At 48.9% G+C, this 72,089-nt stretch overlaps 1 pseudogene; it reads right to left on the bottom strand.

Annotated features, from left to right (window-relative positions):
- Window positions 1-25,588: 25,588 nt before the first annotated feature.
- LOC136499230 (phosphatidylinositol/phosphatidylcholine transfer protein SFH13-like) lies at window positions 25,589-56,387 on the bottom strand (annotated as a pseudogene).
- Window positions 56,388-72,089: the final 15,702 nt, after the last annotated feature.

Below are 72,089 nucleotides of genomic sequence, written 5' to 3'. Positions count from 1 at the left end.
GCAAGAGACGGGAGTAGGGAGGATGGCTTCTTCAGTTTTCGAAAGTATGAATTATGAGTTCATTCAACTTGATTCACGATACACGGCACCTAGGCCTTAAGTAGCCGCATGCAAGCGGATCTTAGCTAGTTAAGCACCCAATGAATCCATTCCGACCCAAATACAGTGGGGTTAGGCTTCGTGGACCTAGGCCTACGATTGCTTGCGAGCCCATCCTGATAATGCTCCTTCGCGCGCTCCGCTTCATCGTTCCTGTGCTTCTCCACATCTGCAGATTGAGTCGCCCTGACACGTCCCTTCCTATGATTCATAAGAAATAGTATAATATCGCACAATTCTTTGCAAAGGTCATATAAATGCGCCCATTTATATCACCATATGGGCACTTGTTCAGGCACACTGTGCCTCATATCTGTACCACCTACTTTCCATATTTCTATCTCTTCTATTTTTCTAGCCCTTGCCATCCATCCTAACATCATCTGTTAACAAGAAAAATGCATAGGCTTCTTAGGGTCACAAGAAAAAATATGAAAAAGGGGACCGATTTATTCACTATCTGTCGACGAAATATGGTCGGCAGTCTACCTAGGGGTATGCCCAAGGTAGTAGATTATCGGCAGACAGATGCGCAAGCCCCAAACAAGACGGTGATGCAAGACAGACACGGGGTTTTATCCAGGTTCGGCCGCCAATAAGGCGTAATACCTACGTCCTGCGTCTGATTTGTATTGCTGTATGTCAATGAGAGATGATTTTTAGAGGGGTCCCCTGCCCGCCTTATATAGTCCGGGGGCAGGGTTACAGATCTGGAAACTAATCCTAGTCAGTTACAATTGCCATATGTGGCCGGACAAGGATTCCTATTCTAACCGACCAGGATCCTGCTTGGTCGCCAAATCTGTCTTGATTCCTTGTGCGGGACTCCGATCAGGTGGACCGAGCCGCACGTCGTTTTTCGGGTGGACTGAACCCATCGATCCAGGCCAGCCCAAGCTTAGCCGTAAGGGTATAGGGGTTAATACCCCCACAGCTAGTCCCCGAGCATCATGTATTATGCTGCGACACGCCATTTTCACCTTCTCCGACAAGCGAGGCTTGGAACCTTGACGCCTCTGACCACCGTCATCACCGGAGAAGTAGGTTGTCCAAAGAATGTATGGTGCTCTTATAAAAAAAAGAAAAGATTTCTGTCCTGAGAAGTGTGCCCACTTGTATTTCTGAAAAGAAATGTAAGTGGTCTTGAAGCATAGCGTCCTTGAACATCAGAAGCGTAGGGGTCGAAAAAACAAACACATTCACCGCAAGGTGAAGTGTGCCCACTTAGTCCCCGAGCCTGGTAGGAGGTGACGTAGGCACGTGGTGCTAGGGTCTAAAAAGAATTCATAGTTTAGTTGAAAACCGAATTGCCATACAGGCAAACATGATGCACCGGCAGGTGCATCGTACCGACGTAGTCCCCGAGCTTGCTGGAAGGCAAAGCATGAGCCTTGTAGCAAGGTCTAAAGAAATGTCTCTTAACTGTATGTGAGTACAAATCACATGTAGTCAAGGAGAACCATTATTCAAGCAGTGGTCGGGGCAGTCCCCGAGCATATTAATAATCCTTTTAATCATTCAAAGCTCGAGGGCCGATTTAAACAAACACATTCACCGCAAGGTGAAGTGTGCCCACTTAGTCCCCGAGCCTGGTAGTAGGTGACGTAGGCACGTGGTGCCAGGGTCTAAAAAAGAAACTCCGCTGAAGTTAAGAATCCAATTACCGTACATGCCAAACAAGATACACCGGCAGGTGCATCGTACCTACGTAGTCGCCGAGCTTGCTGGGAGGCAAAGCATGAGCCTTGTAGCAAAGTCCAAAATAAATGTCTCTCAACTGTATGTGAGTACAAATCACATGTAGCCGAGGAGAGCAAAACTCCAAGAAGTGGTCGGGAGAGTCCCCGAGCACAGCAATTGTCATAGCAGCTCCTGAATATGGTAATAGTCAGAGCAGTCCCCGGGCACAACCGTGGTCGGAGCAGTCCCCGAGCACAAAAGTGATCCGGACAGTGCCCGAGCATGGTAGTGGTCTGGGCAGTCCCCGAGCACAATCAGAGCAAATCCACGATCGCGTGCGCTGCTTGTACTATTATTTGGTGTATTTATTTTTCTCTACTCTCTGCCAAGTCCAGTCTGACCAGTCTGACACGTCTGGTCAAAAAAGTAAATAGGTATAGTACGTCATTCTATCTTCTTATTCTTATTTTTTATTTTTTGGCAAACAGTCGGTTCACACCTGTATTGAGGTGTGTCAGTGTGGGCCCTCTTACACCATCAACGAAGAGGCGTGTACACTGTTAACGAAGGAGCGCGTTTATTGGCGCAGATTTCGAGGTTGTGTGAACAACCGTCTGCGGCGCGTGCGCACGACTCCCAATATTCTCGGGCGAACGAAACGACGGTGCCCTTTTGCTTTATATAATGTAGGTCTGGTAAGTTACCCTCACCATTCCCCATTGTCATCCGCCGCCGCAACCTTCTTCTTCCTCCTGCCAAACCCTATTCCCCCAAAAATCATCACCAATCCCCTCGGTCTCCCGCATCCACCCACTTAGTAAGGACAAACTAATGGCGAAGAGAGACGCCCAGAAGAAAGGCGGGGTCATGGCGAAGGAATGGTGGAAGTCGCGGAGCAACGAGCAAACCATCGAGGACCTCGTCGCCATGGGAGTGCTCCACAACAAGGCACTTGCGGGATGGCATGCACCCGAAGGAGAAAGCTTCCCCGATCCACAACCAGGTGAAATTGTGGTCTTTGAAGATTTCTTCAAACGGGGTTTTGGGATTCCAGTGCACCCTTTCCTTCAGGGTCTCTGCTTGTACTACGAGATTGGGATTTGCAATCTGCATCCCAACTCGATTCTTCTCGTCTCTACCTTCATCCATCTCTGCGAGGCGTATGGTGGCTTCCAGCCCCATTTCGACCTCTTTCGCCACCTGTTTTGCCTTCGGAAAAAGGGAAGCGGTGGCTCGAAGATCGCCGGAGGCGTCTACCTGAACCTGCGCGACGGCATGAAGGCTCAATACCTGCACTGCCCCTGGAACACCTCATTGGACGAGTGGTACAAGAAGTGGTTCTACATCCGTGAAGAGCCGAACACTATCACTCTGTGCGATGTGGGACTGATTCCAGAGAAGAAAAGCAACTGGTCAGAGAAGCCCGACAACTTGGAGCAGATCGCCGAACTACTCGGGATGATTCCGTGGGGAAAGCTTGATGGCCCGAGCATTGTCGGCAACTTCATCAGCCGAAGAATTCAGCCGTGCCAGAAAAGGATTCACCCCGGCTTCGAGTACCAAGGAGGCGCTGATCCGACGAGGACCAGAAAGGAGCCGCTCGACAAGCTGGAGATCAAGGCCAAGATTGGAGAGCTATTCAACCTGGCCGATCCCAATTATGTTGCACTGAACGCCATTGAACACGCCTTCAAGCTGGCTCGCCCTCCCCCAAAGGTAAATGACGCCTCCTTTTAACTGTAAAGTCATGTTGCATCAAGAAAATAACTGTCTTTTCCTTCATTTTGTGTCTCAGTATAATGGCCGTGACCGGGCAGGAGTGTTTGTGTCGCCTCCCCCCAGTGTAGAGTGGCCGCAAGCTACTGGGCCAACCGCCCAAACCAGCGCCAGGACCGACGGCGTTCACTGGGCGGTACTCGAGACCGTAGAGGACGCCTCGACCAGAGCCATCGGCAAGCGTCCGGCTGCCAGCAAACGACGCCAAGCCATCATCTCCCAGTCGGACGACGAAGCAGAGGATGCGGACATCTTCCGACTCGTCCCCCGAAAGAGGAGAAGGCAGGTGGGGCCGTCGGAGCAGGGTGGCTCCTCTATGCCAGCAGTGGTCACAGCACCGACCACGGCAACACAGAGCACAGACGAAGGGAACATGCCGCATCATCCTCCGACGCCCGTACCGGAGGTTGAACAAGTCCCGGTGGAAACTGCCGAGCAAGCAGAGCAGGGGCGGTCGAGGAGACGTTCCTTCGCCACATCCTTCCGCAAGTCAAAACTGTAAGTATATATATTTTTGATGTAAGCTTTACATTTTGTATTGGATGCTATTGTCTTCTGAATTTGTCTCTGAATGTATTAGATCGGCGTCCACCGAAAGCCCCGACCAGCTAGCTGGGTGCGGAACGTCCTCTCCAAAAATGGCGGGACAAACTGCTCAGCAACCAGCCGTGGAGGAGCCCATGGCAGGGACTCTGCCTGAGCCTCAGCAGGTGGACGACCAGACACCAGTCCCCGAGCAGAATACAAATGCTCTGAGCACAAACCCTGATGAGGCGGATACCACAGCGCCACGGGAGCTAGATCTAGCCGAGGGGCAGCAGCCAGAAGTTGCCCAGAACAAGGGTGCCGACGCGACGGCTCGTGGGAAAGCCCTGGTGGTCGTGGAGTCTGTGAACTCCGGACCACTGCCGCCTCCCGAACAGGAGGCTAAAGAGGATGAAGTGGAAGAAGTCCTGGGCCATCCCCAAGATAGACGACAACATGTATATGTGTCGCGCTATCGGAACGACGAATGGGTCATGCACGAGGAGATCCCAGAGGCCGAGGAAACCTTAAGAGTTGAACGAGCGGCCAAACGCCTGGTGACTGAAGTCCAGGTATATTTGGCTTTAGTCCTTAAACCTGTTGTGTAGCCGAACTGTCTGACGTAGCTTGTCTGTATGCAGGACGTGATGAAAACTGCAAGGTACCGAAAAAGGTGCTTCGACCAGATAGAAGTAGTCATGAAGACCAATAAGGAGCTGACGGCTGAAGTGGAACGCCTACGGCGCCAACTTGAAGCCACCGACCAGGAGAGGACAAACCAAGAAGCACAGAACCAAAACCTGGTCGGCCAGCTCAAAAACAAAGAGCAGGAGAAAACAGGTAAGTGTTCACCGTATCATAGCAAGTGCTGGACTTGTGTTTTTTTTTGTTCTTGACAGTAATAGCTGTAATGCAGGTTTAGAAGCTGAAGTGACCCGCCTCCAGGGGGAGAACAGCCGCGCGCTTGCAGAATGTGGTCGCCTGAAGGAGGACAACGAGAAATTGGCACGCCGCCAGTCGAAACTCCAAGACCACACTAACAGAATGAAGGACGACCTGAAAAGTAAGCACTCCAGACCGCCTTGCTCATTCAATTGCCCACATTGCCTTGTCGTGTCATCACGTTTGATGTCTTGTACTGTTTTCAGTTTTGAAAGTCAATGCCAAGAGGCACCTTGAGGCCGTGATCAAGGAGCGTGACGACTGGAAAGCACAATGCCTTAAGGCCGTCGAGGAGCGGTACACGTGGAGCAAGCGGTGCCAAGAAATGGCAACTGGCATTGTGCCCGTCCTCGACCTTATCGACCCGGCGCTCACAGAGGAAGAGCTAAGGACGCCTCAGCTCGGACTGGTCGAGAGATGCAAGCAAGCATGGGGATGGTTCCAAGACTTCGTGAAGGAGGCGGGTGAGTACACGGGCGCCCATGTGCTAAGCATGGTGCGTGCTCACTACCCCCTGATCGATCTCAAACGCTTGGAAGCTGGGTACCCGAAGGAGATAGACCCAGACAAGGCCGAAGAGCTTCGGACGGCCCAGCTGGACTTGTCAGTCAAGGATAATTGGCGATATTAACCTGTGCGGAGGTGGGACAGCACCTGTGCAGGGTATGCCATCGACAAGCCAGCTGGAAATGCCATCAGCTGCAAGCCAACCAACGAAGCCTGCGGTCTCGACCAGCCAGGCACCGGCGGGGCCATCCCCTTCAGCTTGACTAGCTCTAGAGTCCCCGAGACTCGAGTAGGGTATCGGAGGCGGCGAGCAGTAAATGCCATGCGCCCCAACCAGCCAATGTAATAGGCTTAGAGCTGTAGAAGGAGGACATAGTTGTGTTATTGTAAACTTGAGCCTTTTCAGGCAAGCTTGTAATAACGTAACTGTATATCATTATAAGCTTATTTGTTTTATACAAAACGCACTTTAAGCTTGAAATTTATTGTTGGTGTAACTAAGTGGGAACGTGTTAACGTTCTGTTTTAGTTGTACCGTTTTGCTCGACACGTCATCCTGAAAAGTTTGTGCGGCCCTAGTCTGGCATGTGGTCAGGAGTATGAGGTACTATGACCTGTGCATACGTGGACGTAGACAAGTCAAACCAGAGGGGACCTGCCGATCACCCGCAACGCAGAGAGCAGATCCCGTGCACGTGTTGGGAGGAACCGGGGACAGGGCCTGCTCCGAAAACCGTAGAAGGAGTGGTGGTCGGCTTGTACTGCCTTAAGTTAGAATAACCATAAAATTCGGAGTGACACATTAGAGTGGTCGGAGAAATCATAGTTACTTTAGTAAAGTAAATCGAAAATACAAGTAGAGTACATATCTCAGCAGTTAAGCATAGAAACGTCTAAGCTTGTCGATGTGCCATGAGTTCGGTACGTCCGTGCCGTCTAGATGAGCTAACCTGTAAGACGTTGGACGTGTGACTTCCTTGATCATGTAGGGTCCCTCCCACGGGGTTGCGAGTTTGTGGACGCCAGCCTGGTTCGTCTTCCACTTCAGGACTAAGTCCCCGACCACGAAGAAACGCTCTTTAACGTTCTTGTTGTAGTACCTGCGCAAAACAGCAAGGTATTTGGCCGTGCGTACGCAGGAATCAAGCCTTTTCTCTTCTGCGCTGTTGACTTCTAGCTCCCGTACTTCGTCGACCTTGCCTTCGTCAAAGTTCTCTACCCGTGCTGATCTGAAAGCTATATCTGGTGGAAGGACTGCCTCAGCGCCGTAAACCATAAAGTATGGTGAGACACCGGTATTACGACTGGGCTGAGTTCGGAGGCCCCAGACAACGGCTGGTAACTCCTTGAGCCATCTTCCAGGAGCTTTATCATTTTCTCTGTACATCCTCTTCTTCAATGCGTCCAAGATCATGCCATTTGCCCGCTCGACTTGTCCATTAGCTCTAGGATGCGCCACCGAGACGTATTTTACAACTATGCTCCTTTCATCGCAGAAGTCCCAAAAAGCGTTCCCGGTGAACTGAGTACCCAGATCAGTAATGATGCTGTTGGGCACGCCGAAACAGTGGATGACCTGGTCGAGGAATGCAACAGCTTTCTCTGAGGACGCCTGTACTAGAGGCATGTATTCTATCCACTTGGAAAACTTATCAATTAGCACGAAGATGCATGTAAATTTCCCAGGAGCTGGTTTGAAAGGCCCGATCATGTCCAGTCCCCAGCATTCAAAGGGCCAGGAAGCTGGAATCGTCTGGATCTCATGTGCTGGTACGTGGATTCTCTTGGAGAAGAACTGACAACCTTCACAGCGGCGGACTAGCTTCTCTGCATCGGCCACTGCTGACGGCCAATAGAACCCTGCTCGGAAAGCCTTACCGACCAGTGTTCTTGAGGCCAGCGTGGTTGCCGTAGGAGCCAGAGTGGATTTGATCTAGGAGGTGCTTGCCTTCCTCCTGGGTTATACATTTCATCAAGATTTCCTCCTTAGCGTTTTTGCGCCATAACTTGCCATCGACGAGCAAATACTGCTTACTACGACGCATCAGGCGCTCATTTTCTGTTCGATCGATATAACCGCTACCATCTGTCAAGTACTTGATGAAAGGCGTTCTCTAGTCCGGCTCTTGAGTGGTCGGAAGCGGCTCGGTTGTGCTCGGCACCGGAACCGTAGCCACTAATTGCTGGTCTGAAACTTTGTCGGTCATTGAATCTTCGTCTTCAATGGAAGGCGTGAGCAGGTCTTGGACGAATACGCCATGTGGGATTTTGGCTCGGGATGATCCTAACTTTGACAACGCATCCGCTGCCTGATTCTTGTCCCGGACCACGTGTATGTACTCGATGCCATAGAACCTGCCTTCCAGCTTTCTTATCGATTTGCAATATGCGTCCATCTTTTCACTGGTCGTGTCCCAGTCCTTGTTGAGTTGGTTGATGACCAGAGCCGAATCTCCGTAGACATAGAGACGTTTAACTCCAAGCTCAACCGCAATGCGTAGACCATGCAGGCATGCTTCATACTCGGCTGGCATTATTAGATGCTGGGAAATAAATCCTGAGGACGTACCGGAGCTTTTCCTTGGATGGTGATACGAAAAGAACTCCTGCTCCCGCACCGTCAATGTTGAGAGAACCGTCGAAGTACATCGTCCAACATTCGTCGGATCCCGGAGAGGCGGGAGTGCTTAAGTCTGTCCACTCGACGATGAAATCGACGAGTGCCTGAGACTTGATTGTAGTACGGCTTGCAAATTCCAAGGAAAGGGGGCATAGCTCCATTGCCCATTTGACGATGCGCCCGTTCGTGTCCTTATTGCGAATAATGTCCCCCAAAGGATACTCGGTCATGACCACCACACGATATCCGTCGAAGTAATGTCTCAACTTTCGGGATGTTATCAGTATGGCGTAGAGCAGTTTCTGAATCTGTGGGTACCTGGTCTTGGATTCGTTGAGTACCTCACTAATGAAATAAATTGGCCGCTGTACCTTGTAGGCGTGGCCCGGCTCGTCACGCTCGACCACCAGTGTAGTGGAAACCACCCGATCGGTTGCCGCAATGTAAAGTAGGAGAGTTTCGTCTTCTCTGGGAGCAGTAAGTACCGGAGGTGACGTGAGGTATTGTTTCAGCTGCATGAAGGCAGCGTCTGCTTCCTCCGACCACTCGAACTTCTCGGACGCTTTGAGCAGTTTGAAGAACGGTAGTCCTTTTTCTCCTAATCTTGATATGAAACGGCTTAGAGCAGCCATGCAGCCGGTGAGCTTCTGGACATCCTTCACCTTTTTTGGAGGCTTCATGTCTAAGACAGCTTTGACTTTCTCCGGGTTAGGGCGTATGCCGTCGTAACTGACGACGTTGCCGAGCAATATGCCAGAAGGGACACCAAAGATGCACTTCTTTGGGTTTAATTTCCATTGGAACGTATTAAGAGCTGCGAAGGTGCGTTCCAGATTGTCAACAAGGGTATGTGCTTCCTTGGTTTTGACAACTACATCGTCGACGTAGGCCTCGATGAGGCCGTCTTTTATCTCGTCGTTGAGGCAGGCCTGTATAGCGCGTTGGTAGGTAGCACCGGCGTTTTTGAGCCCGAACGACATAGTCGTGTAGCAGTAGGCGCCGAAAGGCGTGATGAAAGATGTCTTGATCTGGTCGTCCTTTTTGAGAGCGATCTGGTGATAACCAGAGTAGCAATCAAGAAAGGAAAGCAACTCGCAACCGGCGGTTGAATCTATGACCTCGTCTATGCGAGGTAAGCCAAAGGGGTCCTTAGGGCAGTGTTTGTTGAGATCAGTGTAATCAACGCACATTCTCCATTCATTATTCTTTTTGCGTACAAGAACCAGGGTTGGCTAACCATTCCGGATGATACACTTCTTTGATAAATCCGGCTGCCAAAAGCCGTGTAACTTCTACCCTAATCGCCTCCTTCTTGTCGCGAGCGAACCGTCGTAGCTTCTGCTTGATTGGTTTGGCTTTGCTGTTGACATTTAAGGAGTGCTCAATCAAGTCCCGAGGTACACCGGGCATGTCGGAAGGTCTCCATGCAAACACATCCACGTTGCCCCTCAAGAACCTGACGAGCGCGTCTTCCTATTTGGGATCCAGGTCGGCCCCGATGAGGGCCGTTTTGCTGGGATCGCCCTCGACCAGCTGGATCGTCTTGTGCTCCTTGGATCTGATGTTCTTGCGCGGAACCTCGAGCTCTGGGATCTCCAGGTGGTCGGTCGGGGTTTTCTTAGCGTCGAGAATGGTCTCGGCCATGCGAATAGAGAGGTCGTGGGCCTCTGCTATTTTGAAGCTGTCGTCCTCGCAGGTGTAAGCTGCGTATACGTTGCCCCTGAGGGTTAAAACTCCTTTCTCAGTAGGCATCTTGAGCACCAGATACCTGTAATGAGGTATGGCCATGAACTTGGTGAGCGATGGTCGACCAAGAATAGCATGGTAGGTGCCGTCGAAATCAGCGACCACGAAGTTGACGTAGTCGGTGCGGAAGTGGTCCGGAGTCCCAAACTGCACCGGTAGCGTGATCTGCCCGAGAGGTGTGGAGCTCTGTCCGGGGAGAACGCCCCAGAACTGTGCCTCGTACGGCTTTAGGTCTGCCTGGGCTATTTTCAGAGCAGGCAGGCTGTTCTTGAACAGTATATCAATGGAGCTGCCGCCGTCGATCAGTACCCTGTCGAATTGAACCTTGTTGATGCAGGGATCGAGGACCAGGGGAAAACGCCCTGGCTCGGGTATGGCGGCCCATTGGTCCTTCCTGCTGAAGTAGATTTCACGGTGGGAGACCATGGAGGAAGCCGCGGATCGGTGAGAAGGTTGTCGGTGTTTGCCACGTTCAAGCAAGCGCGGGCGAGCAGCTTGCGTTCTCGTTTGGTCTCAATGGACACCTTGCCGCCGATGATGGTGTGCACGCGATCAGTCGGCTTGACGTATTTATGACGAGGATCTGCATCGTCGTCGTCGTTGTCCTCGTTGCGCTGTTCCCCCCCGCGTCGTTAGGCTTGTCGGACGTATCCGGAGCCTGTTGACGCGTGTAGATAGTTTTGAGGACGCGGCAATTCTCCATGGTGTGGTTTGGACTTAGGATGGAGCTGGCAGGGTCCCTTCAATGCTTTGGCGTAGTCGTCCTCGTAGTTTCGACGTCTGCTGCCCTTTTTCACAGTATTGACCTCGCCGTCGTCTTCCCGAGCGCCGCTTGCTCCTGTAATCGTCACGGCGGTTACGCCGCTGATTACGTTGATCACGGTGGTCGCGGGGGTCGTTGCGCTGGTTGCGGCGGTCAAAATTGTCGCTTCCGACCACGATTGCCACGGTAATCGTCGCGGTGTGGGAGGTGGTCGGGTCGTGTAACCCTTGCTGCTTCTTCAACGATTATCTTTTTAGCGTCGTCAGCGTCCGCATATTTCTTAGCGGTGGCCAAAAGCGCTGTGACCGATTCGGGTCTCTTCCGGAGGAGCTTGTCTCTTAGGGCGTCGTGGAAGCGGAGGCCGGTGACGAAAGCCTCGATTGCTTCATTGTCGGATATTGATGGGACCTTGATGCGCATCTCCGAGAAACGCCGAACGTACTCGCGTAGTGGTTCATCCTTTCGATCTCGGATCCGTTGCAGATCGTACTTGTTGCCGGGTTGTTCACAAGTAGCGATGAAGTTGTCGATGAAGGCCTGCCTGAGCTCCTGCCAAGAGTCAAAATAGTTCGCTGGCAAGCTAACCAGCCATTGGTGACCTGCATGACCAACAGCGACTGGGAAGTAGTTAGACATGACGTGCTCGTCAGCCATGGCTGAGCGGCACGCAGTTTCGTAGAGCATGACCCATAATTCTGGGTTTTCCTTGCCGTCGTACTTCTGAAGCTTCTCGAGCTTGAAATTCTTGGGCCATATGACTTGGCGCAGGTGTGGAGTGAACTGCTTCAAACCCGGCGGACCGTGGGCGGTGTCATACTCCATACGGCGATAGCTTTCGTGGGATGCACGATCGTCGGCTCTCTGGTTGATGCGGGCACGCAGATCACGTCCACCGAGGGTGATGGCGGAGATCGTTATTGCCATCGCGGCGATCTCGATTGCCATCTGGATTAGCCCTGCGACCGTGGTTATCGCGGCGATTGTCGCGGTTATCTCGGCGGTTGTCTCCTCGAACGTCGTGGCGGTTATCCTCCCGGCGGCGGGTTGTCGTCCCGACCATCATCGCGACCGCCGTTTCCGCCTTGACGGTTGTCTGATGGGTCGTTATTGCGCGAGCCACGTTGGTTGAGTGGCTGTGAGCGACTTGAGTATTGACGGCTGTAGCTTGATTCGACAGAAACTGATGGAGCCCGGGCTTGGTTCATCTCTGCGGTCTGAGCCATAGCAGCCGTCAGATAAGCTTGTATGTCATCACGGATTACTTGAGTCTCGGGAGTGTTGGGCAGCCGCTGCATTGTCGCCATGGCGACGGCTACGTTGGCACTTGGGGTCTTGAAGACTTGTTTATCCCCCACCCTGTCGAAAGCATTGTTGAGGTCACGCGGTTGGACCCTTATGCGTCGTGCCTCCTGGTCTGCTTCAGCTTCGGTTTGCCGGCGATTAAACCGGTCAATATTGCGTGCTTCGCGTGCAGTCTTCTCTTGTTCTGTTTCGCCAACTGCTGGCGGCTCGTCGTTGCTGACAACATGGATCAAATCCCCTCATCTTGGCGGGAAAGACGGAAATTGGGGGAAACCCGGGGCGTGGTCTGGTAGATCCAGATCGTATTTGACGCCTTCATCTTCGTGACGCTGAAGCTCGGTGTGGACAGATGCGTTGGACGCGATGCCGGATGAGGAGCTGGAGTCACCCCTCTCGGACGGTGTGGACGGATCCTTCCTGATAATCTTCAATCCGGACCATGTTGACGATGTTGCATGACTTCGGCCGAGATCGGTGTACAGGAAGCAGATCCGAGCGGCGTCGCAGGTTGTACGCGTAGCTGGAGGCAGCGTCTTGCAGGCCGTAGGGCTGGACCTGGTGGTTCTCCGTCGGGGCTTCGTACTCGCAGAGTCGGAGACCCGTCGCAAAGGCTTGGCTGGCGACGAGCGGAGCGCCCCTCAGGAGTAGATACGACCACAAGATCTGTTCCGAGTCATGCAGGACGACTGGTCCGAGCTGGTCGGATAGATCTGTTTGTGGGAAGATGTTACCCTGCTCATTAGGTTGGCTTTGAATCGTACTTACCAGAGCTAGGGTTTCAGCGAGTTTGATGTCGACCCGATCGATGGAGTCGAGCAAGTCGGTGTCGTCGATCTGCTTTCCTCTGTAGCGGGGAAGCGGACGACGGGTTGTCGGCGTGGCTGTAAGCGTGGTCGGAGCCAGAGGTACCGTGGTCGGAGCCAGATCCATCGTGGTCGGAGCCACGTTCGTCGTGGTCGGAGCCGTGTTCACCGTGGTCGGAATCGTGTTCACCGTGGTCGGAGCCGTAGCCGATGCAGGTGAAGTAGTCGTCGGCGCGGGTTGAATCCACGCCTCCTCCGCGGTCATGGTGATGGAGACGTCGGGGCCGGTGGTCCAGGTGATCTAGCCGACGGTGAACGTGAGGCCGTTGGGCGTAGCCATGGAGCCGGAGACGATGACCATCTTGTTTGCTTGACGAGCAGTACGCACACCCCCTACCTGGCGCGCCACTGTCGACGAAATATGGTCGGCAGTCTACCTAGGGGTATGCCCAAGGTAGTAGATTATCGGCAGACAGATGCGCAAGCCCCAAACAAGACGGTGACGCAAGACAGACACGGGGTTTTAATCCAGGTTCGGCCGCCAATAAGGCGTAATACCTACGTCCTGCGTCTGATTTGTATTGCTGTATGTCAATGAGAGATGATTTTTAGAGGGGGTCCCCTGCCCGCCTTATATAGTCCGGGGGGCAGGGTTACAGATCTGGAAACTAATCCTAGTCAGTTACAATTGCCATATGTGGCCGGACAAGGATTCCTATTCTAACCGACCAGGATCCTACTTGATCGCCAAATCTGTCTTGATTCCTTGTGCGGGACTCCGATCAGGTGGACCGAGCCGCACGTCGTTTTCGGGTGGACTGAACCCATCGATCCGGGCCAGCCCAAGCTTAGCCGTAAGGGTATAGGGGTTAATACCCCCACACTATCCGTGGTCCCCATCTTTTGTGCCAGTAAAATGGGAAAACTGACTTTACGGCCTTCACATCACCCATCGAATTCTTCTGCATACTTTTCTCCACCACATGTACCATTGACTTCTAACCCCATGTTGAAGTATGTTGTTACTTCAGCAGTGCTTATTCCGTATTACGCACAGAATCTTCGTCTCTGCATGATGGACAAGATTGTGAGACCAGCAATGTAACTACATTGCAATCCAGGTTTGAAGACAGAAAAGAGCCTAGTAGCTGATCTTACTCGTAGGAATGATCTAATCACTTCCTCTAGCGACTCAGCGATTTCCAATTGCTTCATCACCGTGGCTTGCAGCACCTGACAAAAAGAAGGGGGCTTTTCTTATTTTCATTTGACATTGGCAGCAAGTTTAGATAGCGATTTCTCTGAACAGTCTTCAATAATCTGTTCTCACGGATGCATGCGAATGCTATATACCTCCACTTCTTTTTATCATTTATTAAAAACAAGAGGGTTTTAGTTGCCTTGTGTTCAAAAATGTTTCAACACTTGCGTTTCAACATTTAAAATGCCTTCATTTCCGCTTGTACCATGTTTAACAATCTAAAATTGATGCTACCACCACCGTTTACATTTAAACCGTGGTCGGAGTTGTCCCCGAGCGAGAGAATGGTCTGGGTAGTCCCCGAGCACAAAAGTGGTCTGGGCAGTGCCCGAGCACAAAAAGTGGTCAGGGCAAATCCACGGTCATGTGCGGTGCTTGTACGAATATTTGGTGTATTTATGTTTCTCTATTTTCTGCCAAGTCCAGTCTGACACTGTCTGGTCAAAAAAGCAAATAGGTATAGTACGTCATTCTGTCTTCTTATTTTTTCTGGCAATCAGTCGGTTGACACCTGTATTGAGGTGTGTCAGTGTGGGCCCTCCTACACCATCAACTGAAGAGGCGCGTACACTGTTAACGAAGGAGCGCATTTATTGGTGCAGATCTCGAGGTTGTGTGAACAACCGTCCGCCGCGTGTGCGCACGTCTCCCAAGAAACTCGGGCAGACGAAACGATGGTACTCTTTGTTATTTATAATATAGATCTGGCAAGTTACTGTCACCATTCCCCATCGTCATTTGCCGCCGCCACCTTCGTCTTCCTCTTGCCAAACCCTATTCCTCCGATAAACATCGCCAAATCCCCTTGCCACCTGCATCCACCCCCCTAGAAAGGACAGAGTAATGGCGAGGAGAGACGCCCAGAAGAAAGGCGGAATCATGGTGAAGGAGTGGTGGAAGTCTCGGAGCAACGAGCAAACCATCGAAGACCTCGTCACCATGGGAGTGCTCCACAACAAGGCCCTCGCTGGATGGCGCACACCGGAAGGAGAAAGCTTCCCCGATCCACAACCAGGTGAGATCGTGGTTTTCGAAGATTTCTTCAAACGGGGTTTTGGGATTCCAGTGCACCCTTTCCTTCAGGGTCTCTGCTTGTACTACGAGATTGGGATTTGCAATCTGCATCCCAACTCGATTCTTCTCGTCTCTACCTTCATCCATCTCTGCGAGGTGTATGGTGGCTTCCAGCCCCATTTTGACCTCTTTCGCCACCTGTTCTGTCTTCGGAAAAAAGGGAGCGGTGGCTCGAAGATCGCCGGAGGCGTCTACCTGAACCTGCGGGACGGCATGAAGGCCCAATACCTGCACTGTCCCTAGGAACACCTCATTGGACGAGTGGTACAAGAAATGGTTCTACATCCGTGAAGAGCCGAACACCATCACTCTGTGCGACGTGGGGCTAATTCTAGAGAAGAAAAATAGCTGGTCGGAGAAGCCCGAGAACTTGGAACAGATCGCCGAACTGCTCGGGATGATCCCATGGGGAAGGCTTGATGGCCCAAGCGTGGTCGGCAACTTCATTAGCCGACGAATTCAGCCATGCCAGAAAAGGATTCATCCTGGCTTCGAGTACCAAGGGGGCGTGGATCCGACAAGGACCAGGAAAGAGCCGCTCGACAAGACAGGAGATCAAGGCCAGGATTGGAGAGCTGTTCAACCTGGCCGATCCTAATTATGTTGCACTAAACTCCATCGAGCACGCCTTCAAACTGGCTCGACCTCCCCCAAAGGTAAATGACGCCTCCTTGTAACTAGTAGAGTCATGTTGTATCAAGAAAATAACTAGTCTTTTCCTTCATTTTGTGTCTCAGTGTAATGGCCATGACCGGGCAGAAGTGTTCATGTCGCCTCCCCCCAGTGTAGAATGGCCGCAAGCTACCGGCCCAGCCGCCCAGACCAGCGCCAGGACCGACGACGTTCACTGGGCGGTTCTCGAGACCGTAGAGGACGCCTCGACCAGAGCCGCTGGCAAGCGTCCGGCTGCCAGCAAACGACGTCAAGCCATCTTCCCCCTATCGGACGACGAAGCAGAGGATGCGGACATCTTCCAGCTCGTCCCCCGAAAGAGGAGAAGGCAGGTGGGACCGATCGGAGCAGGGTGGCTCCTCTGGGCCAGCAGTGGTCACAGCACCGACCACTGCAACACAGAGGACAGACGAAGGAAACATGCCACATCATACTCCGACGCCCGTACCGGAGGTTGAACAAGTCCCGGTGGAAACTGCCGAGCAAGCAGAGCAGGGGCGGTCGAGGAGACGTTCCTTCGCCACATCCTTCCGCAAGTCAAAACTGTAAGTATATATATTTTTGATGTAAGCTTTGCATTTTGCATTGGATGCTATTGTCTTCTGAATTTGTCTCTGAATGTATTAGATCGGCGTCCACCGAAAGCCCCGACCAGCTAGCTGGGTGCGGAACGTCCTCTCCAAAAACTGGCGGGACAAACTGCTCAGCAACCAGCCGTGGAGGAGCCCATGGCAGGGACTCTGCCTGAGCCTCAGCAGGCGGACGACCAGACGCCAGTCCCCGAGCAGAATACAAGTGCTCCGAGCACAAACCCTGATGAGGCGGATACCACAGCGCCACGGGAGCTGGATCTAGCCGAGGGGCAGCAGCCAGAAGTTGCCCAGAACAAGGGTGCCGACGCGACGGCTCGTGGGAAAGCCCTGGTGGTCGTGGAGTCTGCGAACTCCGGACCACTGCCGCCTCCCGAACAGGAGGCTGAAGAGGAAGAAGTGGAAGAAGTCCTGGGCCGTCCCCAAGATAGGCGACAACATGTATATGTGTCGCGCTATCGGAACGACGAATGGGTCATGCACGAGGAGATCCCAGAGGTCGAAGAGACCTTAAGAGTCGAACGGGCGGCCAAGCGTCTGGTGACGGAAGTCCAGGTATATTTGGCTTGAGTCCTTGACCCTGTTGTGTAGTCGAACTGTCTGACGTAGCTTGTCTGTATGCAGGACTTGATGAAAACTGCAAGATACCGAAAAAGGTGCTTCGACCAGATAGAAGTAATCATGACGACCAATAAGGAGCTGACGGCTGAAGTGGAACGCCTACGGCGCCAACTTGAAGCCACCGACCAGGAGAGGACAGACCAAGAAGCACAGAACCAAAACCTGGTCGGCCAGCTCAAAAACAAAGAGCAGGGAGAGAACAGGTAAGTGTTCACCGTATCATAGCAAGTGCTGGACTTGTGTTATTGTGTTCTTGACAGTAATAGCTGTAATGCAGGTTTAGAAGCTGAAGTGACCCGCCTCCAGGGGGAGAACAGCCGCGCGCTTGCAGAATGTGGTCGCCTGAAGGAGGACAACGAGAAATTGGCACGCCGCCAGTCGGAACTCCAAGACCACACTAACAGAATGAAGGACGACCTGAAAAGTAAGCACTCCAGACCGCCTTGCTCATTCAATTGCCCACATTGCCTTGTCGTGTCATCACGTTTGATGTCTTGTACTGTTTTCAGTTTTGAAAGTCAATGCCAAGAGGCACCTTGAGGCCGTGATCAAGGAGCGTGACGACTGGAAAGCACAATGCCTTAAGGCCGTCGAGGAGCGGGACACGTGGAGCAAGCGGTGCCAAGAAATGGCAACTGGCATTGTGCCCGTCCTCGACCTTATCGACCCGGCGCTCACAGAGGAAGAGCTAAGGACGCCTCAGCTCGGACTGGTCGAGAGATGCAAGCAAGCATGGGGATGGTTCCAAGACTTCGTGAAGGAGGCGGGTGAGTACACGGGCGCCCATGTGCTAAGCATGGTGCGTGCTCACTACCCCCTGATCGATCTCAAACGCTTGGAAGCTGGGTACCCGAAGGAGATAGACCCAGACAAGGCCGAAGAGCTTCGGACGGCCCAGCTGGACTTGTCGTCAAGGATAATTGGCGATATTAACCTGTGCGGAGGTGGGACAGCACCTGTGCAGGGTATGCCATCGACAAGCCAGCTGGAAATGCCATCAGCTGCAAGCCAACCAACGAAGCCTGCGGTCTCGACCAGCCAGGCACCGGCGGGGCCATCCCCTTCAGCTTGACTAGCTCTAGAGTCCCCGAGACTCGAGTAGGGTATCGGAGGCGGCGAGCAGTAAATGCCATGCGCCCCGACCAGCCAATGTAATAGGCTTAGAGCTGTAGAAGGAGGACATAGTTGTGTTATTGTAAACTTGAGCCTTTTCAGGCAAGCTTGTAATAACGTAACTGTATATCATTATAAGCTTATTTGTTTTATACAAAACGCACTTTAAGCTTGAAATTTATTGTTGGTGTAACTAAGTGGGAACGTGTTAACGTTCTGTTTTAGTTGTACCGTTTTGCTCGACACGTCATCCTGAAAAGTTTGTGCGGCCCTAGTCTGGCATGTGGTCGGAGTATGAGGTACTATGACCTGTGCATACGTGGACGCAGACAAGTCAAACCAGAGGGGACCTGCCGATCACCCGCAACGCAGAGAGCAGATCCCGTGCACGTGTTGGGAGGAACCGGAGACAGGGCCTGCTCCGAAAACCGTAGAAGGAGTGGTGGTCGGCTTGTACTGCCTTAAGTTAGAATAACCATAAAATTCGGAGTGACACATTAGAGTGGTCGGAGAAATCATAGTTACTTTAGTAAAGTAAATCGAAAATACAAGTAGAGTACATATCTCAGCAGTTAAGCATAGAAACGTCTAAGCTTGTCGATGTGCCATGAGTTCGGTACGTCCGTGCCGTCTAGATGAGCTAACCTGTAAGACGTTGGACGTGTGACTTCCTTGATCATGTAGGGTCCCTCCCACGGGGTTGCGAGTTTGTGGACGCCAGCCTGGTTCGTCTTCCACTTCAGGACTAAGTCCCCGACCACGAAGAAACGCTCTTTAACGTTCTTGTTGTAGTACCTGCGCAAAACAGCAAGGTATTTGGCCGTGCGTACGCAGGAATCAAGCCTTTTCTCTTCTGCGCTGTTGACTTCTAGCTCCCGTACTTCGTCGACCTTGCCTTCGTCGAAGTTCTCTACCCGTGCTGATCTGAAAGCTATATCTGGTGGAAGGACTGCCTCAGCGCCGTAAACCATAAAGTATGGTGAGACACCGGTATTACGACTGGGCTGAGTTCGGAGGCCCCAGACAACGGCTGGTAACTCCTTGAGCCATCTTCCAGGAGCTTTATCATTTTCTCTGTACATCCTCTTCTTCAATGCGTCCAAGATCATGCCATTTGCCCGCTCGACTTGTCCATTAGCTCTAGGATGCGCCACCGAGACGTATTTTACAACTATGCTCCTTTCATCGCAGAAGTCCCAAAAAGCGTTCCCGGTGAACTGAGTACCCAGATCAGTAATGATGCTGTTGGGCACGCCGAAACGGTGGATGACCTGGTCGAGGAATGCAACAGCTTTCTCTGAGGACGCCTGTACTAGAGGCATGTATTCTATCCACTTGGAAAACTTATCAATTAGCACGAAGACGCATGTAAATTTCCCAGGAGCTGGTTTGAAAGGCCCGATCATGTCCAGTCCCCAGCATGCAAAGGGCCAGGAAGCTGGAATCGTCTGGATCTCATGTGCTGGTACGTGGATTCTCTTGGAGAAGAACTGACAACCTTCACAGCGGCGGACTAGCTTCTCTGCAGTCGGCCACTGCTGACGGCCAATAGAACCCTGCTCGGAAAGCCTTACCGACCAGTGTTCTTGAGGCCGCGTGGTTGCCGCAGGAGCCGGAGTGGATTTGATCTAGGAGGTGCTTGCCTTCCTCCTGGGTTATACATTTCATCAAGATTTCCTCCTTAGCGTTTTTGCGCCATAACTTGCCATCGACGAGCAAATACTGCTTACTACGACGCATCAGGCGCTCATTTTCTGTTCGATCGATATAACCGCTACCATCTGTCAAGTACTTGATGAAAGGCGTTCTCCAGTCCGGCTCTTGAGTGGTCGGAAGCGGCTCGGTTGTGCTCGGCACCGGAACCGTAGCCACTAATTGCTGGTCTGAAACTTTGTCGGTCATTGAATCTTCGTCTTCAATGGAAGGCGTGAGCAGGTCTTGGACGAATACGCCATGTGGGATTTTGGCTCGGGATGATCCTAACTTTGACAACGCATCCGCTGCCTGATTCTTGTCCCGGACCACGTGTATGTACTCGATGCCATAGAACCTGCCTTCCAGCTTTCTTATCGATTTGCAATATGCGTCCATCTTTTCACTGGTCGTGTCCCAGTCCTTGTTGAGTTGGTTGATGACCAGAGCCGAATCTCCGTAGACATAGAGACGTTTAACTCCAAGCTCAACCGCAATGCGTAGACCATGCAGGCATGCTTCATACTCGGCGGCATTATTAGATGCTGGGAAATAAATCCTGAGGACGTACCGGAGCTTTTCCTTGGATGGTGATACGAAAAGAACTCCTGCTCCCGCACCGTCAATGTTGAGAGAACCGTCGAAGTACATCGTCCAACATTCGTCGGATCCCGGAGAGGCGGGAGTGCTTAAGTCTGTCCACTCGACGATGAAATCGACGAGTGCCTGAGACTTGATTGTAGTACGGCTTGCAAATTCCAAGGAAAGGGGGCATAGCTCCATTGCCCATTTGACGATGCGCCCGTTCGCGTCCTTATTGCGAATAATGTCCCCCAAAGGATACTCGGTCATGACCACCACACGATATCCGTCGAAGTAATGTCTCAACTTTCGGGATGTTATCAGTATGGCGTAGAGCAGTTTCTGAATCTGTGGGTACCTGGTCTTGGATTCGTTGAGTACCTCACTAATGAAATAAATTGGCCGCTGTACCTTGTAGGCGTGGCCCGGCTCGTCACGCTCGACCACCAGTGTAGTGGAAACCACCCGATCGGTTGCCGCAATGTAAAGTAGGAGAGTTTCGTCTTCTCTGGGAGCAGTAAGTACCGGAGGTGACGTGAGGTATTGTTTCAGCTGCATGAAGGCAGCGTCTGCTTCCTCCGACCACTCGAACTTCTCGGACGCTTTGAGCAGTTTGAAGAACGGTAGTCCTTTTTCTCCTAATCTTGATATGAAACGGCTTAGAGCAGCCATGCAGCCGGTGAGCTTCTGGACATCCTTCACCTTTTTTGGAGGCTTCATGTCTAAGACAGCTTTGACTTTCTCCGGGTTAGGGCGTATGCCGTCGTAACTGACGACGTTGCCGAGCAATATGCCAGAAGGGACACCAAAGATGCACTTCTTTGGGTTTAATTTCCATTGGAACGTATTAAGAGCTGCGAAGGTGCGTTCCAGATTGTCAACAAGGGTATGTGCTTCCTTGGTTTTGACAACTACATCGTCGACGTAGGCCTCGATGAGGCCGTCTTTTATCTCGTCGTTGAGGCAGGCCTGTATAGCGCGTTGGTAGGTAGCACCGGCGTTTTTGAGCCCGAACGACATAGTCGTGTAGCAGTAGGCGCCGAAAGGCGTGATGAAAGATGTCTTGATCTGGTCGTCCTTTTTGAGAGCGATCTGGTGATAACCAGAGTAGCAATCAAGAAAGGAAAGCAACTCGCAACCGGCGGTTGAATCTACGACCTCGTCTATGCGAGGTAAGCCAAAGGGGTCCTTAGGGCAGTGTTTGTTGAGATCAGTGTAATCAACGCACATTCTCCATTCATTATTCTTTTTGCGTACAAGAACCGGGTTGGCTAACCATTCCGGATGATACACTTCTTTGATAAATCCGGCTGCCAAAAGCCGTGTAACTTCTACCCTAATCGCCTCCTTCTTGTCGCGAGCGAACCGTCGTAGCTTCTGCTTGATTGGTTTGGCTTTGCTGTTGACATTTAAGGAGTGCTCAATCAAGTCCCGAGGTACACCGGGCATGTCGGAAGGTCTCCATGCAAACACATCCACGTTGCCCCTCAAGAACCTGACGAGCGCGTCTTCCTATTTGGGATCCAGGTCGGCCCCGATGAGGGCCGTTTTGCTGGGATCGCCCTCGACCAGCTGGATCGTCTTGTGCTCCTTGGATCTGATGTTCTTGCGCGGAACCTCGAGCTCTGGGATCTCCAGGTGGTCGGTCGGGGTTTTCTTAGCGTCGAGAATGGTCTCGGCCATGCGAATAGAGAGGTCGTGGGCCTCTGCTATTTTGAAGCTGTCGTCCTCGCAGGTGTAAGCTGCGTATACGTTGCCCCTGAGGGTTAAAACTCCTTTCTCAGTAGGCATCTTGAGCACCAGATACCTGTAATGAGGTATGGCCATGAACTTGGTGAGCGATGGTCGACCAAGAATAGCATGGTAGGTGCCGTCGAAATCAGCGACCACGAAGTTGACGTAGTCGGTGCGGAAGTGGTCCGGAGTCCCAAACTGCACCGGTAGCGTGATCTGCCCGAGAGGTGTGGAGCTCTGTCCGGGGAGAACGCCCCAGAACTGTGCCTCGTACGGCTTCAGGTCTGCCTGGGCTATTTTCAGAGCAGGCAGGCTGTTCTTGAACAGTATATCAATGGAGCTGCCGCCGTCGATCAGTACCCTGTCGAATTGAACCTTGTTGATGCAGGGATCGAGGACCAGGGGAAAACGCCCTGGCTCGGGTATGGCGGCCCATTGGTCCTTCCTGCTGAAGTAGATTTCACGGTGAGACCACGGAGGAAGCCGCGGATCGGTGAGAAGGTTGTCGGTGTTTGCCACGTTCAAGCAAGCGCGGGCGAGCAGCTTGCGTTCTCGTTTGGTCTCAATGGACACCTTGCCGCCGATGATGGTGTGCACGCGATCAGTCGGCTTGACGTATTTATGACGAGGATCTGCATCGTCGTCGTCGTTGTCCTCGTTGCGCTGTTCCCCCGCGTCGTTAGGCTTGTCGGACGTATCCGGAGCCTGTTGACGCGTGTAGATAGTTTTGAGGACGCGGCAATTCTCCATGGTGTGGTTTGACTTAGGATGGAGCTGGCAGGGTCCCTTCAATGCTTTGGCGTAGTCGTCCTCGTAGTTTCGACGTCCGCTGCCCTTTTTCACAGTATTGACCTCGCCGTCGTCTTCCCGAGCGCGCTTGCTCCTGTAATCGTCACGGCGGTTACGCCGCTGATTACGTTGATCACGGTGGTCGCGGGGGTCGTTGCGCTGGTTGCGGCGGTCAAAATTGTCGCTCCGACCACGATTGCCACGGTAATCGTCGTGGTGTGGGAGGTGGTCGGGTCGTGTAACCCTTGCTGCTTCTTCAACGATTATCTTTTTAGCGTCGTCAGCGTCCGCATATTTCTTAGCGGTGGCCAAAAGCGCTGTGACCGATTCGGGTCTCTTCCGGAGGAGCTTGTCTCTTAGGGCGTCGTGGAAGCGGAGGCCGGTGACGAAAGCCTCGATTGCTTCATTGTCGGATATTGATGGGACCTTGATGCGCATCTCCGAGAAACGCCGAACGTACTCGCGTAGTGGTTCATCCTTTCGATCTCGGATCCGTTGCAGATCGTACTTGTTGCCGGGTTGTTCACAAGTAGCGATGAAGTTGTCGATGAAGGCCTGCCTGAGCTCCTGCCAAGAGTCAAAATAGTTCGCTGGCAAGCTAACCAGCCATTGGTGACCTGCATGACCAACAGCGACTGGGAAGTAGTTAGACATGACGTGCTCGTCAGCCATGGCTGAGCGGCACGCAGTTTCGTAGAGCATGACCCATAATTCTGGGTTTTCCTTGCCGTCGTACTTCTGAAGCTTCTCGAGCTTGAAATTCTTGGGCCATATGACTTGGCGCAGGTGTGGAGTGAACTGCTTCAAACCCGGCGGACCGTGGGCGGTGTCATACTCCATACGGCGATAGCTTTCGTGGGATGCACGATCGTCGGCTCTCTGGTTGATGCGGGCACGCAGATCACGTCCACCGAGGTGATGGCGGAGATCGTTATTGCCATCGCGGCGATCTCGATTGCCATCTGGATTAGCCCTGCGACCGTGGTTATCGCGGCGATTGTCGCGGTTATCTCGGCGGTTGTCTCCTCGAACGTCGTGGCGGTTATCCTCCCGGCGGCGGTTGTCGTCCCGACCATCATCGCGACCGCCGTTTCCGCCTTGACGGTTGTCTGATGGGTCGTTATTGCGCGAGCCACGTTGGTTGAGTGGCTGTGAGCGACTTGAGTATTGACGGCTGTAGCTTGATTCGACAGAAACTGATGGAGCCCGGGCTTGGTTCATCTCTGCGGTCTGAGCCATAGCAGCCGTCAGATAAGCTTGTATGTCATCACGGATTACTTGAGTCTCGGGAGTGTTGGGCAGCCGCTGCATTGTCGCCATGGCGACGGCTACGTTGGCACTTGGGGTCTTGAAGACTTGTTTATCCCCCACCCTGTCGAAAGCATTGTTGAGGTCACGCGGTTGGACCCTTATGCGTCGTGCCTCCTGGTCTGCTTCAGCTTCGGTTTGCCGGCGATTAAACCGGTCAATATTGCGTGCTTCGCGTGCAGTCTTCTCTTGTTCTGTTTCGCCAACTGCTGGCGGCTCGTCGTTGCTGACAACATGGATCAAATCCCCTCATCTTGGCGGGAAAGACGGAAATTGGGGGAAACCCGGGGCGTGGTCTGGTAGATCCAGATCGTATTTGACGCCTTCATCTTCGTGACGCTGAAGCTCGGTGTGGACAGATGCGTTGGACGCGATGCCGGATGAGGAGCTGGAGTCACCCTCTCGGACGGTGTGGACGGATCCTTCCTGATAATCTTCAATCCGGACCATGTTGACGATGTTGCATGACTTCGGCCGAGATCGGTGTACAGGAAGCAGATCCGAGCGGCGTCGCAGGTTGTACGCGTAGCTGGAGGCAGCGTCTTGCAGGCCGTAGGGCTGGACCTGGTGGTTCTCCGTCGGGGCTTCGTACTCGCAGAGTCGGAGACCCGTCGCAAAGGCTGGCTGGCGACGAGCGGAGCGCCCCTCAGGAGTAGATACGACCACAAGATCTGTTCCGAGTCGTGCAGGACGACTGGTCCGAGCTGGTCAGATAGATCTGTTGTGGGAAGATGTTACCTGCTCATTAGATTGGCTTTGAATCGTACTTACCAGAGCTAGGGTTTCAGCGAGTTTGATGTCGACCCGATCGATGGAGTCGAGCAAGTCGGTGTCGTCGATCTGCTTTCCTCTGTAGCGGGGAAGCGGACGACGGGTTGTCGGCGTGGCTGTAAGCGTGGTCGGAGCCAGAGGTACCGTGGTCGGAGCCAGATCCATCGTGGTCGGAGCCACGTTCGTCGTGGTCGGAGCCGTGTTCACCGTGGTCGGAATCGTGTTCACCGTGGTCGGAGCCGTAGCCGATGCAGGTGAAGTAGTCGTCGGCGCGGGTTGAATCCACGCCTCCTCCGCGGTCATGGTGATGGAGACGTCGGGGCCGGTGGTCCAGGTGATCTGGCCGACGGTGAACGTGAGGCCGTTGGGCGTAGCCATGGAGCCGGAGACGATGACCATCTTGTTTGCTTGACGAGCAGTACGCACACCCCCTACCTGGCGCGCCACTGTCGACGAAATATGGTCGGCAGTCTACCTAGGGGTATGCCCAAGGTAGTAGATTATCGGCAGACAGATGCGCAAGCCCCAAACAAGACGGTGACGCAAGACAGACACGGGGTTTTATCCAGGTTCGGCCGCCAATAAGGCGTAATACCTACGTCCTGCGTCTGATTTGTATTGCTGTATGTCAATGAGAGATGATTTTTAGAGGGGTCCCCTGCCCGCCTTATATAGTCCGGGGGGCAGGGTTACAGATCTGGAAACTAATCCTAGTCAGTTACAATTGCCATATGTGGCCGGACAAGGATTCCTATTCTAACCGACCAGGATCCTGCTTGGATCGCCAAATCTGTCTTGATTCCTTGTGCGGGACTCCGATCAGGTGGACCGAGCCGCACGTCGTTTTTCGGGTGGACTGAACCCATCGATCCGGGCCAGCCCAAGCTTAGCCGTAAGGGTATAGGGGTTAATACCCCCACACTATCCGTGGTCCCCATCTTTTGTGCCAGTAAAATGGGAAAACTGACTTTACGGCCTTCACATCACCCATCGAATTCTTCTGCATACTTTTCTCCACCACATGTACCATTGACTTCAACCCCATGTTGAAGTATGTTGTTACTTCAGCAGTGCTTATTCCGTATTACGCACAGAATCTTCGTCTCTGCATGATGGACAAGATTGTGAGACCAGCAATGTAACTACATTGCAATCCAGGTTTGAAGACAGAAAAGAGCCTAGTAGCTGATCTTACTCGTAGGAATGATCTAATCACTTCCTCTAGCGACTCAGCGATTTCCAATTGCTTCATCACCGTGGCTTGCAGCACCTGACAAAAAGAAGGGGGCTTTTCTTATTTTCATTTGACATTGGCAGCAAGTTTAGATAGCGATTTCTCTGAACAGTCTTCAATAATCTGTTCTCACGGATGCATGCGAATGCTATATACCTCCACTTCTTTTTATCATTTATTAAAAACAAGAGGGTTTTAGTTGCCTTGTGTTCAAAAATGTTTCAACACTTGCGTTTCAACATTTAAAATGCCTTCATTTCCGCTTGTACCATGTTTAACAATCTAAAATTGATGCTACCACCGTTTACATTTAATTAGGAAATGCAAATATTCCCTAATTATTGTATGGATTCTAATTACTAATGCCTTCAGCAGTTAGAAATGGAGATATGCTGACATACCTAATGGAGACTTACCTTCTTTGTTCGCTACAGGTCGGATTCAATACATTTTATCCTATCCCATGACTCCAAGAGGGATCGTTCTTTCTCCATAGGAATCGCTGGGGGCTTGCTGCCAAGCTCATCGACCTTCCCTTCAAGTCTCTGAAGGCGCTCTATGGCAGGACTGATGTGGTCAACATTGAAAGTCTCTACTGCCGGATGATCGTCAGAAATCGGTTCTGGTTTGGCTAGAGGTAATGGGTTGTTGGGCCTCGTCTCGTGCTGACTATATACTATGTGAAAGAAGGCGAAGACTTTGACAAAAAAAGCCAGAAGTAGTCTGACAAAGCGATGGTATGCTCCTTCATCTGAAACCTCTTTAGGTACTACTGTACCTCGTCTGTTACTTGAGGGACCTAGAGAGAGTAAAGATATGGTCAGTAGATAAACTCAACAGAACAAAAGCAACAGTTTGTTCTACAGTGATAAACATAAAACTCGATCTTTTCAAATTGTTGAATCGACCCTAGTCATCATGGCACTGACCAACCGGACTAATCGCAACTAATTTTCACTAATAGTAGTGCATAACCGATCTCCATGGCACTGATAAGCCTGACTAATCATGTTTAGTCGGACGACTTAATACATTGCATAAAACACTTGAACAGCATGCTATCCAGGTTACTGAACCTTATAATGTTAGAGTTTTAGTCACTTGAATTATTACTGTTGAGCTGGTCGCTGAGGTTTCTTTATAGTTCGACATATAACCATAGCATGCATGAAATGTAAAGGTAACATTTTACATGTACTTAGGAGCTCACTACTCCTTTAAAAAATAGTTAAGTAAATAGAAATGCCTGGGAAAAGAATAAATTGCACCTTCATAATATTACAGAAATTTACATTTCAGAAGAATCAATGAGCATACCAGCCATGTGTGCTGCTGTGCTAGCATCCAGTGGCCGAACTTGAGTTTTTACTTCTGAAGCACTGGTTTTATCTGGCATTGATCCTCCTCGACCATAGTCAACCGTTTTGTCCACCACAACAAAGTGATCATCACAGCTGTAATAAGCTGCAGAGTCTCGAGCTCTCATCTGCATCTATGTAAAACATAAGGTTCAGTACACACAAGAAAAAGACTTAAAATTAGGACAATCTGACAAGGTTAAGCTACTTAGCTACATTGTTAGAGCTTAAAATATCACCTCTTCACAAACTGGGGCCAATCGACTACACCCCACTGTGCTTCTCATCAATGGAGAACCAAGATCATCAATTTCAGATCCTGACTCCACAGTTGACGTGTCACTGTTTCTACCCTGTCATTGAGCACCACAGTAATTGATGGAGCAAAAGGTTTCATCCATATTAAAGAATTTAGCATGATTCAATGAGTAGGGCAGTGTAGAGTTTACCTTCAAAAGATGTAACCTAGCAAATGAACTCCTCCTTTGCTCGATCTCGGATAAACGTCTGGTATGTGCTGTAAATTTTGCTTCCTTGTTATGTGCAAGCTACAATCAAATACACAAAGTATTATAGTTGTCAGATGGTGCATGGAAAAGACAAGGTATGACAACATGTACCAAATACAGTTGTAGTATTCTACCGAAGTTAGATGGAGGATATTCAGTCTAATTCTTATGTTCAGTTGGAAATCACATGTATTGCACAAAATTTATGTTCTAATTTAATCTGAAGAAAGATTTGCTTGCTTGACGAGTGTAACAACTCAAAAATCCATACACCAAAAATACCAACTACAAAATTTTTCTTAAAACTCCCATGTGTTGATGAGTGTCATGTATAGAAACCCAACCTAAGAGATGCATTAGGTCTAACCCCAACCTAAGTCAACACATAAGCATGGCATAACTCTTGGCATAAACATGTGATTAAGTTCCCTAACTAAATGAACCTTGCATGCATATTAATACCACTTGTGAGTTGGATTCTTCTTTTGCCTTATGTTACGCTAATTAAAAATCACCAAACAACTATTAAGCTTGCTAATTAATCCTTTGATGAGCAAATGCCTTAAGCAAACAAACAAAGAACAAAAGAAAAGGAAAAAGAGAGATGAAGAGAGAGGGCCTCGCAGCCAGCAGCTCGGCCCAAGCTAGCCAGCCCAGCCGACCTGCCAATCCCTTCCTTTTTTCCCACCCACGTGCGTGGCCCACGAGCTCGCGCAGGCCCAGCATGCCGGCCCAGTCTTGCACCACGCGCGTGCGTTGCGACGCTGAGCTGCTCTCACTGCCCGCCGGGCCCCACCTATCGGCTTTCCTATTCATCTTCTTCGCGCCCACGCATCAACTGCCCGCGTGACCGGAGGCCGACAGCGTTGGCAGGAGCGGGCCAGGGGGTCACGCCCGGGCATGGCCCTTGTTCCCCCTTGCGCCACGCTCACGCAACCTCACGCCACCGTCGGATGCGTCGCGCGCCTTCCCACCGCACGATGCCGATCGCCATTGGAGGCATGGAGCTCAGCTATAAAAAGACCCCGGAGCCTTAGCCTCTCCCTCTCAATCACGCCGCCGCCATGCAGTATCCGCCAGACCACTCAGCACGAGGGCCGAGGGGAGGAGAGGAACAAGGAGGGTGGAGCCGCTGTCGGGAGGAGGACCGGGAGCACGCCGAAGTTCGGAGCACCGCCGCGGATCAAGTCGGAGCGTACCGCGAGCCGGCGTCGTCGTGATCGTCACTACGTCAACCACACGTTGCATCGCCTAGCCTCGCCGAGCACAGCGCGGTGAGCACCTTGCTGAGACCTCTCCCCAGCCAACTGGCACGAGCTCGCCGCCGTTGAGACCCTGCCGTTGCCTCTGAGCACTCGGCCTAGCCACTCGAGTAGCGTAGAAGACCGCCATGACCGATTTGCAGAGCCAAACAGGATCCCATAGTGAAAGGACGACGCTGAGTTCTTCTACTCAGAAAACGCCGGCATCGAGCATACCGCTCACGCCACCACACTCCCTACCGCACGCACGCACACACGCACAAGCCCTAAACAAGATCTTGAAATCGAAGCCAGTCCCACGCGCACACAAGGAGTCAAGAGGGGGTGACGTCAAGCCAATCGGCTCGAGAATGCCAGGCCGCGCCGATCTCCACTGCGACGCCGCCATGTCAACCATAGTCCTCACCGTGGCCAGCCACCACCGGAGGCCGTCGGGGCAGCACAAGAGCACCGCTGTGCCCGCAATGGCCTCGTGAAGCTCACACGCACCACCGAGTCGCCTCTCCGAGGCCATAGCCACCTCACCGCCACCGCCGTCGTGCCCATAAGACCACCGCCGTGGCCGGCACTCTACGGGACCCCGCACGCCACGTTAACCCCACCAACGAGGACGCCGAGGCTCGGCGGAGCTTTCACCCACATCAATCGCACACCAGCGCCGTTGGCGAGGCTCACCGGGCGCTCGCCGCCGGCGAGGACACTTCGGAGATACTGGGGAGACCTTTTCTCCCCAGCCACACATGCGCGTGCACCCGGTTCACGAAGACCGCAACGGAGGAGATGGTGGGTGGACCAAGTCCACCGTGAACCGTGTTTCGGCCCATAGACCAGCGCGCCCTGGTCCATGATGGACCAGCCAGTGTGGGCGCGCTGTGGACGTGCCAGACCAAGCCCAAACGGGCAGCCCTGACTGGACACGTGGCAACGCCACAGAGCAACCCATGGTGGGCCTGGCCTGGCCCAGACCGGACCAACCTGAAGCCCGCCAGAGCCCGTTTGAGACCCAGTCCGAGCTGACCGTTGATCGGTCAACGTTGACCGTTGACCGGGGCCCACATGTCAGCGTCACAGCCATAGGGTCCCACATGTCAGTAAACAGTGACCTGATGACGTCACGATGATGGCTTACTGACGTCATCAGTGGGACCTACCTATTAGATCCGAAGCCCGGTGCTGACGTCAGCATGCCACGTGGACCAATCACAGCGTGACACGTGTCAGCCTAGGATTAATTCAGCCTTTTCCCATTTTCAGAAATGATTAAAACTTCAGAAATTCATAACTAATTCATACGACCTCAGAAAAATACGAAACCAGGACCAAAATTCATCTAAAATCGAGCTTTACGCAATTAACCCATGTTTGAGTGCATTTGGCTCCTTTGAATTTTTGTTGCTTCTTTGTGCTATTCTATAGACGTCGTAACGTGACTATAATTCGATCGTATGTAGACTCGATGGAGAACCAGACGAACGCGGAACGTTAGTACCATGAGGAGTACAGAGACGACTACACTGAAGGTGCCACATCCCACCCCATCTCGTAGCACCCATTACGCATGGCTAATATAGAACTGCTATTGCTTTACTTTACTGTTATAATCAAACTATGATAGGACTTGCATGGTAGTATGCTTACTTGATGGCCTCTACCTTGACGCAACCTTACCCCTGCATACCCTGCTATTAGGCTAGACACACGCTTACTGCTATATTTCATTTGCTTGTATTATGCTTATACTACATTAATGCGTGGTGTTATCTGGGCTATGGGGAGAGTGCTGCGTGTGTGACTTCGGTGTGTAGAGGGTGAGGGTTGTGTCGACCAAGTTGGAGTATACGATGAGCCTGGGGCAAGTCTTGCCATGTGGTGCTACTTGGGCACCCCTGGAAATGGATACCTGTGGTGGGTAAATGGTATATGAGGTGGCCCTGGGTGTGAACCTGTGATGGGAGGAGCCCGGGATGGAGGTGCTGTGGTGGCACGGTAAATGGAAACCCTGATGAAGACATTCTGACTTGGTCATCCCTAAGGACTTACTAGTACTCAGATTCACTAGGAAGTCCTTACGTACCACTCGCCCTATATGGTGCGGGACGGCCGGACTACTTGGTAGGATATTGCCACTACTGCTAGGTTGATAGCGGACAGTGTAAGGAGGTACGGGGCGCGGAGGATTTTCCCCACACCCTTCCGAGACTTCATGGAGACCTTGTGGACCCGGCTCATGACTCACAGTTTCAGCCACCCCAGACTAGACTTGGGGTGTACCAGGGCTGAATGGTAGAGTGGCATTATCCTAGGCTAGCAAGCGGCCGGAATCAGCCCAGTTGACGACGGTCAGCGAAGAAGGCAGATCTTGTGGATATGTAAAACCTCTGTAGAGTGTATGGTTGATCGATCGATACATGTGCCGACTTATCGGCTATGGACCTTTCCTGGGTTTCGCTTAAACTAGATAGTGAAATGAGTCCTTCTCTTCTTCCCCCGTGAGAGAGTGTTAGACGTAGCCAGGGGCTATGGGCCTTGAGACAGTGCCGAGACGGAGTTGGCCTGTCGACTGAGCGATGGTATGGTGATAGTATGGTGATGGTGTGGAGATGGTGGTATATCGATCCTAGGATCGAAAACCTGGCTCTGGAAAGGGAATGGGGTGGAATGTGTGTAGGAATGGTGTTAAAACTTGACTATACTATTATATACTTGATATGCTAAAACATAGGAAACCCTAGCCTTATAGGTTCCTTTTGATTATATCCAACTTGCATCCAATTTTCATAAAGCAATGCTCATAGGGTGGGAGTGGCCAGTACAAATCGTACTGATAAATTTTGGCACACAGGTTCTGCTGAGGAGTATAGCTCTAAGGAGTTTGATGGTTAAGGGGTTCGTTCCTATGCTCGAGTTTGACGATCTTATCTTCAAGCTGTTCTGAATGAATGCTACTTTTGATTCTGCCAATGCGGCGATGTAATAATTTATGTAATTCCACACTTTATGTACTCTGATATTATCATTGTATGGATGTGGTATTCGACTAGAATTTAGGTAATATGATCTACAACGGTCATAATACACTTTGACTCTATGGATTTCCCTTCACGGAAATCAGGTCGCTTCAGTTGGTATCAGAGCCATACTTGACCATAGGACGAAACCCTCAGAAATGGATGATAGAGTAGGACGTGAACAGCCCTTCTTTCAGTTATATACCGACCCTACATTTACTTTTATGTAAGGCTTATCTATTATTGACCTGCTAACACCTGTTCCTTAAAACATGCAGATGGCAACGAACGTCGACTGACCGCCTCTAGGACCGCTACATCTAGACCACGCCAAGCTTACCTTCGACCTACGTGAGCTCGGGGGTTTTTCATAGACCCTCTGCTAAGTTCTCGTCATGTTAGGTGTCCCCGACGAGCTTGTCAAGGTCACCTACACCGGGAAGCCAGCTCAGGAAGGAGGAATCGAAGGACCGATTGTCACCTCAGTCGAGTTCCCAGCTAGCACTACCTTACCTTCTGTCCCAGCTTTCACCGAGTTGACTATAGTGGACACAGTCGAGGAGGGACTGCAAGCTATCTCACACAAGGCACTTCGCAGAGTGATGAGGGACCACTACGAGCACCTAAAGATGATAGAGTTCTGTCTACTTCCCCAGGCCCTCGACCTCAGCCTTACCCTTAGTGAGCAGAGTTTCGCAGCCGGCAGAGTTATCTTTGCCGAGGAGGACAGATGCCTTCGCATCTCGGCTATCCACCTACTGGAGCAGGACAGGTACGTGACCCAGCTAGAGTAGAGGAGACGACAGGACTAGGCCCTTTTGTGGGAGTACCAGGAGCAAGACTCGCAGGGAGCACAGGAGCGAGCTAGTCTACTTGAGACAGTTGCCAAGCTACAGGACGAGCTCAACCATCGTGAAGAAGTCCACAGAACCAAGGTCGCTGACTTACAGGACAAAGCAGCCGACCTAGGCAACAGAAACTGCTACCTCGACAGCAAGGTCTTGGAGTTGCAGAGAGAGTTGGACGACAAGAAGGCCGAGTTCAACCATAGAGGAGACAGAGAAAGGTCCAAGGGGATTGATATGCTGAAAATCCAATCTTGGAACAAGACCATGACTCAGGATCTAGAGGAGTTCAGGAAGAAGGCCGTTCGCAACCAGGGTCACCTGATCGAGGCACTCAGGCAGAACGAGTACCTACAGGACAAGTGTGAGAGGACTTGGCAGGCTTGGCAGAAGTCTAACAGGAAGTGCCTCAGGGAGATGAAGAGTATGTGGGATCAGCTACCTAAGGAGATTCATAGCAAGACAAAGCCTAGGATAGAGGAGTTTGAGTTAGCCCCGACTCGCCTCAACCTAGACGCCTGCCCTACCCTACCTGGAGCCAAGCCTACTGAGGAGCTCGCCGAGGCCTTGAAGTATGTGTCCCGACTTCACAAGTCTAACGAGGAGATCGAGATCGAGAACAGTCGTATCCCAGCTGTGGTGTACGAGTTAGAGTAGATGACCCTGCGTGGTCATGAGTCATGTCGGTGGCTTCCATAAGTTGTACCCCATGATGTACCCCTTATGAGATGTAACATGAGACACTATGCATAGTACGATTCTCGCAAGTCTTCAAGTGTAGCTACTGGAGATGATGCTATGTAATAAAACTCATGTAATGAATGTTTTGGATCTTATTGCATCTTATGGATCTTATTGCTTCTTTGTAATGAGTGTTGGATAGTATAAATGTTTTTCTTCAAATCGTCAAAATCATGTAATCATACTGAATTATAAGCACTTATGGCACAATCACTAAAATTTTTATGATCCGTGTTGCAGATGTCGAACCGCTGATCTAATCGTCTAATGAACCATGGACGTGCGCCCACCCCTGAACCAGTCAAACCAAATGGGGGGCGTGGTGGCAACAACCATGGCCAAGGCCATGGTCATGGACGTGGAGGGATACCCTTCAACCTAGAGAATACCCCACCACCAGAGGAGAACATTCTACCACCACCACTGAACCTAGCAGAAGTGATGGCACAACAGACCCAACTTCTTGCAGCTCTGGTTAACGGAGCAAACCGTCGCCAGGGAGGTCAGCAGAATGACTTCCAAAGGAAGCTGGAAGGATTTCTGAAGCTAAGGCCACCTACCTATGATGGCACCGACCCTGACCCGCTTGTGGCCGATGACTGGCTCAAGGAGATGGAGAAGAAGCTTGACCTCACCACTTTCACCAACGATGAGTGTGTTGGAGCTGCCACACACCAGCTCACAGGTGCAGCACATGCCTGGTGGGATAGTTTTAGTGATTTCCATGAGGACCCTGCTAACATCTCATGGGATGAGTTCGCCGAAGCATTCACTGAGTATCACATTCCCAAGGGTATCATGGAGGCCAAAGCCGAGGAGTTCTACAACATCAAGATGGGAAAGGACAGGGTGACGGAGTACACTACTCGTTTCACCAATCTTCTACGCTATGCACCTTCCTATGTTGTGAACTCTGAGAAGGAGAAGCTATACTATTACCGCAAGGGACTTAACCCGCACATCAAGCTGAAGTTTGGCGGTATTGAGAGTAACATGTTGCGTGCTCTGGTGGATCGCTGCATCCAGATTAAGAAAGACCATGCTAAAGCTGGAGAGGAGTATAGGGAGAGGAAGCGTAAGCCTGAGGAGTCCTTCCGTGGACGTGATCGCAAGAGGTTCCGCAGAGAAGCACCATCTAGAGAATGCTCTCGCCACAACAGGGATGACAACCCTAGATCGAGTAGGGGTAGTGGAGGCTACACCACCAAATACTCCCGCCCTACTCAGGATCGTTACACCCAGGATCGTTATGCTCAAGACCGCAACACTTGGGACTGTTTGAACCGTTCTCGCTCTATGAATGAACGCCCAGCACAGAACCGCTCTACACCAAGCACTGGAAACTGGAAGGCACCCGCACCAACCCCTACAGGCGGTACGCCTTTCACCTACTTCGCTTGTGGCCAGCCAGGTCACAAAGCCGCTGAGTGCCCACAGAACTTAGCTACTCAAAAGTCTCAGTTCAAGGGATCTGCTACCCATGGACGTCTCAACCATCTGGACGCCAAGGAAGCATAGGCTGCCCCTGATGTGGTGTACGGTATGTTTTTAGTTAATGGCAATACTGCATTAGTTCTATTTGACTCTGGAGCAACATGTTCTTACATATCATCCAAGTTTGCATGAGAGCATGACCTGCCTATAACCCCACGTGGAAAGTCTATCATCACCAGTTCACCTTTAGGAGACCTAAAGTGCACACACATCTGTAAGGGAGTGAGTCTTACCATTGAGGGCCTTATCTTTAAAGCCGACCTGACCCTGTTACCTTCCATGAGCCTAGATGTTATCTTAGGTATGAATTGGCTAACCATTCACCTAGGTATCATATCATGTTCACCTAGGTACGTCCAAGTGACCCACCCATCAGGCCAAGTTATTAGATGTGAACCCCAGTCTAGAAAGTCCACTTCTATCCTATGTGCTCTTAAAGAGGAGAAGATAGTTCATGAGGTGCCTGTGGTTAGAGACTATCCCGATGTATTCCCCGAAGAATTACTGGGTATGCCACTAGACCGTGATGTAGAGTTCATCATTGATCTTTTGCCGGGAACATGACCTATTGCCAAGAGACCCTATCGCATGTCAGTTGATGAACTGACCGAGCTCAAGAAATAGCTTGATGAGCTCATCTCAAAGGGATATATCAGACCCAGTGCTTCACCCTAGGGATCCCATGTTCTGTTTGTTAAGAAGAAGGATGGCTCAATGAGAATGTGCATTGACTACCAGAACTTGAACATAGTCACCATCAAGAACAAGTACCCTCTGCCAAGAATCGATGATCTGCTAGATCAACTTCGAGGTGCTAAGTATTTCTCTAAGATTGATCTCACATCTAGCTATCATCAGATGAAGATTCGAGAGAGTGACATCCCGAAGATAGCTTTTGTGACTAGGTATGGGCAGTTTGAGTTCACTGTGGTGTCCTTTGGACTCACGAATGCTCCGGCATACTTCATGAACATGATGAATAAGGTTTTCATGAATGAACTGGATAAGTTCGTGGTAGTATTCATTGATGACATCCTTGTCTATTCACCCACCGCTAAAGAACACGAACATCATCTGAGAACTGTGCTTGAGAAACTAGCCCAACATCAGCTCTACGCAAAGTTCAGTAAATGCGAATTCTAGCTATAGAAAGTTGCCTTCCTTGGACATGTACTATTAGCTGAAGGTGTCGCAGTTGACCCAGCCAAGATTGAAGCCGTGAAAGAGTGGGATCAACCCCGTAATGTGACAGAAGTCAGAAGTTTCTTGGGATTGGCTGGATATTACCGACGGTTCATCGAGAACTTCTCCAAGATAGCCCATCCAATGACCAACCTTCTGAAGAAGACTAAGGGGTTTGAATGGACGCCCGAGTGCGAACAAAGCTTCTAGGAATTGAAATAGAAGCTTACCACAACTCCTGTGCTAGCATTGCCTGATATCAGCAAAAATTTCATGGTCTATTGTGATGCATCCCATCAAGGACTTGGTTGTGTACTGATGCAAGAAGGAAGAGTGATAGCATATGCGTCTCGACAGTTGAAAGAACACGAGAACCGTTACCCAACTCATGATCTTGAGTTAGCAGCAGTTGTGTATGCCTTGAAGATCTGGAGACACTACTTGATAGGCAACAAGTGTGATATCTATACGGATCACAAGAGCTTGAAGTACTTTTTCACTCAAGAAGATCTGAATATGAGACAACGCCGATGGCTAGAATTGATCAAGGACTACGACCTAGAAATTCACTATCATCTGAGAAAAGCTAATGTAGTCGCAGATGCTCTCAGTCGCAAGAGTTACTGTCACACTTTGATCACTGAATCTGTACCACCTGAGCTCAAGGAAGAGATTGAAGATTTATAGCTTGAGATACTACCACATGGCTTATTGAATGAGCTCCGCATATAGTATGATCTCACAGATCGCATCCATGGAGCTCAGAAAAGTTGTGAAGAGATCGGATATCTCCATGGTCTAATGAAACTAGGCTGCAAGACCAACCACCAGGAAGATGAATACGGAACCATCTGGTTTAATAACAGAATCTGTGTACCATCTGACCCAGTACTACGAGAGGAAATTCTGTCAGAAGCTCACGATTCCAAGTACTGTATTCACCCTGGAGGTTCAAAGATGTATCAAGACTTGAAGAAACACTTTTGGTGGAAAGGCATGAAGACAGACGTTGCGGGACATGTGGCACGATGTGACATCTGTAATAGAGTCAAGGCTGAACATCAAAGGCCTGTAGGATTGCTGAAGCCTCTTGATGTTCCCGAGTGGAAATGGGAGAGCATATCTATGGATTTCATAGTTGGATTGCCCCGATCACAGAAAGGCAATGATTCCATCTGGGTGATTATTGATCGTTTGACCAAGATTGCTCACTTTGTACCAGTTAAGACCAAGACCGATGCTGAAAAATTAGCAGATCTATATGTTGAGCATATTCTCAGACTGCATGGAGCTCCCTCTAGTATTTGTGTCTAATCGTGGTCCTCAGTTTGTGTCCCTGATTTTGGGAAGCCCTACACAAGTCCATTAGAACCAAGCTTAATTTCAGTACCGCTTACCACCCACTAACAGATAGACAGACTGAACGAGTAAATCAGATCTTAGAAGACATGCTTCGCGCTAGTGTATTGAATTATGGCTCTGATTGGGAGAAATGCTTACCCTATGCAGAGTTCTCTTACAACAACAGCTACCAAGCCAGTATCAAGATCTCACCATTTGAAGCTCTGTATGGCAGACCTTGTAAGACACCTTTGATGTGGTCTCAACCGAGTGAAAGATCGTTCTTTGATTCTGCGAAGATCCAAGACATAGAAGAAGGAGTTGCTCAAGTGAAGGAGAATTTGAGAATTGCTCAAAGTCGATACAAGAGCTATGCTGACAAAAGAAGAAGAGAACTTGAGTTCAATGTGGAAGACTTCGTCTATCTCAAGGTATCCCCGTTACGTGGAACCATCAGATTCCATGTGAAAGGAAAGCTTGCCCCTAGATTTGTTGGCCCATACAAAATATGCAAGAGGATTGGAAAGCTCGCCTACAAACTTGAGCTACCCGAGGAATTGGCAGGTGTACATCCCGTGTTTCATGTCTCACAGCTACGCAAATGTTTGAGAGTGCCCGATGAAATAGTCCCGACTGATATACTTGACATTCAAGACACTCTTGAGTACAAAGAACATCCCATCAAAATTCTAGGGAGAGACACCAAGGAGACCCGAAGCAAAACTATTCCTATGTGCAAGATCCAATGGAGCAACCACACTGAGAGAGAAGCAACATGGGAGAAAGAGTCTGATCTCCGACTAAACTATCCTTATCTCTTCGAAGGGTACGTACCGTTTTAATCTTAGGGACGAGTTTCTGTTAAGGGGGCAGGGCTGTAACAACCCAAAAAAACTCCCATGTGTTGATGAGTGTCATGTATAGAAACCCAACCTAAGAGATGCATTAGGTCTAACCCCAACCTAAGTCAACACATAAGCATGGCATAACTCTTGGCATAAACATGTGATTAAGTTCCCTAACTAAATGAACCTTGCATGCATATTAATACCACTTGTGAGTTGGATTCTTCTTTTGCCTTATGTTATGCTAATTAAAAATCACCAAACAACTATTAAGCTTGCTAATTAATCCTTTGATGAGCAAATGCCTTAAGCAAACAAACAAAGAACAAAAGAAAAGGAAAAAGAGAGATGAAGAGAGAGGGCCTCGCAGCCAGCAGCTCGGCCCAAGCTAGCCCAGCCCAGCCGACCTACCAATCCCTTCCTTTTTCCCACCCACGCGCGTGGTCCACGAGCGCACGCAGGCCCAGCATGCCAGCCCAGTCTTGCACCATGCGTGCGCGTTGCGACGCTGAGCTGCTCTCACTGCCCACCAGGCCCCACCTGTTGGCTTTCCTATTCATCTTCTTCGCGCCCACGCATCAACCGCCCGCGCGATCGGAGGCCGACAGCGTTGGCAGGAGCGGGCCAGGGGGTCATGCCCAGGCATGGCCCTTGTTCCCCCTTGCGCCGCGCTCATGCAACCTCACGCCACCATCGGATGCGTCGCGCGCCTTCCCACCGCATGATGCCGATCGCCATTGGAGGCATGGAGCTCGGCTATAAAAAGACCCTGGAGCCTTAGCCTCTCCCTCTCAATCACGCCGTGGCCGTGTAGTATCCGCCAGACCACTCAGCACGAGGGCCGAGTGGAGGAGAGGAACAAGGAGGGTGGAGCTGCTACCGGGAGGAGGACTGGGAGCACGCCGGAGTTCGGAGCGTCGTCGCAGATCAAGTCAGAGCGTACCGTGAGCTAGCACCGTCGTGATCGTCACTGCGTCAACCACACGCTGCATCGCCTAGCCTCGCCGAGCACAGCATGGTGAGCACCTTGCTGAGACCTCTCCCCAGCCAACCGGCACGAGCTCGCCGCCGTTGAGACCTTGCCGTTGCCTCTGAGCACTCGGCCTAGCCACTCGAGTAGTGTAGAAGACCGCCATGACCGATTTGCAGAGCCAAACAGGATCCCATAGTGAAAGGATGACACCGAGTTCTACTCGGAAAACACCGGCATCGAGCATACCGCTCACGCCACCACACTCCCTACCGCACGCACGCACACACGCACAGGCCCTAAACACGATCTTGAAATCGAAGCTAGTCCCACGCGCACACAAGGAGTCAAGAGGAGGGCGACGTCAAGCCAATCGGCTCGAGAACGCCAGGCCGCGCCGATCTCCACTAGCGACTGCCGCCGTGTCAACCATAGTCCTCACCGTGGCCAGCCACCACCGGAGGCTACCTGGGGTAGCACAAGAGCACCGCTGTGCCCGCAATGGCCTCGTGAAGCTCACACGCACCACCGAGTCACCTCTCCGAGGCCATAGCCACCTCACCGCCGCTGTCGTCGTGCCCGTAAGACCGCCACCGTGGCCGGCACTCTACAGGACCCCGCACACCACGTTAACCCCACCAATGAGGACGCCGAGGCTCGATGGAGCTTTCACCCACATCAATCGCGCACCAGCGCCGCTAGCGAGGTTCACCGAGCGCTCGCCGCCGGCGAGGACACTTCGGAGATACTGGGGAGACCTTTTCTCCCCGGCCACACACGCGCGTGCACCTAGTTCATGAAGACCGCAACAGAGGAGATGGTGGGTGGACCAAGTCCACCGTGAACCGCGTTCTGGCCCATAGACCAGCGCGCCCTAGGTCCATGATGGACCAGCCAGTGTGGGCGCGCTGTGGACGCGCCGGACCAAGCCCAAACGGGCAGCCCTGACTGGACACGTGGCAACGCCATAGAGCAACCCATGGCGGGCCCGACCCGGCCCAGACCGGCCCAACCCGAGCCTGCTAGAGCCAGTTTGAGACCCAGTCCGAGCTGACCGTTGATCGGTCAATGTTGACCATTGACCGGGGCCCACATGTCAGCGTCACAGCCGCTAGGGTCCCACATGTCAGTAAACAGTGACCTGATGACGTCACGATGATGGCTTACTGACGTCATCAGTGGGACCTACCTGTCAGATCCGAAGCCCGGTGCTGACGTCATGCTGACGTCAGCATGCCACGTGGACCAATGCACAGCGTGACACGTGTTAGCCCAGGATTAATTCAGCCTTTTCCCATTTTCAGAAATGATTAAAACTTTAGAAATTCATAACTAATTTATACAACCTCAGAAAAATACGAAACCAGGACCAAAATTCATCTAAAATCGAGCTTTACGCAATGAACCCATGTTTGAGTGCATTTGGCTCTTTTGAATTTTATTGCTTCTTTGTGCTATTTTATAGACGTCGCTAACGCGACTATAATTCGATCGTATGCAGACTCGGAGGAGAACCAGACGGACGAGTAATGTGAGTACCATGAGGAGTACGGAGACGACTACACTGAAGGTGCCACATCCCACCCCATCTCGTAGCACCCATTACGCATGGCTAATATAGAACTGCTATTGCTTTACTTTACTGTTATAATCAAACTATGATAGGACTTGCATGGTAGTATGCTTACTTGATGGCCTCTACCTTGACGTAACTTTACCCCTGCATACCCTGCTATTAGGCTAGACACACGCTTACTGCTATATTTCATTTGCTTGTATTACGCTTATACTACATTAATGCGTGGTGTTATCTGGGCTATGGGGAGAGTGCTGCGTGTGTGACTTCGGTGTGTAGAGGGTGAGGGTTGTGTCGACCAAGTTGGAGTATACGATAAGCCTGGGGCAAGTCTTGCCATGTGGTGCTACTTGGGCACCCCTGGAAATGGATACCTGTGGTGGGTAAATGGTATATGAGGTGGCCCTGGGTGTGAACCTGTGATGGGAGGAGCCCGGGATGGAGGTGCTGTGGTGGCACGGTAAATGGAAACCCTGATGAAGACATTCTGACTTGGTCATCCCTAAGGACTTACTAGTACTCAGATTCACTAGGAAGCCTTACGTACCACTCGCCCTATATGGTACGGGACGGCCGGACTACTTGGTAGGATATTGTCACTACTGCTAGGTTGATAGCGGACAGTGTAAGGAGGTACGGGGCGCGGAGGATTTTCCCCACACCCTTCCGAGACTTCATGGAGACCTTGTGGACCCGGCTCATGACTCACAGTTTCAGCCACCCCAGACTAGACTTGGGGTGTACCAGGGCTGAATGGTAGAGTGGCATTATCCTAGGCTAGCAAGCGGTCGGAATCAGCCTAGTTGACGACGGTCAGCGAAGAAGGCAGATCTTGTGGATATGTAAAACCTCTGCAGAGTGTATGGTTGATCGATCGATACATGTGCCGACTTGTCGGCTATGGACCTTTCCTGGATTTCGCTTAAACTAGATAGTGAGATGAGTCCTTCTCTTCTTCCCTCGTGAGAGAGTGTCGGACGTAGCCAGGGGCTACGGGCCTTGAGACAGTGCCGAGAGGGAGTTGGCCTGTCGACTGAGCGATGGTATGGTGATAGTATGGTGATGGTGTGGAGATAGTGGTATATCGATCTCAGGATCGAAACCTGGCTCTGGAAAGGGAATGGGGTGGAATGCGTGTGGGAATGGTGTTAAAACTTGACTATACTATTATATACTTGATATGCTAAAACATAGGAAACCCTAGCCTTATAGGTTCCTTTTGATTATATCCAACTTGCATCCAATTTCCACAAAGCAATGCTCATAGGGTGGGAGTGGCCAGTACAAATCGTACTGATAAATTTTGGCACACAGGTTCTGTTGAGGAGTATAGCTCTGAGGAGTTTGACGGTTGAGAGGTTCGTTCCTACACTCGAGTTTGGCGATCTTATCTTCAAGCTGTTCTGAATGAATGCTACTTTTGATTCCGCCAATGCGACGATGTAATAATTTATGTAATTCCGCACTTTATGTACTCTGATATTATCATTGTATGGATGTGGTATTCGACTGGAATTTGGGTAATATGATCTACAACGGTCATAATACACTTCGACTCTGTGGATTTCCCTTCGCAGAAATCAGGTCGCTTCAACGAGCATATAATAAAGGATAAAGTTCATTTTTGGCCATCAAACTATAGCCAGAGTTCAATTTTGTCACTCCAACTCAAAAACCAGATATCACTGACCATCGCACAATGGAAACCCAACAAATTTAACCATCTGGCTGGTTTCAAAGTGGTTTTGTATTTTCTGAGAATATATAATACATACTATATGTAATGTTTCCCATTTCAAAATCACCTTAAATCATAACTCATTGTAAAACAGAAACTCATTGAGCAACCCCAATAATAAACACAGATGTGGCCATATGGGTATATGGTTATGAAATAAATCAAAGAAGTTTACCTTCCTAATATCTGGATCATTCCATGGACCTTTGTTACACCTCGGGTATCCTCCCACAGCAGCACAAGTGCATGTCCCCCCCAAAAATTCAGGAAGTTGGCTATAGACATCAAAAGAAAACACACACAATCTAAGCTAATGGGACATAATTACTATGATCGATCAATTATGCTTAATATGGTTATAATAGAAAACATACCTTGCATCTATTACTTCAAGAAGTTTGTTCTGAAACTTTGTTCCCAAAACCTATAATTGAGGCTCCATGAAAATTTATACTTATTTGGACAAAAGGAAATGATGTAGTTCCAGAGATCATTTATGCTCACATGTATCTTCGAAGCAGTTTTAGGGCAAGAAAACCTTTCCCAGAATTCCATAGTAGCTTGAAACCACTACCAGCATTCACAACAAACATCTGATGCAGTGTCTGAGCATATGGATAAATTGTTACCCAGTCTGTCCGTCAAGTATTGATCAGGAAAAGCAACGAGAGTGCACATACCTCTGGATAATAGTCACTGTCAATCTTCTGCATTCTACTTAACATATCTCTTGCGGTTTTGCTGAAGTTCTTGAGACCCTGCAGCATGATTCATAATCAGCAGCGGTAATATTGAAGGAATCCAAAATTTACTTAATGTGTTTGGATGCAAAATAAGTTGTTAGTAAGCTAATCATCCACAAAGTGATAAAAACCATCAAATATGTGAAGAATCATCATACCGCGCCATCGACATCTAGTATAGTAGTTGTAGAATCGATATGTCTTTTTGCTGCAATAGAGCATGCAGGAAACCTGTCCCTGAAGGCTCTCTCAAACTCTTGCACATGATACTTCATGTAGCGATCAACCGTAGTAATGTGCATCAATTTATTTGGTTCCACTTTCCCTAATCTCTCAACGTATACTGGTCTTCCCTGCCTGTCAACTCCATGGTAGCCCTGAGGATAATAGCATAGCACATCATCTAGCTCTTCAAAACTGAAGTCCTGCAGGATTTAGTTGCAATTGATAGACATCAGTTATAGCTTTTCAAGATTCATGAAACATAAAGGGCGCATTTGAGATTAGAGATGCAGGTCTGTAAATAAAGACATATTAGCACCATTTATCACTTGCATGCCAAAAACAGCTACTTGAAGATGGTGACAGGCATTTCCTACACTAAGACTATGCAACCTATGAACCAATATAAATTCGCAGCCAGAATTGCATGGTCATGGTCCGTTCGGAAGCTATTGGCAGCCACAGCTGCTGCTGCTTCTTTGGACATATGACACAAAATACTGTTCAATTGTTCAAACAGTGAAAATGCAGCAGCAGCAGCAGCTGGCAAAACGCCAGCCGAACGGATAATGTTATTGTACCAACTAACCCAAAAGGATTAGCCTCATCTCTAGTATTTTTGTTTTCTTATGAAACAAACAGGGAGGAGAGCTGCCCATTATATTTAAAAGAAGACGAACAACAAAGCAATGAGACCTCAGAGCATCGAGCAATGCCAACCATCAAAATAAATACAAAGCTACTAGAAGCTCACCTCTAGTATTGTATCTGCTCCAAACTCTTTCCTCCACTGGAGCATCTCAGCCCACATATGGATCGCTTTCTCAGTGTCAAATTTTCTAGCCTTCAAAAACCTGTGGGGATTCAACAAGAATGTGGAATTCAATTGTCAGATTCTTATGCTGCAAATTCATAGGAGCTATATATATATGCTTTTGTAGCTTTCGATGTGTACAGTATTCATAGTGCACAAACCTCAGCAACAAGTGATAATCATTATGCTTGTCAGGCAGCAAGTTCCTGTTCAGAAGTTCTTGCTGGAAGATAAAGACGGCTCGCTCCTCTTGCTCATCCCTGACTGTTAGATAATCCAAGCTCATTTGCTCCACTGTATCTCGGTCTTAGCTAAGTTTAGCTTGAGCCTGGTGTTGACCGAAACCAGGAGCGTCTGTACTTGGCCTGATGCATGCTGCGTTCATGCAGATGCTACCCTTGTTTGTAGGATCAGTAGAGGGAGTGGTGCTCGTTATGCTCTCGCCTGTGGGATGGCACAGGCCAGTCGGAGAACGTGGCGTGCGCCCGGTAGAAGTGGAGGCGGCTTACTCGGTCCAGTCGTGGGATGGCACGGCAATGGCGGAGCGGGGAAGTCGTAGCGTCGTGGCCAATCGTGGCCTGTGTTTTTAGAGTCCTGTAATCATCTTTTTATACCAGCAAATAGAGTCCAGAAAAGCTACGGTTGTTAGCGGCACCAAAACAGTTTGTGTTCCACTGTGTTCGCGTGCGTTCGTTCTTGTGTTCCAGGGTGTGCCGGCCATCTTCCTCGTCTCCGGCGACGGGCACCGGCGAGGTAGAGCCGTCAACTGGTATCAAAGCCAGGTTCCGGCTGTGGACACGCGACCACGCGATCGCTGCTGCGTTCATGGATCGGCGGAGGAATCGTTCATCATCGCCGCTGCGGGGAAGCGGCGTCAGGAGCGGTTCAAGCAGTGGCGCCAGGGGAGATCGCGGCCTGGTGATCAACCGGGTCGTACGTGATGGGGGAAAGGACAAGTATCCTCTCCTCACCAAGTCCAACTACTACTCATGGGCGGCTCTCATGAAGCTCAAGCTCCAGGCGCGGAGCTGGTGGGAGGCGGTGACCGTCGGAACCACCGACTTCATCGAGGATCGCAACGCCCTGGAGGCCATAGCGCTTGGCCTCCTGGAGGAGCTACACGGCAACATCGCCAGGAAGGCCACCGCCAAGGACGCGTGGGAGTCCCTGAAGTAGATGCACCTCGGGGTGGATCGTGTGCGCCAGGCGAAGGCGAACACGCTGCGCCGCCAGTTCCAAGATCTCAAGTTCAAGGACGGGGAGACGGTGGACGAGTTCGGTGTCTGCATCAGCGACCTCGCAAATCAACTTGAGGTGCTCGACGCGGCGTACTCGGAGCCGGAGATCATCCACAAGTTCCTACAAGCCACTCCGCAGAGGTATGCACAGATTATGATGGCCATTGAGACCCTGCTCGACCTCAACCAGATGTCTGTAGAGGAGTTGATTGGGAGACTCAAGGCGGCCGAGGAGCGGTACGGCCTCAACGGCGGTGGGGGAGGTGGCTCGTTGGCGCGCCTGAACCTCACCGAGGACGAGCTAGTCACGCGCGTCACGGCGCGGCTGCAGCTCTCGGGTGAGGGCTCGGGCGGCGACAACGGGAGGTCGTCCTCGTCATCAAGCCAGCGCCATGGGCGCGGTGGCCGTGGCCGCAATGGAGGGCGCGGTGGCTGGTTCCAGACCACCCGCCGGCGGCAACGGTGGCGCTGGTGGCAACAAGATGAAGGGTCGGCCGCTCGCCGGCGACGAGTGTGCCTACTATGGCAAAACGGGTCACTGGGCCCGCGAATGCTGCAAGAAGAAGAGGGACGAGGCGGCGCATGCCACTCAGGCCGAAGAGGAGGAGGCTGCGCTCAACCTCGTCGTGACGTCGCTTGACGCCGAGGAGACTCCGGGGGAGCTGTGCACAATCCTGGAGGATGAGGAAGGCACGACGCAGGCGCGCTGGGTGTTCGAGGAGGGAGACTCACACCCTTCGCCATTCACCCGTCCAGTGGTGAATTGGGTCCTAGAGGAGGACAGCGCCCCGACGCCGTTCGTGGGCGTTATCACAGCGAGCATCACCAAGCCGGAGGCGGTCCATATCCGTGAAGACAAGATGTTCGTGCAGCTCGGCGAGAAGACTGAAAGGGGGAGCACTCGCTGGATCCTCGACACGGGAGCCACGAACCACATGACCGGCGAGCGCTCCGTCTTCTCCGAGCTGGACACCGGTGTGCGCGGGACCGTCCGGTTCGGGGACGGCTCCACCGTGGCGATTGAAGGGCACGGCACGATCCTCTTCAAGCTCAAGAGCGGGGAGCACCGGGAGCTGGCCGGGGTCTACTACATCCCGAGGCTCATGACAAACATTGTCAGCCTCGGCCAGCTCGACGAGGACGAGTACAAGGTCCTCATCGAACACGGCGTTCTGAGGATATGGGATCAATGCCGGCGTCTACTAGCCAAGGTACCCCGTTCTGCGAACCGCTTGTACATGCTAAACCTCGTGATCGACCGGCCAGTGTGCCTTGCCGCACGGTGTTCCGAGGTGGCATGGCAGTGGCACGCCAGGTTCGGGCACTTGAGCTTTCAGGGGTTAAAGGAGCTGTCCAAGGGGCAGATGGTGCGAGGGCTACCACAGATCGACCACATTGAGCAAATATGTGACAACTGCATGGCGGGCAAGCAACGGCGCCGTCCGTTCCCGGCGTCGAGCAACTACCGCGCCAAGAACCTGCTCGACCTGGTCCATGCGGACCTGTGTGGGTCGGTCACACCGGAGACGCCGGGTGGCAACCGGCTGTTCCTCCTCGCCATCGACGACAAGAGCCGCTACGTGTGGCTAGTGCTCCTGAGCTCGAAGGACCAAGCAGCGGACACGATCAAGCGCCTCCAAGCGCGCGCTGAAGCTGAAGCAGGGCGCAAACTCGGCACACTGCGTACCGATCGCGGCGGCGAGTTCACATCGCGCGCGTTTAGGGAGTACTGCGCCATGGAGGGCGTCCAGCGTCATCTCACCGCGCCGTATACACCGCAACAAAATGGCGTGGTGGAGAGACGCAACCAAACCATGCTGGGCATGGCGCGCAGCATGCTGAAGGCAATGCGGATGCCTGGTTGGTTTTGGGGGGAGGCTGTGCTCACGACCGTCTTCATCCTGAACAGATCGCCGACGAGGAGCCTAGAGAGGATCACTCCGTTTGAAGCCTGGTATGGTTCAAAACCACCTGTGCACTTCCTTCGAACGTTTGGTTGTGTTGCACACGTGAAGGTTGCCGGCGGTCATCTCAAGAAACTCGATGACCGGAGCACTCCCATGGTGTTCATCGGCTATGAAGTGGGAACCAAGGCGTACATGTTCTATAACCCTGTGTCCAAGCGAGTGCATATCTCGCGGGACGCGGTGTTTGATGAAGGTAGGGCGTGGGACTGGACGGAGCACGACGGCGGCGTTCACGCGGCGGACTGTGAACCGTTCCATGTCGAGTACATGACGGTGACGGTTCGCCGCGGTGATCCAGCTGAGCTGCCGCAAGGAGGCAGTGGCCCAGGCAGTCCGGTGCCTGGTGGTGGGACGCCGGTCATGCCTGGAACGACTACGGCGAGCGAGAGCACGCCAGGCGGAGCGCACGGGAGCGGCGCGAGCACGCCGGGCGACGTGCACGGAAGCGGCGCACCGGGAACACCTGCATCACCTGCGCCAACCCCTCAATTGGAGTTCGCGACACCTCCCTCCGGTGCCCTGGACCTCAACGATGATCATGATGATGACGTTCCACTTCGGTTCCACACACTCGACAATGTGCTGGGACCAGCTGAGGTATCGGACACGGCAGAGTGGGTGTTCGAGGTCGACGAGGACCTGTTCCTGGCCGTGGGAGAAGAGCCGGCGACATTCGAGGAAGCCCTGCGGGAGGAGTGCTGGCGCCAGGCGATGAAGGAGGAGATGGCCTCCATCGAGCAGAATGGGACATGGAAGCTCGTGAACCTTCCCCATGGCCATTGCCCAATTGGCTTGAAATGGGTGTTCAAGGTGAAACGCGATGAGGCGGGCGCCATTGTCAAGCACAAAGCTCGCCTTGTTGCCATGGGCTACGTCCAGCAAGAGGGAGTTGATTTCGATGAGGTGTTCGCTCCAGTTGCTCGGATGGAGTCCATTCGGATGCTGCTCGCTGTGGCTGCGCGGGAGGGCTGGCTTGTCCATCATATGGATGTCAAGTCGGCGTTCCTCAATGGAGAGCTGCAGGAGGAGGTATATGTCCGGCAGCCGCCGGGTTTTGTCGCTGCAGGGTACGAAGGCAAGGTGCTGAAGCTGCAGAAGGCCCTGTACGAGCTTCGTCAGGCGCCGCGGGCATGGAACATGAAGCTTGACGCCAGCCTGCGCAAGCTCGGGTTCAAGCGCTGTGTCAGTGAGCACGGCATGTACACACGCGGCGCCTGGCGAGACAAGAGTGGTGGTGGGCGTCTATGTAGACGACCTGATCATCACAGGAGCAAGCCCGGAGGACGTCAGCGCGTTCAAGGAGGAGATGCGCCGGCTCTTTCGGATGAGTGATCTCGGCCTGCTTTCTTATTACCTCGGCATCGAGGTGAAGCAGGGCCGGAGTGCGATCACGTTGGGGCAAGCAGTGTACGCGAAGAAGCTGCTAGAGAAGGCGGGCCTGGCTTCCTGCAATCCATGCTCAACGCCCATGGAGGTCCGCCTCAAGCTATCCACCAAGAGCACGACACCGGAGGTGGACGCGACGATGTACCGTAGCCTGGTGGGAAGCCTGAGGTACTTGGTGCATACACGGCCCGACATTGCCTTTGCTGTGGGCTACGTCAGTCGCTTCATGGAGAAGCCCCGGCAAGAGCACCTCGTCGCCGTCAAGCACCTACTGCGTTACATCGCAGGAACGATCGACTACGGCCTCGTTTACCCCAAGATGTCAAGCGGCGACAACAGCCTGATCGGCTACAGTGACAGCGACATGGGTGGGGACGTTGATGAGAGGAGATGCACCGCAGGCGTGCTGTTCTTTCTGGGCGACAAGCCAGTCACATGGCAGTCCCAGAAGCAAAAAGGGTGGCACTTTCAACCTGCGAAGCTGAGTACATGGCCGGAGCAGCTGGGGCATGCCAGGCCGTGTGGCTCGTCCGGTTGCTGAGCGACGTCGTTCAGCCACCTGTACTGAAGATGGACAATCAGTCCGCAATCGCCCTAAGCAAGAATCCCGTCCTCCATGACCGCAGTAAGCATATTGACACAAAATTTCATTTCATACGCGAGTGTGTTGAAAGCGGGAAGATCTGCGTGGACTACGCAAGTACCCAGGAGCAACTTGCTGATGTCTTGACAAAGGCCCTGGGGCACGCGAGGTTCTGTGAGCTTCGTGAACAGGTGGGTGTTGTCAAATTGAAATGAGCATGAATTAGGGGGAGATTGTTAGATAATCCAAGCTCATTTGCTCCGCTGTATCTCGGTCTTAGCTAAGTTTAGCTTGAGCCTGGTGTTGACCGAACCAGGAGCGTCTGTACTTGGCCTGATGCATGCTGCGTTCATGCAGATGCTACCCTTGTTTGTAGGATCAGTAGAGGGAGTGGTGCTCGTTATGCTCTCGCCTGTGGGATGGCACAGGCCAGTCGGAGAATGTGGCGTGCGCCCGGTAGAAGTGGAGGCGGCTTACTCGGTCCAGTCGTGGGATGGCACGGCAATGGCGGAGCGGGGAAGTCGCAGCGTCGTGGCCAATCGTGGCCTATGTTTTTAGAGTCCTGTAATCATCTTTTTATACCAGCAAATAGAGTCCAGAAAAGCTGCGGTTGTTAGCGGCACCAAAACAGTTTGTGTTCCACTGTGTTCGCGTGCGTTCGTTCTTGTGTTCCAGGGTGTGCCGGCCATCTTCCTCATCTCCGGCGACGGGCGCCGGCGAGGTAGAGCCGTCACTGACATCTTCAATTCTGAAGGACGACGCCCGATGCTCCACCTTTCTTTTCCCCTCTTCATGAGCGAATGTGTGAGCTTGTTTGATGCATTCAGTGCCTTTTTCTTCAGTGACCCGATAGATAGCCGCCTTCGCTCATCCTCTGAGTTGTCCACATCTGATCTCCGTTCTTTCCTGTCATCAAGCGTGAGCAGCCCTTCCATGCTTGCTGACCGACGACGCACTTCAGAAAGAACGAGAAATGAAATTTAGTCATCTGGATGAACACTAGCTGCTATATTGTCACAAAGATAAATGAGATAGTGAGAATATGTACCTGACATTTTGTAGGTAGCAGAGGACTGGAAGTCTACAGGTACAGCTGGAATGAAGTAGAGATTGGGAAAAGAATCATGAGAATATGCCAGCCAAACTTCAGAGTACAAAACAAGCATGCAGTTTCCTTGCGAGAAGATGACCTTTTTTGGCCTTGGACAAAGCTAATGCGATGTTCTTGGTCTCTCTAGTGAAAATGGGAAGAACTTTAAAGGCACTGCATTTGGTTTGCAGTTACCAGTGCGTTGCAGACAAGATGAATTTCCCCCATTAAAGAATATATAAGGGAAAAACGCTCCGGATCGTATCCTGTGGTTTGGTAACCCATCAGCTGAGTAACTACAGCTTAGAATAAAGAATAAAGAGCCCATAAAAATACGTGCTCAGCAAAAGGGCAGACAACTCCTGTACTGTATCAGTCTCCGGATGCAGAAAAAGGGGGGTCAAAAAAGTAAAAGCTGTCAGTGGGTGACAATGCAAATAGAAAAACTAAAGTAGGAAGCAAAGCGGGAATTTAGTCCCAAGAGACTATGAAAAGGGGGAATTATAATTAACAATTAGTCTTAGCTGATCAATCAGGCTTTTGTTAGTGTTACAGAGCAATCAGACAACACGCGTGAAAACACACTTGTTCGTGTAGTGTACTATGGGCGTGATTGGTTGCTTCTTGATCTGCCAGCCGGGATGAAGGGCCTGTGCAGGCTCGAACTATCCCAGATGAGACCATGCACCTTGGGCTGTTTGGTTGCAAATGAGTGTAGTATACTGGATCATAGGAATCGTGTTTGGTTGCTTGTGTGGATGGTTTTGTTGTATGAATTGGTGTGCTCAGCTATGTTTGGTTTGGCGCACGACAGAAGGTGTGAGCACCCAGGTATGGTTTTGGTGAGGTTACCACCCTACTCAACGTTACATAAGAAACAAAATATCAATAATAAGATGGTGATCAAATGATGTAAACACATTAGCCTCAGATATCAGTTGCTCCTCAGTTGACCTTGAGCTTGGAGCATAAGAAACAAACAGAGTAAGAAACAAAGTTCCGGTACCTCAACACAAGCTCAAGGTCATCAGTTCTTGGTAACGTAGTTGACATGCTTAATATGATATCATCATTGGCAAAGTAAGTGAGGCCTTAGCTTAACGATATGTTGGTACAATTTCCAGATACTCAATCATAGGTGGCTGCCAAGGCAAACAAAAACAGATAGAAGAAAACTAAGATCATGTCCCATGGTTTGATGACAGTCATGAGAATCATACAAAATGCACAAAAAACATATTGCAGCCACCTCAGAGTTTATTTTTCATGTTGCATCATTGGCCAAATAGATATCAAGAGTTTGAACATCATGGTCATATCAAGAGATTGAACATCACAGTCATAAATTCTAGATGTTTTAGCACAAAGAACCCTCACTAGAATCAGAGCTATGGACTTAAGCAAGACGCGGCTGCCACACCATAGGGTGCTCCTCCAGTGCCTAGGGTTACAAAAAGTAAACATCATCGACCAAGGCACTTTGCTCAGTTTGTAAATCGGACTAGGCATCATCATGTGCAAAATCTAGGCGACAACACATGTGTACAACAAATAAGAGGTGCACATCACATAGATCTGAGGGCGGAATAAGACGAAAGCAAATGTAAACATGTAGATCAGCAAAAATGTCGCCCAGATCTAAGTATCTAAGAACATGAACCCTAATATCAGTGGACGGCAAACAAAATCCACAAATGATTCAACAGAAATCACCGCACAGAGAGGGATAGGAGATGGGGACAGGTGAGATATACTGTCGGAGCACTGGAGGACCAACACGAATCCGCCGGTGGAGGTTGACCGTATAGGTCAAGCAAGCTCGATGGGGAGGAAGAGGAGAGAGCGCACCAAACCAGAGGAGGAAGGAGAGGCGCGAAATGGGGGCGGTAACCCTAGCCCAGGAGGCCAGGACGACAAGATCTCCCGCGTAAGCCGAAATCGTTCCCGCCAAGCATCGCGGCGTCCAGAACCGAGAGGGAAGGAGAAATCAAGAAGATGGAGACGTGCGGGATGGCGGAGGGGAAAGGTATGGAGAGGAGCAGGCAAATGGTGCGAGTCGGGATACCAATCACGCCCTCACTGCACCAACTCGTGCCGGATGGGCCTTAGGACCGCCCCGTCGGGGCAACCAATCACCCCCTATGAGAAGGAAACTATGTGTAAGCTGTGGTGCCCGGCCCTGCCAGGTTGCGGTTGCAGAAAAAGGAGCATGGTCAACAGGCAGGCTTTGACCAGGTCAGAGTTGATCAGAGCCAGCCATTATTCAGACGAGACTGACGAGCAACGCATGTTTGCGTGACCTTGACGGCTGGACGCGATTTGCGCCCTGTTCCTTTGGCTGGTTTGGTTTATAAGTCATGGCTAAAAGTACTATTGACTGGTTTGATGTGAGAGAAAAATACTGTTTGTTGGCTGATAAGTCATGGCTTATAAGCCATATACGACGATCGCTGAAGCCAAAAGAGAGCTAGAAATATGGACTGGATTTCAACGAGGATGACTTGCACTGCTGCTGGTAGCGAGTGCAGGTCAACCACTCGTTTTCAGGACGGAACGAGATCCTCTGACTTCGCCCTCTCCGACTGCCGAGTGCAGTCAGACAATCTCCACCGTTGCCAGCAGATCAAAGGGTGACTTCGCATATTGGAGCGTACCAACTGGGATTACGGTCATGAGTCACGGGGCAACAACGGAAGATGTATATTGCGGCCCATATGTTATCCGCTCGCCATCTTGTTTTTGCATAAAAAATTCTAATTTACCTCCCTTAACTATTGTGGTTGTCCGGTTTCCTGCAAATCTACAAAACTAGGTTTTTTAACATCTCTCAACTTTTGAAAAATGTTCACTTCTACACCCTAATGGTTTTGATGGTTGTTTTGATGGTCGTTTTCCTGATGTGGCGCCTCGCCAGAGGAGGTAAATTGGACTAAGTTGAAAGTAGAGGTAAATCAGATAAGAAATATTTTAATAGAAAAATATCTAAAATTTTACAAAAATTCAAAAAAGTAAACAAACATATTTTTACATGATAATATATAATTAAAAATCCTAAAATCTGGTTTTAGAAAATTCATAGATATTTGTTTTAGCTCAAAAAATTTTAAAACTAGTTTTAATTTTTTTTCTAAAATTATGCTCTATGTTATGGTGCATGGCTTCAAATACCTCATGACACTTGATTCTATCTGTACAAATATCATGACTCATGTGCTACCATCTAGATTTCTTGCCACGTTACGCTCTATAATTCATTGCACTAAAACTTAATTAAACTTAATAGTTTATAAAACTTAATTAAGTATATACTAAACAAGGGGTCGATGGATGTATGCATATGTGCGGCAAGGTGCATGCAGCCACGCATGCTAACACAGATACTTTGGAAAGAATACTAGGGTAGGGAACCAATGGCCACTATGGTCCTGACAATGCTTCACTGATGATCAATATCGACTAACTATAATAGATACGTGAACTTCTACTAGAAAATAAGCAACAAAATAAGTTCATCAAAATTCAAACACTTTCCAGGCAGGCAACATAACATAGAGGATGATTTAAAAAAAAATCTTTAAAAAGTTTCATAATTTTTCAAGCTAAAATAATTGATTGGGTCATTTTCAAGTTTAAACTAGGTTTGATGATTTTTAATTATATATTTTCATGTAAAAATATATTTGGTTACTTTTTTATTTTTATACTTTATAGAAATATTTCTAGTCTGATTTATCTCCTTGAAATTTTCAACTTAGTCCAATTTACCCCATCTGACATGACATCACGTCAGCAAAATCACCATCAAAATCACTCAGGGTGTAAAAGTGATCGGTTTTCTAAAGTTTAGAGATGTTAAAACACTGGTAGATCAGAGAAGAAAAAATCGGACGAGATGAGGCAGGTAAATTAGAATCCTTCGGCAAACAAGATGTCAAGCTAATGATTTCTTCTGCTGCTGGGCCGTGACCCGTGACCCTGATGGCCTGATCCCAGTTGGTAGCCTTCGATCTGCTGGCAACGGTGGAGATTGCCTGACTGCACTCAGTAGTCGGAGAGGGCGAAGTCAGAGGATCTCGTTCTATACCACCACCGGAATCAATTCGTTGTTGCTTTACCGAAAGTTCTTTTTTTTTAATGATGAAGCGCACCAAAAGGCCGAAATGATGTGATTAAATTAGACTAAATGGTGTGAATGCGCTGTAACATACTCCTACCTACGATTGCAGGAGGCAAAGTAATTGTTTACAAAAAGAAAAAGAAGATTGTTTTAAATAATTCCCGTTGTTAAATTGGGTTATGTAATTCCTGACACTTCAAAACAAAAACAGATGAGAAACAGGCCAGGATTGACCACGAACAAACCAGAATTAGGCCATGGCTTGAGACGGGACATGAGGCCAGGCGAAGGGACAATCCAAGATCACCGTTGCGTCAAATTTGATATGGCAATATACTCGCAAAAAAAAAAACTGATACTTGCAATAGAAATTAGATTTGAACGAGCTTTATTTCAGCTGTGACTGGATGGGCCAGCATCAAATCGCAAAATCCACCACGCCACTGGCCAGCACGGCACCACCACCGCAGTTGAGCTGGGTTGTATTATCACCGACGTACGAGCAGAGCAGCCCCCGGAAAAAAAAGGACGAAAACGCATATACACCGCTGGCTCGAGGCCAAATTCAGCACCTACCACAAAGGGATTATCTATCCAGTGCTTGATTGATTAAAGAAAGAAGAAATTGAAGAACCATGCATGCTCACACAGGCACAAATAGAAATTAGAGGCAAAAAAAAAAAACAAAGGCCAGCGGCACAAAGACAACTTGCAGAGGAGGCGACAGGACAGGTGGAAGCTCACCTCCTCCAGGATCGAGTTCCACGCGGCGGCGGGAGCCGGGCGACCCCCGATTCCTTGCCGCAGCTCCCAGCAACGGCGACCCAGCTTGGAAGGAATCAGATCCTCCCAGCCTCTAGCCAAAAACCCAGAAACCAAGCGAGCACGTAGGCGCAACGTGACGAGGGGAGGGCCTATATCAATATCCTTGGGTCGGGGTCGCTGATTGTCAGCAGCCTGCCCCTGTCCGTGACAAGCGAAGAGAACACGTCAGGGATAGAAGCCGTATCCTCAAGATGAAGCTGTCCTGGCCTCCCGGTCCAAAAGGCTCCGTCGACCCAGTACAAGAGTAGCTGGTCCAACGTGCCATGTCTAAGTCTATTGTATAAATAGAAGGGAGGTACAGAGGAAGAAAAGCGTGTATGACTGAAAACCAAAATTACTCTGAGTAATCCCGCCATTGTGCCGTGCGCTACCTTCTCTTCTTCCTTTCCAAGTATTTACTTCTTACACTGATGATGGGCGAAAAAGGCATGGAAGGGAGGGGGGAGAGGACGACAGCGTGTCCTCTTGTCTATTCCTCGGCGTCGGCTGTTGCCCCGTCGTGCTGCGCCTGCTATGCTAATTATACTTTCAACGTTGCGACGACGGCGGACAACCAGGCAAGAGAAGCTTCTCTGCCCCTTGGCGTTTCCACTGAGCCCGGCTGCAAGATTACGTAGCTTTGCGGAGGGGTTTTGTGTAAAAGCCCCGCTTGCCGCTGCTTTGCCCGCCGGCATTTGGTTGTTGTTGGTCCTCTGGGCTGGGGGAGGGGCCTACCTGTCTGTCTTTGGTTTAGTAGCAGCTCACGCCGTGGGCCCGCCGCCCTCCGACCGGAATAAAGGCCGCCGCACCATGCTAGCCTTGTCCCCTGCTCTGCTTTGGTTAGTTTGGCTTGATTTGATTTCCCGTCGGTTCCTTGATTTGGGGGCTCGTTTTCTTTGCCTGCTTGAACCTATCGATAGTTGTTTTATTTAACAGCCCGGTGGTTTTCATTTGATAGCTCATTCGGTGGTTTTCATTTGACAGCTCATTCGCAATTTTCTTTGGATTGGAGGAAGTTTACCTGTTTTATACGGTTTTTGAAAATAAACTAATTCCTATAAAAATCCTGTATAAATCGCATAAAATTACTGCATTCCAAAGAAGCCTGGTTGAATGCCTAGATCTGTTCGTACTCATTGTTAAGCAATGATAGATACATCTCCGTTCTAAAATATAAGTCGTTTAGACTTATATACATAGTTTTTGTTATACACCCAAATATATACTATTCTTCTAAGTACACAATAAAAGTTGTGCACCTAGAGAAAAGCAAAATTAGCTTGTAATTTGAAACAGAGGGAGTAGTATTGATGATAAACTCTCACATGCCCATCCCAATACAAACTATAGCTAGAAAATATGGTACTTGGTACATGGCACAGTCCTTTACATGTTATGCACCTTTAGGTCTCATTTGGAAAGAGGAGGACAAAGTGAATTCAAGCCAAAACCATGTCATTCCTCTTTTCTACTTCCTAACAATTGATGGACGAAGATTGCTTAGAGCAATCTATCAACAAAGACAAGTTTTGTGAGGGCCTTGTGGGTTAGTCAACGTAAAGTAAGTGTCATCCTCCTGACCAACTCGGTTTAAGCCGATTAACTTCATGAACCCCTGGAGTCACCATCCATGAGCATCATAAGCACAACTCAACATGATGAATCACAAGGAATATAGATCATGGTAACCACACATCGATACCAACTTACTCAAAGAATCACATCTTGAAAAGTCAATTATAAAAAATCAAGAATTTGTTTAAAAAAGCGAAATAATTCATAGATCTATAAATTATAAATTCTAATGCTACTTAAAAGCTACTCATCTACACCCAGTGGATTTCTTGTAAGGAAATCGAGTGAAGTGCCCACCTTGTCCATGAAAGAACCATGACACCTAAGAGGCGTGTGGTTGAATTAGGCAACTTAAAACTCTACATCTAATTATGGCTTCTTTTTCTTAACTTTAGCAAAACTTATGCAATTAAGTAAACTATCTAAAAGTGTAACTACGGTTTTGCTAGTGTGTTGCCATCTGGACCGCAAAAGGAGTTATGCAATCTAGGTACCAATCCTATCAACTAGCCTATGAACTATGCTAGGAAAGGTAAAGCATACAACTAAGATTGCAATATAAATGCATAAGCAAAAGATGAGGTAGAGATGCAAACTTCCGTCGATGACTCCTGTATTTTACCGAGGTATTGAGAAGCGCTCAAGCTTCCCCCTAGTCCGCATTAAAGCCCCTCACAAGGAAGCCCTTGCAAGGGCCTAGCTCCCGGTCGGGTAACTCCATCGATAGCCTCGAGCCTTCCCCACAAGCAAGGTGGTCTCTGATGTGCCTTCCAACAAGCCCTCCCTGCCATTTTCACTATCAAGCTTTTGGCCAAAATGTCGCGGGCCTTGTTCCTAATGGTACACGGTGGTGGCCACACCACAAACACATTCGGTGTTGTCTTGCAAGACTACAAGCCATGCTGAGTACAAAATGCGGTGCACAGCAAAACCTTTGATCAAAAGGTATGCAAACCTCACTAGCAACTAAGCCTAAGCTTAGAGCAAGCGCATATGAGAGTGGTCTAACTAACCTATGCACTTTGCATAGCACCTACGCTAATCATTAAGTGATCTTTAAGCCCTATGCAAATAGAGAGCTCCAGTGTGGTGTATGTCCACCCTACTACCTTTGCTCAGCTCCCTCTCAACTCATTTGGCCAGTTGGGTCAAGTATTTATAGCCCCCAAGTTGAAACTAGCCATTGAAGGCTGAACTTAGACTTCTACATGAGCACTAGGTCTATAGTGCTTGCACCGGACACGACCGATGTGTTGTCACGTTGACTAGCCATTTCGCTGTCAGAACCGACTGTTGGAGCATAGTGGTGACCGGTGCTAGCACCCATGCTTACACTGGTTATGACTAGTGTGTTGTGGCCCTCTCCAACCCATCCATAGTGCCTCCGAAACCCGTAATCGGTGCTTTGATTCGATGTACCACCGGTGGTGACCGGTTCCCTCTGGGGCATTCTCGGCCGCCTGCAACCTCCTCTAGATAGGGTAATCGGTGCACCATGACCATTGCACATAGGTTGCCCAGTGCCCTGGTTGCTGCTTCTGCGTGCTACAGCCTCTCTAGACACCATGTCCATTGAGGCAACCAGTGTGCCACTGGTGGTGACCGGTGCACACTATAGCCGCTGCCCTTTCTCATTTTCTTTGCAAAACTTCATCTTTGTTGCTTTGGGCTTCAACTTCTTTGAGTCTTGGATTCCTATCTTAACTTGTATGTTGGTCACACCTCATCTAGTGTCTTCTTTTCAGTGTAGATCAACTTCTTCTCATTCTAAACTAATCCAAGTTCGCTTGTTCATCCTATTGAACTACAAAATATGCATTTGCAAACACATTAGTCCAACTTGGTCTTATTTTCTTTTATCACAAAAAACTGTGGGGGAGATCCCCACAGTGTGAAATTTTAATATTAATAATAAAGGAAGAGCGTACTTATACAGAGATTAACTAAAAGCATCTAGCCAAACACTAAAGGATGACCTAAGGTCGTCCTTAAAATGAATAGATTGAAGATTACATTGGTTTTTAAAATTGCCTAGCCAAATCGAAGGGGTTCGGTCGCGTCTTTGGAACACCTTATCATTGCACACCTTCCACAATTCCCAAGCTCCAATCAACACTGCCTCTGTGAAGAAGGGTATATTGTGAGCTACTCCTGCTTGTACCAGCCTATCCAAGAGGGGAAGCGAGTCATCCCACTAAAATTGTAGAGTTGACCAGCAATCCTTCGTAAAGGGGCAATCAAAGAATAGGTGATCTATGATCTCTTCTTCCCCGCTGTTACACATGACACACATAACCGTGTCTTGTATGTTCAAGTGACGGCGCTTGAGCATTGTCTTCGTGTTCACTTTTTTGACCACCAACTACTTTTTTGACTGGCCCTCCCCTAGCACACGTCTTCTATCTTGTTTCACTTTTCGCTTTTTGTGATTGCTGTATATTGGCATCATTGTACAGTGCCCATCTGGGCTTCTCCTTCTTTTTAATATAGCGGGTAGCTCTCCTGCTGGTTTGTTTAAAAAAACTACATAGCTTTCTGAAGCAGCAGTGGAGCATGCACATGAAGAAACAATGGCGATCCAAAACAACAGGTCTATCTACCAATACAAGACATGCAAAGAACTTGATACGTGGTGTGCACCTTGATTTCTAGATGAACTTGAAGATGGGCATAGCATTGAATATATGACAGTAAAAATGTCTTAAGGTGTACCTATTTCTCCAAATGGGCGCCCAGCAATCACTGTTACTGTCATCATATGGCAAATTCTACGGGTTTGTAGGAGTTGAAACTCTTCATGTGCCTGACATGAGAGTGGAAGGAAGAAGATATCATCAAGGTCTTTGGTCCTGCATGACTTCCTTCACCGAAGCATCTATGTTTAGTGCAAAAGAAGCTAATCTTAGGAACTCTTGGGAAAGAATTAATGGAAGTCTCCCATAGGTCATCCTAGAAACACACTATAGCCCCATCACCTGTCTAACATCTGGCAAAGCTACGGAGGATGACATGAAGACGGAGGATATCCTTCCAAGAGAAGGAGCCAACGTCCCTAGCTGCATGCGACACTTTGGTGACATAGTATCTATTCCAAATGATTTGTACCCAGGGGATATCGGCCTTGTTGTAGAATTTGAAAAGTTGCTTCAAGAGGAGGGCATCGTTCTGAAGATGGAGGTTAATAATGCCTAATCTACCCTGCTCCTTGGGCTTCATCACCACTTCCCAAGCAACTAGGTTCCCACCTTTTTCTGTTCATCATTGCCTCGCCATCGACACTGCTTTCTTGCTCTATCAACATTTTCAATCACTCATTTTGGTAACTTGATGGTGCACATGGCATAGGTGGTTATGGGGGTTATAGTGGAGTTCACCGTCTCCAATCGACCTAAGTAGGATCCAACTTGGTCTTGTTGTTCATCAAACACTAAAATTCGAACTAAATGGGCCAATGGTCCATTTTCCTTACAATGCACTTCTATGACTTTAAAGTAACTGGGGATTTACAAAAGTGGCCACCATGGTCTTTGGCTACTTAGAGAGCTTATTCCAACATAAATATAGTTGGTGGATGCAAATGGAGTTATGGGTCATTTGAGTATTACCCAAAAGCATGGAGTATCTTAATAAATGCCATGATATGTTTTAATTACTAGTTGAATGGTGATGGAAGATTAAGTAAACATTATAATAAGTTGAACGACCAATTTAACCATAAGATAAAGTGCTCTCCTATTCTGAAGCTAGAAGTTAGAAAATGATGCTCATTCCAAAATGATAAAAAAGTCAAACATAACAAAGTATACAATCGTATCCACACGAGTGTTGACAGTTGTTAATGTCAATCATAAACCGTCAACATAGCCTACATATATACTTAATTCCATCACCAAACATAGGTATAGGGTTTTAAACTAATGAATTCCACAAGTTTTGGTGAATATGTGAATGTAGGAGGATTTATCCAGAAAATAGCCCTAGGACCACTTTCATACACTCAAAACAAGCAAACCAATGACAATAAGTGATTCAACTCGCGAAAACTACAAAAGGCAACTCATCTAGGACCCACCACATGAAAGGAAGGCCCACTTGCCAAAGTGGTAGGCTGGCTAGCCTAGTGGGGAGGCCGACTGGCCCACTCTGGAGCCCATTCGCTCTCCACCACCTCGTATGCATTTCTAAGATCTACACCGTTAATTTTAAGGCGGTTTTAAGTCGGCTTATCCAACGGTGATCGAGGGAGTTGACATGGATCAATGACGTGGCAACTGTAACACCCTAAAATTTGCCTCTTTTGGAAAATAGGTTTAAAATGATTTAATTCTGTATTTTGTGCTCATAAAATGTAGAAATAAATAAATAAATAAATAAATTTCTCATGAATTTAAGATTTATCATAAAGTAGCAACATGTATGTGCATTCATGCCGCTGCATATAATTTTGTGAATGATTGGTATTGATAAAAATTTCAAAGAGAATTGGAATTGGTTTTGAAAATATGTTTTAGGAAATAGAAAAGGAGTTTTATTAATATATTTTTTTCTTTCCCCTTCTCTGTTTTCGGTCCGAGCAGCCGCGCAGCCCAGCTCCCACTCCCGCTGGCCTAGCCTGCTGGCCCATTCCTCCACGGCAGCCCAGCTGCGCTGCTTTTCCTCCCTCCACCCGCGCCCAGCCTCGCGCGGCCCACAAGGCGTCGGCCCAGCAACCGGCGCCGCTCCCTTGGCCTAGCACCGAGCCATAGCCGCGCTGCCCGCCTCAACTGCCGTCGCGCCCTCAGCCGCTGACAGCCCGGGGCCACAAGTCAGCGCCATCCCCCACCTCTGCCCCGTGCTCGGTCCAGCCAGTCATGGCCAGCAACCGCCTCCACGCCCACTCCGCATCAGTGGGAGCGCCTCCCCATGCCCCTGCCTCTACAAAAAGGAAGCCCCGCCCGAGCCGCTTCCCCCTGCTGCTTGCCCCCGCTCCTGTCTTCGCGCTCGCCGTGAGCGGAAGTCGCAACCACAGCAGCAGGGAAGACCGTGAGCTCGCGAGCCGCCATTGTTCTTCATTCATCATCTTCGGTTCATCCCCGCCCTGATTGAAGTCATGGTGAGCTTCGCCTTGTTCCCCTCTATCTCTCGGTGCCTTCAATTGGTCGAACCGTGGCATCTAGGGCCTTAGACAAGTGTGCCGGCGAGCTCCTCCTCGCTGCCGGTCATGGCGGGCGCCACGCGAGCCATCCCCCATCCGTGTTTTGTCCCGAGGTGGACTCGCCTTCTTCCCCGCATGATCCCCGTGGCCTCGGTTGGGCACACCGTGGCCCGTGGGCTGAGTTTCCTGCACGCCGGTGAGCTCCTCGTCGTCGGCAATGGCGCCCTGCCGTGGAAGCTACTGTTCCGGCCGTCATCTCCTCTCTCCCTCCTCTGATCTAATCCGATCCGTTCATTTCAAATCCGACAGCTCTCTATGGCTGATACCCCTTCATGGGTTATTTTTCTAAAGAGCCCCTCGGTTTTCATCTATTTGAACCCGCAACCCATAGCGTAAATTCCCGAGTATGCTTTCTCCTTTTGAAAACGTTAACTTAACTATTTTAGCCCAAAGTACGTTTTCAGTAATTATAGAAATGCCACTTGATTTGTTTTGCGCATAAAAACTTCATTTTAACTCCGAATTGATCCGTTCAAATTGCGTTAGCTTCGTAATTTCATAATCTACATGTTAGTACCACTGTTAATCAAGTTTGCCACTTTTTAATTTCATGGTTAGATTTAATTAAATATATTGCTATAGGAAATCCCGTTTAAATCATAACTTTCGCATTCTAGCTCCGTTTTTCGTGAACGCGTTGACGTGATCGTAGCGAGACGTAGATTATTTTCACAAACATTTTATCTTGTTTTCTATACTGTTGGTGTACTGTTCTAATGATAGGAATGTTTGCTTTGCATGAATGTTTTTGGGAATGTCGTATGTTGCCTGTGTTGGTCGCGTTCAGACGGTGAGGAAAATGTTGGAGACCAAGAATTCTTCGACGACCAGCAGGACCAGCAAGAGTTTATGAACCAAGGCAAGTATAGCATGGGCCTACCTTGATGTCCTATTACACTTTAATCAATTACTCATGTGCATGTGTCTAATTTTGATAACCCTAAGGACATTCGAGACATTTGATGCCTTGTTCCTCCTATGGGGTAAATGCATATGGGTAGATTGCTAGTGCTCTAACTGAACTTGATCTACATGATGATGAATGATTCTATGGAACTAAGAGTTTAACATGATTTATAACAACCGTTTCATAGGGCGAAGGTGCAAATGACCTTTGATCATGTTGCTCCCAGCCCTCCATAAGGACTTATCTGTCGGCAAAAGCTGGGACTGACAGTGCAACCTGGGAGAGTCATATGGCTCCGACTTTAGCTCAGTAATAGGACCTTTTCTAGCTAGTTAGAGGTTACCTTTTTGGCGCTAATGGGGCTTGCCACGTTGGGTATAGGGCTGCCTCTGTTCCTATGTGTATAGCCGTGATGGATATGTGCCATAAGAAAGGGGGGGGGGGTTCCTACATCTACCTGCCAAGGAAACCTAGTGGCCCTAACTTGTTAGAGAAACCTATGAAATGGCTTCATAGTGTACCCTGCCCGCTCACCTTGGCAGTGACATGGGAGTAATTAACCTAGGCATATGGGGATCACGACTCACGGTGAATGTGCACCACCTCTGTAGAGGGTAACAAACTGTTATAACAGCCGTGCTCATGGTCACGAGCGGCCCAGAAAACTCACAGAATAACTGGTTACTTGTTGTTGATCATTTAAGTTGTTCTATGATGATATATGATACACTTGACCCTGATATCTGTTCATATGGGGTTAAATGGGAGTTTAAGCATAATTTGATAATACCTGAGAATAAAAGCTTGACTTTTACTAAAAATGCTAACTGCAGTAAACCAGAGTCAACCTTTTTGAGCTTCATAAGCCCATGTTAACTTGTTAAGTACGGGATGTACTTACACTTGTTTATTTTCTTTATTTGGATAAAAATCCCGAATGGGTAACAGATGACAACGGGTATGAGGAATTCCCTGAGGATTTTTAGGCTTGTGGTCAACCAGTTGACCTTCCCTGTGATGAAGCCCCCGAGAGAGTTATCTTTTTATATTCCGTTGTGTGATGTAAGAATATGTTATATTATGAATTTGATGTAAGAGACACCATGATGATACTTTATGTAATTTGTCAGCTTGTGTGTGTGATTGATCCCTGGGCACACATGAGTTTTGTGCATTCAATTTTATCCTTAAAATTGGGTGTGACAGCAACGCCTTGCCCCCTACTCCATCTCCCCTATAGAAGGAGCCCTCTACCCCCTCTAGGAGGCTATCAATCCCATAGAGAGCTATCTCTCATTCAGATCAAGATACACCACAAGGGAGAAATCTCCACAAAGCTTTTAAGATGTAGAAGTAGAATAGCTCTAGTGGAGAGTTGAGCCATGCTTAGGTTCTTGAGAAATCTTTGAAGGTCGGGTATATCTTTGTATCTTACCTTTGCAAGGCTTATGCTTTAATATAGTTATCTTCTCTATTTACTTCTATGCCTTTCATGTGTATGGTTAATATAGTTATCATATCTTAGCATGGGATCTTCGCTCGCATCGAGTGCTTTATTTATCATATGTGACTAAAGTAGTAATCCAAAGTATAGACATGGTGTCTAGACTATAGATTACCTAAGATTGCGCTCAATCCTACGGTTAGCTGTGGTAGCCCTAGGGGTGACAACTCTATTAGGCCATTGTAATCCACCATGTTGGGATTGGTGTTCGTAGAGCTTTAGGCAACCTTCCCCCAACTATGCTTTCTAGCCCCCCTCGAGAGTTGGGAAGGTATTGTTGCTCCAAAGTGTTATTGTGTATGATTGTTATATTTACCCATGATTTAGTTATACCCTATAGAACCTTGAACTCACCCGTTGTCCTCTCAATTTAGCTAGACTTCTCATTTATGGAATTCTCTTATGTGTGTGTCATTATTCATAACTCGTATCATAAACAACACTTACCCCAACTTTAGTTTAGTTAGTATACTAGCTAGTAGATACATGATGGTGAACTATCAACTTCTTTAACCATTGTTTCCCTATGGATAAATATGATACCTTGGGATATTCTCGGGTGAAAGCTACACCGATATTCGTGTGCTTGAGGATTTATCTATGTGCGTCTAAAAAATACCAACAAACTTTCTAGCGCCGTTGTCGGGGAAACAATTGACATAAAGATTTTGATACTAGCTTGATATCTGCTAATCTAGTTATGACTAGCTTTTGTGGGATTACCCCTAATCTGTTGAATTGTGGAAAAGACAGGACAACAGACATCGTTGCGACCTTTCCGCGAGTTTCCACAAGAAAAGAAGAAACATTGAAGAACCTAGGGTGCTTGAACATTCATGGTCCATCAACATTAGAACCCTGCTATAGCAGAACCAACCAATTTATAAGAGCACAAGTACAATGGCAGCCCGCAAGCGGTCGCACTGTTATACTTGAGCCCATATAAACCCGGTAGTCCATCGAGTACCATGACGGGTCTCGATTAAACATCAACATACAACCAAGATAGTACATGATTCAACATATATGTCACATGCTACATAAGGTTCACAAATACAGTTCATTCATCAGAGTACGAATTAAGGTTATTATAAACCAAGTTTAGTAAATAGTAGCGGAAGCAAATTAAAGTTTTGAAGCTAACATTTGCCATCATAGTTCAGATACAGTGCCAAGTCATGATCACACATCCACAAAAGCATATAAGAAGGATTAATAAGAGATGCCTGCCCAGGGCTCATTCCTCGTCCACGTTGGGACAGAAGCAGTTCTTACAATAGCCATGATAAACTATACCATCTGCAACAATGGGAATAAAACCCTAAGTACAAGATGGTACTCAGCTAAACTTACCCATCATAAACCAAAAACAAAGTTACTCCAAGGATTATGCAAGGCTTTATAAGTGGAGGTAGCTTGACAATATTTTTGCATAAAAGCGACTAACTCAGTTGTACAATTATAATTCGGTCATCAAGTTGATTATAGCTATTCATCTCTACATTAGCAACTAACCTGTGCCAAACATGTGGTATATCATTTATTAGCATATAATAGTAACCATAGCTGGTGTAGTAATTCCATGTTCATCCGAACCATTACTTTCCATAACACAGTTACTACGATGTTGGAGCTAGCCTAGTTTCTCACTGTCCAGGAGAGATGGTGATTCGACTCGATTTCAACCAGCTAGGAATTTATTCCTAGCACAAACCCAAGCAGACCAGATCAACAGTCACTAGAGGTCACCTTTGGTACAACTTAGGTACACATTTCGTGGGTTCGCCCAGCGCCGCATAATTAGTGACAACTAGCTGCCAGGACGATCAGGACTACCCTACCCTTGGGTTCATGTCTAGCTCCCCGCACATGCTTACTACCATCCACAGTGCGCACTCTAATAGAGCGGGGTTCGGCCTAAGTTGAGCTACTCGGCTTTGCGGTCGAAACGAGTTATCCGACCAGCTAAGTGAGAGGCATGCGTTCAATCTTGTTAGAAGTGCCAACAATGGTACGGTCCTTAATCGGCACAGACAGAATCACATGAGTCAACCTACACATAGACTCTGCCTGGCCTCCATTTACATTACCCCATGGTTCTTTTCCATGATAGCAAATATAGCCAATCCGTGCTTCGGTATCCACCTATATCTCGCAGGTGATAGGGAATCATCCAACTTCTATCGGTCTAAGCATGGCTAAGCATATATTTGATCTTGGACCTACACAGGGTTAAATGTATATGTAACTGGACAAGGTAGTTCTATGCATCAAGTGTTTTCAATCAACTCTTATAACCTAATGCATCAAACATAAAGGACTCAAGTAATATTTTGTAAAACATGGGAGACTTAGAATGCTCCAGGGCTTGCCTTTGAGGAAAGAGGTTGGCCAGTGATCTGGATACTCAGGGAGATCTTTGAGAGTCTACTCCTCTTCTCCTAGAGCTATGGCCCGAGGCGTCTCCTGCTGACCCTCCTCTTCTTCTTCAGTGAACTCCAACAGAGTTATTTCTTCGGACGATCCTATATGCATGAGCATGAATTAGGATATAATGAATGCATATATGATGATATGTATAATATGATATGATGTAATGAATGCTTCCTCATAAGTGTTTTCAATGACTTTGCATCAAGTAATAACAAGTGCATCTTATTTTACGGAGTAGGTGCCTATCTCTGAAAAACACATGAAATGTTACAACTATTTTATAGTCATATTTCACTTGTTTCCTAATCTTGTTGCATAGTACTAACTAACTTTGTTTCACTAAGTGAGTGGCACATGTTGCACTTAAGTGTTGCACACTTTACATTTCATAAAGGAAACAACACACAAGAAACATAATGATACGTTGCAATGTTTCAAAGACATGTTTCATGTGATATTAGCTTGTGAATGAATGAATGATGCTCATGTCCATGAAATGCAAGTGCAAATGTGGAAGGCAAACACCTGGGGTGTTACAAAAAACTTCCTTAATGAAAGTTGTAGAGCTACATGAGATCTCCAACTTTTTTTAAGAACCATCATCTAATTCTCACTGCTTAACAAACTACATTGCTCCAAAGTGAGGTACTTTGAAATTGAAAATTGGTTCAACACTTAGAAATTTTTGCAAGTCTTGAAATAGTATTTTGTTGATATTTGTGAGATGTTTTTGAGCATGCTATGCAACGAATTAGGTCTTGACCCAAAAATAAAGTTGTTACCCTAGTCAAGTACTACAACTTTGCTTACGCGTGCACTGCCATGCAAATACTCTATGCTATAGTTCAACTTAGGTTAAACATACAACCTGAAAATGAAAGCCTACACTATAACCATGACTTAGAGGCCAAATGGGTCCATGTCATGAATACCAAAGTTGTTCCATGTGACATTCTAAACATGTTTGAGGTACTCCTAAGGTCCCACAAACATTTTATACATTGGTCACATGTAAATCCTAGCATATGTAAAGCATTTAGTAACAAACACATGTGATATAAGCAATCCTAGAGATAAAATTTGAGATGCTCATGCTCATGAATGATCAATGATGCTTGTGCTCATGAAATGCCAGTGCAAATTGCAATGCTTAACATAGAGGTGTTACAGCCTCTCCCCCTTATAGAAATCTCCTCCCGAGATTTGCAAGACCTACCATTCTTCATAAAAGGTGGGATAAACCTCATGTAAGTAATCCTCCCATTCCCACGTGGCATCTTGTTCACTGTGGTTATTCTACACCACTTTGTAGAACTTAATGACCTTGCTCCGTGTTACACTTTCCATCTCTTCTAACACTCGGAATGGTTTCTCTTCATACGTCAAATCCAATTAGAGCGTAATGTTGGTGGGTGCAATGGCTTCCTTAGGTATGCAAAGGCATCTTTTCAACTAAGAAACATGGAAGACACGAATATCGCACTCATCTTAGGAGGAAGTTGTAACTTGTAAGTGACATTTCCTTTCTGTTAAATAATCTTGTATGGCCCTACATATCTAGGAGCAAGCTTTCTTTTTACTCCAAATCTTTGCACTCCTTTCATGGGTGACACTTTTAAGTATACATAGTCTCCCACTTCAAAAGTTAGTGGTCTTCTTCTTTTATCAGCATAACTCTTTTGTCTTGATTGAGCTGCTTTCATATGCTATTGGATAATGCGTACCTGCTCTTCAGCTTTAGTGACAAGGTCAATGCTAAAGTATCTTCTTTCGCTAGGCTCAATCCAATTCAAAGGAGTTCTACATTTCTGACCGTACAAGGCTTCAAAAGGAGCCATCTTGATGCTTGCTTGATAACTGTTGTTGTAGGAAAACTTAGCTAAAGGTAACCACTTCTCCCATGAACCCTTGGAAGATATAACATAGGCTCTCAACATATCTTCTATGATCTGGTTCACTCGCTCGGTCTGTCCAAAAGTTTGTGGATGGTATGCCGAACTTCTGATAAGTTTAGTTCCTAAAGCCTGGTGCAAGTGCTCCCAAAAATGAGCTATAAACTATGGTCCCCGATCTGAGATTATAGTCCTTGGTACTCCATGTAGTCTCATAATCTGGGAAACATATAGCTCAGTGTACTCCCCTACGTGATACATTGTGTTAACCGGTATAAAATGTGCTGACTTGGTGAGGTGATCTACAATGACCCATATTGAATCGTGACCTTGCTGTGTCATTGTAAGGCTTGTAATAAAGTCCATGCTTATTTCTTCCCATTTCTAGCCTGGAATAGGCAAAGGCTGAAGTAATCCAGCAGATTTCAAATGAACAACCTTTACTCTACTGCAATTATCACACCTAGCGACATAGGCGGCGATCTCTTTCTTCATCTTGGTCCACCAAAAATGGGTTTTCAAATCATGATACATTTTGCTACTACCCCAATGGATAGACAACTTGGATGAATGAGCTTCATCTAAAATTTGATTTCTAAGCTCACTGGTCTTTCGGTACCACAAGTCGGTCCTCAAACCATAGCACACCTCTTTCATCCAACCTAAAATGCTTGGTTTCTTTTTCTTTCATCTTTCTCTTGATGTGAAATACACCTACATCTGTCTTCTATAGTTCTATGATTTTGCTCTCAAGTGAGCAACTGACAGTGATATTGTGCAGCACAACAGGATGTAACGAATTAAATCCATCTTCCAACAATGCTTCCAAAGTGTTGCAATGAGATTTCTGACTAAGTGCATCTGCTACAACATTGGCTTTTCCTGGATGGTAGTGCACTTCCAAATTGTAGTCCTTGATTAGCTCTAACCATCTTTGCTGTCTCATGTTTAGTTCAGGTTGAGTGAAGATATACTTGAGACTTTTTTGGTCAGTATATATGTGACATACGTTTCCAAGCAAATAATGTCTCCATATCTTCAACGCATGAACAACTGTTGCAAGCTCTAAATCATGTGTAGGGTAATTGACTTCATGCTTTCTCAATTGCCGAGAAGCATAGGCAATAACTCGACCTTCTTGCATGAGCACACACCCCAAACTTATACCCGATGCATCACAGAACACATCGAAAGGCTTTTCAATGTCTGGTTGTGCTAGCACAGGAGTTGTAGTTAACAAGGTCCTTAGAGTGTGAAAAGCTGCTTCACACTTTGGTGTCCAACTGAACTTTTCATCTTTCTAAAGTAGTTTGGCCATGGGCTTAGCTATCTTGGAGAAATCATGAATAAAATGATGATAGTAGCTTGCTAACCCTAGAAAACTCCAAACTTCATGAACCAAAGTTGAGGCCTTCCAATCCATGATCTCTTGTACTTTAGATGGGTCTACAGAAATTCCATCTTTAGATAAGATGTGACCTAAGAAGGTACTTTGCTCAACCAAAATTCATACTTGCTAAACTTGGCATATAACTTATGTTCCCTTAATTTGGACAAAACAATTCTCAGATGCTCTACATGGTTTGCTTCATTCTCTGAATAAATCAAGATATCATTGATAAACACAACCACAAACTTGTCGAGCTGAGGCATGAATACCAAATTCATCAAGTACATGAAGTAGGCAGGAGTGTTTGTCAATCCAAAACACATGACCAAATACTCATACAAGCCATACCTAGTGGAGAAAGCGGTTTTAGGTATATCCTCTGGCCTGATCTTAATCTGATGATAGCCTAACCTCAAGTCAATCTTGGAGAATACATTTGCTTTTGCTAACTGATCAAACAAAATATCGATACGAGGCAAAGGATACTTGTTCTTAATGGTCACAGCATTAAGTGGCCTATAATCCACACACATTCTCAAAGACTTGTCCTTCTTTACAAACAAAACTGGACATCCCCATGGAGATGAACTAGGTTGAATGAGACCTTTGTCCAATAGTTCTTGTAACTGAATTTTAAGTTCAGCTAACTCATTCGGTGGCATCCTATAGGGTCTTCTTGAGATAGGTGCCATACCTAGTACTAACTCAATCTTAAATTCCACATCCCTATCAGGCGGTAAACCTGACAACTCATCTAGAAATACATCAGGAAACTCATAAACCACTGGAATATCACAAAGGGTAGTGTCTTGGATAGCACAAGACAAGTTTTGGAGATCCAAACTTCAGGGAAGTGGTACTAGAAAAGCATTACCTCCCTTTGGTTCTCTCAACATATTTGTCTGAGTGGATGTGTTAATGAGAACACCATGGTTGCTCATCCAACTCATGCCTAAGATCACATCTATGGCTTATCCAAGCAATACTATCAGATCCATCATATACTCCCTCTCTTGTATAGAGATGAGCACTTCTCTGACTATCTTATTTGTAGAGATAGTAGCCCCAGCCGAACTTATACTATAACCACCCTTGTTTACCTCAATTACTTTCTAATCATACTTAGATGCAAATGCTTGGCTCATAAATGAATGAGA

Source organism: Miscanthus floridulus, chromosome 13 (genome assembly GCF_019320115.1).
Source record: "Miscanthus floridulus cultivar M001 chromosome 13, ASM1932011v1, whole genome shotgun sequence".
In the NCBI taxonomy this organism is placed as follows: Eukaryota; Viridiplantae; Streptophyta; class Magnoliopsida; order Poales; family Poaceae; genus Miscanthus; species Miscanthus floridulus.
Note: the sequence above shows the minus strand (reverse complement) of the source record. Positions and strands in the feature narration are given on the sequence as shown.